Below are 72,089 nucleotides of genomic sequence, written 5' to 3'. Positions count from 1 at the left end.
ATACTTAGTTTCCACATACTATGCCACAGGAACTGGTATCCAGACCTTAAATCATTGGTAGTGACTTCTCATTATTACCCAAAACATCACATCAAATTTCTAACACGTATTTTAAGTCTAAAACAGAGTTCCAAATCCAAAATTTTGTTTTGGTTTCCACATAAATTAAGCATAGTTGCTAAGGACATGTGCTTTGGAATCAGACAGCCCTACGTCCAAATCTTAGTAGTTTTGTCACTTTGTGCAAGTTATTAAACTCATGTAGCCCTCAGATTTCAGAGCTGTAATGAAGAGAATAGTACATATCATATAAAGTTGATGTGAGAATTAAATTAAATTAAATACTGTATATATTAAACCCACCATGTGTAGTACAAGCTAAGTACTCAAAAACTTATTAACATATAGTGGTTATAATTCCTCTATTTGATGAGCCAAACATCAAAAAGAATTAGTTGACTTGGAAACCCTTGAGAAACAATAGGCTACCATGTTCCTCTTCTGATGGAAGTATATTTGGAAGGTGAAAGTACACAAATTCTGTTTTGTAACTAGGTGGTCAATTTTATTTTTTTTCCATCTCTGATTCATATAATGTTATCATGCCTTATGATAAGTGTTTCAATATTCCCCTCAACTGTACTGTAAGGAAGTAAATATAGTAATTCCATGAATATAAATACAACCTCAACCTGAAAAGTCATATGAACACTCCAACCAAACTCCAGAGGAGCAGCTGAAGGTGATTTTTTAAAATTATATCTCTGACCAAACCTAAGGGGAAGATATGGATCAAAATGATGTATGAACAGGCCCCATAACCATTCCCCATAAATAATTTCCTTGCAGGACTTGGAAATGACATTGATTGAGAAATGACATGCTATTTCTCACATGAGCTATTAGCTAAGACATCTCTTTAACATTCCTTTTTTTCCACTTCTCTCCCCAGGGCAGCATTTCAATATACAATGCTAGTCTGGAATGGGCATTTGTTCTGAAGGAGAAATGCCTTTACAAGCGGCTCTTCCTGAACAGCTTCTCCAGTGATGAAATAGCTCCCATGCCTTTGTCCCAGGCATCTACCCTCCAGTTAGTTTCCTCAGCATCTGACAGATGAGATGTTCTTCATTTTCCAATCATGCCAATGCTAAGCAGGAAGAAAGAAAAATTATCTTTAATTGACCTTCTTACTGGAGAATTAAAACCACCCTTTGCCTGTAATAAAATTCCTCCTAAACCCCAAAGGGCAGTGGTGTCAATTAAAAGTTAAAAACCTCAGGCAGAAAGCAAGTCCACATCACCACATGGTTGAAAAGTATGCTATCTAATCAAGCATTGCAGGCCCTGGGGTGAGGAGTCACCCAGAGAGCAAACCTCTGCCCATGTAAGGAAAAGTCTCAGATACTAAATAGAGGAATCAAAGTCTTTCTGTTTTCATAAAATATCCTGGCCTTAAACATGAAATGCAGAGTTCCTTCTTCACCAGAACCTAAAGAGCCCATTACCCTTGTGCTCTGCCTTTCACACAAGTAATTTTCTTTCCTTATTTACATCCACTCACCCTCACTAGTCCAGGTCTTCTAGCTCGACTTTGAAAATAAAATTAAAACAAAGAAGACTAATAATCAAGGAGCAGACATAAAATAAATATAATTGTCTTATCTTGCCTTCACTGTTTTTTACGTTCTATTGAAGAATCCTAAGTCCACATATATATCTTCGCAAATGCTGTGCATAGATCAGTAATCTTTATTTTGAAACTATATTGAAAAAGTCTTTGTGTACCTGTCTCTCTCATTAGACCATAAGCTCCTAGTTACAAAATCTATGCCTTATACATCTTTGTAGTATGGCATAGGATAGTGTCTTGGAAATTTTGCCTCTGCTCTTAACCTGTTTACATTTAGATAAAACCTAACATGAAATTTCTATAGCCAAATTTAAGGATGAGTTTGAGTTGACGTTACTTGAAAATGAAGGCAGTTTGTGTCTGTTGAATACTAAAGAGAACATCTAGCTCTGATACCAGAAATATTTGTGTGAACTTTTGATCTTTAAAAATATATTCTTTTATACAACAAAGATGGCATTGTAAATAAGTGAGGAAAAGATGGATATTTTTAAATGCCATTGAAATAAAGGATAGCCATTTGGAAAAATGTAATTGAAATTTCATTTCACACTGACTCCAAAGAGATCCGAGATCTAAAATATAAAACTTAAATTAAGAAAATTATACACAGAGAAATAAAATAAGAGTAAATTTCTTTATAACTTGGGAATTGGAAAAATATCCCTGATTCATCATTTAAAAACAATAAAAGGAATAATAAGTTTGATTAAACTAAAATTTTTTTAAAACTTACATAAGAATAAATATCATAAACTGAAAGGACAAACTAAGAAAAGATATTTATAACAATATCATAGGCAAGGGGATGATATTTTCATGACATTGGGATATCCTAAAAATTGAGGCAAAAATCCAACAAGAACCAGATAGAAACATGAGCAACCAATGTGAACAAACAATAAACAGAAGAATGAAACATATGACAAGATGCTCAAACTCAACCATACGTGAAAATTTTATTAAGATATCATTTCTAACTGGCAAACATCCAAAATATTAACAATGTATTATTTTATCTTGATGGAACAACCCCATGGCAGATAAGAATACAAAAAGAGTTAACAGTGATAAAGAAGGATGTGACAGTAACTAAAAGTAGTAACTTTTTTTTTAAGATTTTATATATTCATGAGACACAGAGAGAGAGAAGCAGAGACATAGGTAGAAGGAGAGGCAAGCTCCCCTAGGGAGACTGATATGGGACTCAATCCCAGGGTCCCGGTAACAAGACCTAAGCCAAGGGCAGACACTCAGCTCAACCACTGAACCACCCAGGCACCCCTCTAAGAGTAGTAACTTTTTTTTAAAAAATCCGTCTTTAAAAAAAAAGACAGTTACTAAAATACTTATGCATTTTCTTTTTGACTCAGCAATTCCACTTCTAAGTATCTGTCAAGAAATGGCAAAATTATGAAATATTTTACATACAAAGTTATTCATTGCAAAATTATTTTTGCAAACCAAGGCACCTGGGTGGCTCAGTCAGTTAAGCACCCAGCTCTTGATCTTAGAGTCCTAGGATCCAGCATTGAGGGGCTCCATACTCAGTGGGGAGACTGCTTGTGATTCTCTCCCTCTCCCTTTGTCCCTCCTCCCCTTCTCAAATAAGTAAATAATTTTTTAATTATATTTTAAAAACAAAAACCAGAAACAACTCAAATGTCCATAAGCAGGGACTGGTTAAATAAATCACAGTAAATTAAATAGTGCATAATCATAAAAAAGAAGAAGATTGATATACACTGATATGGGTAGCCCGGGTGGCTCAGCGATTTAGCGCCGCCTGCAACCCATGGCTTGATCCTGGAGACCAGGGATCGAGTCCCACGTCCGGCTCCCTGCATGGAGGGATGCAGATGAAGCATGGAGCCTGCTTCTCCCTCTGCCTGTGTCTCTCGCTCTGTATCTCTCGTGTGTAAATAAAATAAAAAAGTTTTTTAAAAAAGGTATACACTGATATGAAATGATCTCTAAGATATACAAAGTAGAAAAAACGCAGAATAGCATATACATTATACTATCTTCTGCACAAGAAAATAATTTATTTGGCAGATCATGTTTGTAAAAAGAATTTTTTGTAGTAAACTTGTACTATCACAACTTATTACAAAAAAATAGCTATAGAAAAAGAGAAGAGGATGGAATACATTGGAATTGAAGCAAGAGCTCTAAAATATGACAATAAGAAAAAATAAACTTACTTGTATATCCAGTTATAGACATAAGCACACACACAAAACTGTTTTTTCACAAATGTTTTGATTTTTCATACTTAGTGGAATAGGATATATTTCATGGACAAATAGAGTTCAAAAGAAATCTTAACAGTATTCATTTGTTGGTACTCATATTGGTAAGTTTATTTCAACATTATATATGTGTGTGCAAATATGTAATTAAGTTTAATATTATACTAAAATACTCCATGTAAGAGAAAAAAGTACAAAATCAAAAATTTGACTTAAATATTTTAATGTTAAATCTGAATTTGAAATACTGTTATAGATTCATATTTTTTTCTCCTTTGAAAAAATACAAATGGAAAAAAATGTTCTGTCTACAGAAGACACCCAGAAATAACGAAAACCAAATATTTTTAGGTACAACTAGCATTATGGTTTCTAAATACCATCTCTCTCTAACAGGATTCAGGGACTTCAGAGGAGAAGTTGATTCTAAATATGGATCTGGAAATAAAAGATGAACATTTTGCTGTGTCAGGGAGCAGGGAAATTGTCAAAGTTAAAGGATCATTTCCAAAGATCACAGAAGCCAAGAGGAAGGGGTGCCTATTGGCCAAACTTGAAATGATTTGAGTGTCAAATATAATAATGAATGTAATTCTTTAAACATTTAATATAAATATAATTTAATGAATAAATAATAATTTTTTAAAAAGCAAAAAATCTATTTAATACACATTTAAAAAATCCTTACTTTGAATCCTTGACATTCGAAAAATGTCAATTAAAAGGATGAAATTGAGTCTCCATCGGCCTTTGCTAATTATATTTCAGGGATGCAAAATCATTCTTCTTTTTTTTAAGATTTTATTTATTTTTTTATTTATTTGACAGAGAGAGAGAGAGCACAACCAGATGAAGTGGGAGACCTAGAGAGAGAAGCAGGCTCCCTGCTGAGCAGGGAGCTGGATAAGAGAAAGTTCTTTGCACAGTGGTGTGGGTAGAATTATGGGATTGTAATATAGAACTCTTAAAAACACATTTTATTACCTGAAGTGAAATAATTGATCCAAACCTTATCAATAGATGAAATCATTAGACAGGAGCCTTTACAATGCAGGGAGGGTTTGGGCTGCAATCACTCAAAACACCCTCATCATTTGTGGCATCACAAAAATTTAGACAATGCATGCATCTTAATGAGCTGTGACAAAAGGCACCCTGTGCCACTTATGAGAGTGTCTTACCAAAACGTTTGAGGGAATTACAGTGAAGGGAATAAGGCAAGCCTATCTTAACTAGGATGGAGACACCAAAAGCATTACCAGTAGCCATTACCCAGAAATTTACATACCACACATATTCCACAGTCATAAGGGTTTTTTGAAAATAGCTGAAAATGCCCTCCTCCCTGATAACCATCAGTCAGCTCCAGGGCAGGTAGCTCTCTCTGAGATCTGCAGTCAAGCAAAAGGAAGGAAATAATAAAGAAAAAAGTACAAATCAATGAAATATGAAACAAAATACAGTAGAAAAAAAATCAATGAAACCAACAGTCAGAATGATCCAGAAAAAAAGAGCAAAGATACAAATTATCAATGTCAGAAACGATAAAGGATGCTTAAATAGAAACCTGAAGAGATATTACAAAAACAATAGGGAAGTAACAAACATTTGAATTACTCGAAAAACAAAGAACTCTGTTTTTTTATATGATACTTGTACAAATACACTAGGAAGGGGATGAGATGGAATGGGATGCATCGCTTCTGGCTTGTCTGAAGATTCAGGAACGCTCAAGAAATCTGAACTTTTCGAGGTGCATGACTTTTTCTCCTTTCTTCAGGAAAGAACTAGGAATCTCATAGAAATACACAAAATGAGCCAAATCAAGATATAAAAAGAGCTTTTCGGGAGAAAAACAAAATATTAATAAAACTTCAAATTAGGCCCATAGCCTGACTTGGAGAAGTCCTACTGGAGAAATACTACTGAAAACAACACATAATGAAAAAGGAAGGGGCACCTGGTTGGCTCAGTCGATTAAGTGACCAACTCTTGGCTTTGGCTCACCATGTCAGGGTGGTGAGATTAAGCTCCATGTTGGACTCAGTGGGGAGTCTGCTTGAAGAGTCTCTCTTTCTGCCCCTTGCACCACTTGCTCTTGCACACATACACTCCTCACTCTCCCTCTCTCTCTAAAGTAAATAAATAAATCTTTGAATAAATAAATAAACATACCAAATCCAGACCTTCATTGACCTATTAGACTCAAAGCCCTGAGGAGGTAAAATGAATTAATAATATTTTTAACTTTTTACATTTTTTAAATCTATATTTAGGGGTGAGTGGGTAGCTCAGTTGGTTGAGTTCTGATTCTTCATTTTGGCTCAGGTCATGATCTAAGGGTTTGAAATGGAGCCGTGTGTTCAGGCTCCATACTCAGTGGACAGTCTGCTGGAGATTTTCTCTCTCCCTTCCCATGTCCCTATCCCTCTCCCCGTGCTCACTTGCACTCTCTCTCTCTCTCAGTAAATATCTTTAAAAATAATTATTATTATTATTGGGACAGGAAAGTCCCAAGAACAGTTAACTCCTATATGCCCTTCACCTACATTCACTGATTGTTGACACTTTGCACATTTGCTTTCCATTTCTCTCTTTTCTCTCTCTCTTTACATATATTTACATATATACATATTCATAAAAACAGTAAAAATAATTATTATTACTAATGTTATACCATTTGAAAGTTGGTTACAGATATTATGATCCTTTTTTTATTGTTGACCTTTTATTTATAAATATTCCCATGTTTATCTTTTAAGAATATATCCTTACATAATCTCAGTAGTCATTAAGTTCAGAAAAATCATTATTGATATGATGTCATAACATAATACACTATAATACCATAACATACGTCCTTTATATAATTTTGTTCTTGATCTAGAATCCATTCCATAATCATCCACTGCAATTAGTTGTCATGTCTCTTTAGCAGTTTCTCATCTGTCTTCTCCTTTATGACATTGATATTTTTTAAGAATAAAGCAAGTTGTCTTCTAGACTCTCCATCAATATGGGCCGTTTGATGTTTTGTCATAATTAATTTTTCCATGTTTGGCAGGAATGCCAAGTAACTGATGTTATGTCCTTAGTGTGCCACATCTAGAGGCACATGATGTTTATTTATCACATTACTAGTGATGTTAACTTCAATCGCCTGGCTCAGTTGGTTTCCACAAGGTTTCAAGGTTCTATGTAAAATCATCAATATTTCCTTTGCAATTAACAAGTAATCTGTGAGGAAATACTCTGAGACAGTTTAATTATCTCTTCCTCATCAAACTTTCACCTAGTAGTTTTAGCATTTATTAATGATTCTTGCCTAAGTCGATGATTGCTATGGCAGTTGCAGAATGGTGATTTTTTTTCAACTCTATCTTTCCTTCTACATTTATTATAAAAAATTCCATGATAAAGAAGAGCTTTTCCTTCCCTCCCATTTATTTATGTATCATCAGTAGAGACCCAGGAATTCTATTTTATTTAGTGAATTCTTAGCTATTGCTGCTGTATTTGTGTTGATGCTTAGATTGTCCCAGGTTTGGTCATTATGATTCCTGTAAGCTGGCTCCTGTGCCCTTTTTATAATATCCATTAGTTTTTAGAACATCCTTCTGTATTGACTCATTAAGGTGCTTCAAACATATTTCTCTGTCCCAGCCCGTGGAATCAGCCAAGTCTCTAAGATATTCAGAAACCATTACATGGTTTAAGTCTACCTAGAGTCTTTGTCCTCAAATCTATAAGTTTATATCTCTTCAATATTCACTTTTAAGGAATCTTTTTCCTATGTAATTAGATGGCTTTCTCATGCTGACTACATAAAAATGTAGTCTATACTTTGACAAGATCATTCTGCTCCTTTAGAGGAGAATGGTATTTCGAAACTAAACTCTGGGTGCTAACCATTCTCATTATACCAGTGTATAATGGCTTCTAAGTGCATTGAGGAGATAAAACTAAGAAGCACAGACTTGTATTATAGATATGGTGTATTTTAAATCATGAATCAAGAAATGCATGTGTATTTTTACACTATGAATTCTTATATATATAATTCCAACCTAATACCACAATATTCTTTTCCACCTTCCCAAATTCCATATTTGTATCTCTCTTCTGCCACAGAAAGGCAAGCCTGGCTCCCCAAAATAAGATTACATTAACTCAGTTTCTCATTCCTACTGTACATGCAAAATGGTTCCAGAATTTCCACACCCATACTATACAAACAAGAAAAAGTTAAGGAATGTTCAAGGTTCAAGGTTTTGTTTTTTGGATTTTGGGTAAGTTGTTTTGGATTTGACAGCGGAGGTTGAAGTTTTGTTGTCTTGAACTGATGGCATAGAATGAAAGCACTGTGTTTAAAGGTTATGAACTAATGGTATTTAAAATTGGACAGTTAATATTTACAGAAGAACTTAATGCTCCTTATCTTAAAGTTCTATCCTAGCCTTAATTATGATGTAATGTGCAACACAAAATCTCCATAAATTCTCATTTTCCAACTGCCCAACATTATCCTTACCATATCTTGATCTTGTCAGGTGCTTTCAAAACCTAGTATCATATACAATCATATCCAACAGATGCAAACTGTATTTCCTAAAGAGGTACCACTGAACACACCCTTATATAATACACAACCAGTGGACTAGTTATATAGGGAAAACACCAGTGAAAGTCAGTTTTAGAACTGTATTGAAAACAGGATCATTTCAAGTGTTTCAAACCCCTAATGCTGTCCTTAAATTCCAGAACATATAATCCATGGATTTGTACTTTCCAATGCAAATATACTAAGGATTTTATAATCTAGATATCCATTGTCATTAGATAGCTAATTCAGAAGCAGGAAATTTACAGAAATAAGAAGACAATTGCAACAGACAATTGCCATAGCTACCAACATCACCAACTGAGGAATTTCTTGTCTGGTCCAGATCTTCCTAAAAGTATTAACACAAACCCATCTAATGCATATGTTTCAATTGAACTCTAGGCCTCCCACAATTGCTGCTGTTACATATATACCAAAGATCTCACAATCACCCATAGAATGTAAAAAATGGAAAGGGGCAGGTCGCTAATAATGCAAATTATAAGTCAACTACTTTGTCATAAATCAATTGGGACCATCACATCATTTGTTTAAAACTACCAAAAATGTTCTTTGCAATTAGACCAATTACAATTAGGAAGCAACTGGTACCAGCTGATTACCTTTCTGCTATCTCAATATACACCCATGGGACTATTTTTCCTATTTAATTAGGTGGGCCGTCCATGCTAATGACATCAAAATATGACTTACACTTTGAGAAGATCATACTGCCTTTCTGAGGATTCAAGACAAATCTCTCTGCATCCCATATTTTTGGTGAAAAGCCCAGCAAGGTAACTTATCAGAAAAGATCCAAGACACCAGATATAATGAAAATGTCGTCCTTGGACTGAAATCTGTGATCCCCAATTTATAACGGACTATAACTAAATGACAAATAAAAGAGCTTAAGCTTTAGAAGTCCACTCAACCCGCAAAAATTTGTTGGCTAGCATAGTTCCAGCTAATAAAATTGTCCCTGACTATTTACAGGCTAACCAAATCCTGAGTCAATACAATAACTAATGCCTGGGGAAACAATTCAGAAAAAGTAGAATCATTTAGTTGCAGGGAGGAGCGGTGGTAGAGGAAAAAAGGCACATAGTTTTAAAGTTTGGCCAAATTGATCCATGAGACTTATACTCCTGGTTGGTTCTAGGCCAGTTAAAAATTAGATACAAAGTAGAATTGCAAATATTTCTTTTAGAATTATGATCGTCCTCATACTTCTTGCCTCTTCTCCAGAATCATAAGCTTAAAAATTACCCCATTGCCACTATGCCAGTGACACCTGCTGATGTTACCACCATCAAAACAAGTGAAACCATTACAGCTCACTTAGCCCTCTATGACTAAAAGGAAGATAGTGCTACTTTAAGAGAGAAATGGTAGAGTCTTAGTTTAACTAAAGAGAAGCATGTAGCAAAGTCCACCCAAGAGTTCAGCAACAGCCATACCCAGAAATAAAACACATCATTTTCAGTCACAAGAGTTCTCAGAAAACTCCTAAATAAGTACAGTTGCTTTCCCTGATAAATGCCAGTTTGCTTCAAGAAATATCCGCCCCTCCCCCCGCCCCATTAAGTTTTAACTAGTAGTTAAATCCATGATGCTTGAGCTCAAGGCTAATGCTACTGTCAAATTGAATTTTTGATCAAATAGCTTTTTAAAAATACTACCTACATCTATTAATTCAATTCCATTTGATAATAAAGCAGAACAGGAGTAGGATAAGTTCAGAGGGTCAGAGGATGAGTTAATAAATGATTAATGGAAAAAATATCCCTGGAAGGCAGTATAATAAAATGCTTTTGCTTTTTCCTCCCTAATTCCTCCCCGGTTGTAATTTAAAATAAACAAAGTTCTTAGGCAACTACTGTTAATAGTATGTATAGTACAATGCTCATAGTGGGACTTCTGTTTAAAAAATAAAATAAAATGGGTCCTATGGGATAAATAGAGTGAGTCATACTTCTCCTAGATTTCTCCTCCAGACACTTCAGTATTGTCTCCATTGTGTTGTAAGCTAAAATGCTGAGTGGAATCCTAAGGGGAATCAACTTCCCAGTTTCAGTGGTGTCCAACTAATGTTCTCCTTGGACTCAAACTGTAAATCAACTCATAGAGAGAAGGAAAGAGTCATAGTAGTTGCTGCCAAGATAGCAAACAGTCTTTCAACATACCAATTTAATGTAAGGATTCAACTTATTAAATTTATATTAAGTCCTTCTTATGATTAGAGCAAATTCATTTTGAGAAGAGTTCAATTATAAAACCATCAATAGGACTTACTAATTTCAATAGACCATTTTGCTTCCGGGTAAATTATACAAATTACTAATATGTACAAGTCCCATTTGAACTTTCAGAAAACCCCAGGTACAAAAAAGGAGATAATAATTAACTAACCATTCTTCATCTTTAAACAACTGATCGAAGAAGAAACAATAAGGTATGTTCACTCACCATTGCAGAAAACAACTCTGACATGTTGGAAAATTCCTAAACAATATCGATTTCACTATTAAGAAGGAAAACTATCTTTTCCTCCTCAAAATGACTTTCCTTTTAAATAACCCATGACATATTGGACAATGCTATTAAAGGATGTTTGATTCTTTTTTTCATTAATCTATAATAGGTTAAATATAGCAAAATAGTCAAAATGTTAGTCAATTAGCCATTTTTTCATCTTACTATTTTAAATGCATTTCTAATATCTTCAGCTATAACTGCATTCCCAACCACCTAAAAAACAATTCTATGGCCTTTTTTTTCCCACAAGCTTCCCTTGTAATCAGCTGAGGTCAGATCAAAACAATTAATTCAGCTCTAACAGTATTTTTCATATCTTACTAACTTTTAATAATTACTTTAGGATTCTTTCCCAGACACTTGATTATTAATAGCAGAAAATCATATGACTACATTAGATTACATCAGCTAATCCTCCAAAGCAACTGTTCCTCTCCAGTTTGGGCAGAAATCAACACCTCAGGCCTCACAGAGATAATACACAATACACTGTAACCCACAGTAATTAAAATCTCTGTTAGCACATTTCTTACTTCTACAACTTCCTCCTACTGCTGTTAAAGATTTTTTAAAGTTAGCAAGGGTCTTCTACTGATTGAGTCCTATCTACCTATGTCCTTTAGGAAATGGGCAGTATATAAATAAAGAAATAAGAGTAAACATCTTATTCACTGCTCCCCACATGGAATTAGCAATCCCTTGCCTTTTTTTCAAATGTCAAAAACCACAGTTTTTGAATGGCTCTGGAATGGAGACTCAGGGAAATCACAGAAGTGTTACATCAACAAAGATTAAAATCTCCATGAGAACAAGGTCTAAAATCCTTTTCACTGTTCTGTCCTCAAAACTTGGCGCAAAGCAAAGAAAGGTGGTTGAAAGTATCACCATTACTTCACTGGGTTCAGTCATTTTGAATTATGTTCAAATGTTTTATTATTGCTGTTGTTAGTTCACAAGCATTTGTTGACTTTCAACCATGTGAATCATGAAGCCAAGCACTAAAAAGGATATAAAGATATACACTACTCAGTGTCTACTCTTAAAAAGTTTAAATTTGTTGGAAACCATAAACATAGCAGCTACAGTTATTAAGTAACCATAGTGAGGGGTGCCTGGGTGGCTCAGTAGTGGAGTGTCTGCATTTGGCTCAGGGTGTGATCCCAGGGTGTCAGGGTGTGAGGGTCCTGGGATAGAGTCCCTCATCCGGCTCCTGGCAAGGAGCCTGATTCTCCTTCTGCCTGTGTCTCTGTCTCTCTCTGTGTGTCTCTCCTGGTTAAATAAAATAAAATATTTTTTTAAAAGGTATCCATACTGATTTAGGCAGTTTATACATGAACCCTTTAGTCTACCCCAAATCCTGGGAGATAGGTACTGTTGGCTTTATTTTACATTTTACAAACCTAGTACCTATTTCTTAATTTAGGTGTCCCCCCATCCTTATCCAAACCATTTGCTTCAGGAAAAGCTGATTCTTATTTCCAGAGTGCTAGGCCTACTCTACCTCTGTAGTTAGATGAATCAAAAACAAAAACAAAAACAAAACAACAAAAAGAAAAAAGGATCTTTTACTATCAGAGTCAGTTTGGTTGTTTTTTCTATACTTTGTAACCAAAATGCTCTAGCTGATGCACAGGATAATATTTGCCCTCCAAAATGAATAGCATTTTCTTGAAGAAGTGGGGGTTACCTTTTTTCATTGCATATTTTTTAGACATTAGGGTGAAGGTTGGATGATTTCATAATACAGAAGCCCAAAATTTCACTAAATAAATATTTGTTGGGTGAATGAATACCTGAACAAATGAACATATAATGAATAAATTATTAAATATAAAATAATTCCCTTTTCCTGATTATCCTTACCCTCCCAGGCCAAGATCCATGATTGAAATTGTTATGTTAAAAGAAAGAACAGGAATTGATTATAAGTCAGCTCTTTGAATTTATTTAATTTTTCTTAGCCAGTTGATGACAGCCTACTACCCCTATATTGTATAGTAAAACATACTAACCTACCCTCTCCCCTGCTTAGCATTACTTGAAAATCACACATAGCTGAGGTTAGGAGGCTAATGCCCAGTAAGTCAGAAATAGAAAAAAAAAGACACACATCTAACACTTCCCATATATATACTGACTTCCTTCTCATATTCTTATCCATTAGTAAGTAATGTTCACCATAGGATTAGAAATTAGACAGTAGAATGTGTGTTTGTTTTGTTTTGTTTATTTAAAAGTGCAAAAGATCTTATTCAACTATTAGTGGTAGTTGTTAAAGTCCTTAATGCCATGACTTAGGGATCTTGTTCTCTAAGGAAGCTGAAGAATATGTAAAGATGATACATAGCCTGAAGGGAAAGGGTGTGGTGGGGAGAAGAGGAATACTCTAAAAATATGAGTCACACAGACATGCTGAAGGTCCTTCATCTTATGGCTGATAAGTACTCCACTGAGAAGGAATTAGCTCTCACGTTTAAAGTGGACAATGACCACAGAAAGGGAGAAAATGGTTATTTCCAGATGCTGGCAACTTCCATGCTGCTCTATTGCTGTGTCATACTCACAGACCTGTACAATGACGAGAGGAATAATTTCTAATCTTCCTGTTCGAGAAGTAATTTTATTGATCACCACTTTATGTTTTATTTTTCCTATGATTCAGCAGGTCAGAATTGCTCTAGTTCCAGTACTTTCCATCACTCAGCAAGATGTCTATGGGGTTTAAATGTCTTACAAGTTAACAGGAGGTGAAGAAATTTATTTCAGCACCAAGGAGAGTGCCTGCTACTTTCAAACGGGTTTTTTATGTGTTCAAAACTGCGTTATTATTCATGAGGCTAGAAAAAATTTTTGAAATGTGATTTAATAGAAAGCTGCTAAGAATTTACTTCATTCATTAGAATAATCCCAATCATTTCTATAAAATTTAAAAATTGCCAGGATTTTGTAATATGTTCATGATTTCAACAATGTGCTATTCTTTTGGCTTTCAAATGCAATAGAATTAACAATCCTTTGCCTTTTCTCTTTTCAAATGTCAAAAACCACAGTTTCTGAATGGATCTAGAATGGAGAAAGACTCAGTGAAATCACTGAGTTAATTTAATCACTGTGTTAATTTAACAGAGATTAAAATCTCCATGAGAACAAGGTCTAAAATCTTTTTCACTGTTCTGTCCTCAAATCTTGGCATGTGATAAATGCTCAATTAATATTTATGCGAGTCTTCTAAGAAAGAATGAATTAGTGAATGATGTTCATTAAGTCAATAGGAATGAATTAGTGAATATCTTTCTACCGAAAGGGCACATTTTGCACCTGGGAGTTCCTCACACACCACATTGCTCAGCCTGAGTCCCAAACACATCTTTCTTTGGCCTATATCAATGAAGTCTCTGGATCTCTGAAAAACCATGCTCCAGATCACATCTTTCATCTCCGAAAGGTTTTCAGTATAAAGGTTTCTCTTTTGAGACCTGCAAGAGTCACTGGGGTTTCAATCCATATTATCCTACATCTCCAAGGCAGAATGGCATTACCCACCTCTGGTTCCTCCAACACTCAAGCCAGTCAGCCAACCTGGTTCCACCCTGTAAGCCGGTGGACAAGACACAGACACAGGTCCTCCTCCATAAGGTCCCCAAGTAGACCATAACTATATGTACCTATCCCTAAGCAGCCCAAACAGCCTCTTCCATCTGTGCCAAGAGTAAAAAACACCAGGCCTCACTCTACTGAGAGACCTTCAAGAGACCAAGCTGTGCTGAGAGACAAAGGACAACAATGCAATTCTGTTTCAATCTGCCACCAATAGCCAGGCATGGGGTCAAGCTGAAATACCACAAACTACCAAACCAGGGCCAAGGGTGAAAGAGAAACCATGAACAAGTAAAACCACAATGTTTCCAATAGTCAGCATGTTGTGACGACTTCTCAAAGCTCTAAACCCCTTTCCCTTTTTCTGTTTGTGCGATAAAACATGTGTGAACAAAGTCAATCCTCCTGGCTCCCAGGTAGGCACAGCCCAGTTCTTAGCTCCTAGGAGGCTTCTGGGCTAAGGCTCCACTCTACTTGGACTGTACTATCAGGCCCCCAAAACGGGGGGGAGCTGCCAGGGAAGGACGGATTTCCATTTCAAACTGCATTCTGGTACTTTGTACTCCAGCACCATTGGCCGATCAATATTTAATGCTTGGAGATTCTGACTCTGCGGGAGTCATGTCAGGGGACCTTGGGAGCCAATCTGCTTGAGCTTCTGAGTGATAATTATTCATGGGCTCCTGCCTCTTGCTCTTTCTCTCGCACGGTCCCACTCTGCAGACTCAGTGCCTTATTCAGTCTTCTCTCTCGCTCCCTCCGCTGCTGTAGCTGGACCCTTCGCCTTCGCCGCCGCTCAGCATCTGCACATCCCTACAATGGCTAAAACAGCAATGGGTAAGGCATCGCGCCTCGTTCTCCCTCGGCTCGACCTGGAGCCCACCTCTCACCTTCCCTCTTAGAGCTCTGAAGGCATTCGGAAATATTTTATAGAAAAAAAGGCGTTAATGGTAAAAAAAAAAAAAAAAAAAAAAAAAAAAGAAAGAAAGAAAGAAAGAAAAGAAAAAAAAGAAAGAAAGAAAAAGAAAAAAAAAAACAGGAACCGGGAAGGACGAAGGCAGTTCTGCGGGTTTGGGAAGGGCAAAGAGGGGGGTCCCTGGAAATCTAAAACTAAAATTTTCTTTTGGAAGGTAGAAGCAGGTAAGTTGCCCTCCCGTGGGTAGAGAATTTGTTCTGTTTCTATGATTAAAATTAGGGCCCAATCGTTGGGGGGTGGGGTGGGGGAGCTACCTTTACTGTTTGCCTTAAATGAGGTTAAGGGACATTTTTGGAAAGTGCTTCCTAACATCCTTTATTTCTTCTCTAGTTTAAAAAAATAAAAGAAAGAAAAAGAAAGAAAATGGGGAAGAGGGGAGGGAGGTGGGGAAAGGAAAAAAGAAAAACGCGAAGTCAAATCGGTCCCTTCTAAGGTTGTTTGAAAGATGGGTGGAGACGGGGGGAGGGGGCGGCGGGCGGAGAACGGGGCAAATTTTATGGTATTGTCTCGTCGGAAAAACCGCTAGTCCTGGGGCGCGGTGCGGGGAGGCTAGGGCGGGGGTGGGGGTGCTACGCTCCTTTGTTTTAGGGAAAGGGAGGGGAAGGGGAGAGGAAGTCGGGGAGGGCAAGGAGGGCGCGGGTGGGCAGCTGCAGGGGCGGGGTAGCGCGCGGCGGGGCGGGCTGGAGGGGCAGCGGTTTCGCAGGGCTGGGGTGGGGTTTCTTTGTGTGAGGACGAGCGGTCCCAGGGGGAGGCACCTGCAGCGCTGGGCGCACAATGCGGACGGCCCCACCCTGTGTGGAGCGGCGCCGGCGCCCTCCCTCCTCCCCCCTGCCGGTGCAGCAGCTTCAGCCGAAACAGGGCCGGGGCGGGGAGCGCAGCGCGACACCCCGGAGCCCAGCGGGGGGGGGGGGGGGGGGCGCCACGCCCCGCGCTGGTCGCTCCTGCCTCCCAGCCTCGGCTTCCCGGCGAGCCCTGACCACTGCCCCTGCCTTCCCCACCCCGGCCTCATTGTTCTGTGAGCGGAGAGGAGGCCAAAAGTGGGTTAACATGTTTTTTCTTTTCAAAAACCCACATTGCACACAGAGGGTGACTAGACATTGACGCGGAGAAAGGCTTCTTTGAGCCCATTGATCGTTGGGGTAAAAGCTTCGGGACCTGGGTAGGTGTAGACACAACAACACAGTTACAAAAGGGGCCAACTTCTGAGATCGAGCCACGTGAAATACCCGTCTTCTAGGTCAAACGGGACCAAATAACCGCAATTTCTATAGGCTCAACCTAAATACTCCATATGGGAGAAACGGTTGAGGCACAGAGGTTCCCGGCCGGTGTGCGCCTCTAAGCGCCCCCACGGTTCCAGGGGCCGCCGGGTGCACGGGCAGGGAGGGGCCCCGGATCGGGCGGCTGCTGGGGGCGCCCCCTCCCCGGGGACCGCTGCGGGGTGCGCCCCGCGCAGCTCCGCCCTGCCCCACCCTTTCTGCCGCGCCGGGGAGACCTCGGGCTGCGGGGCTGGGCGTCGAACCCCGCCGGGGAGGGGCGGTTACGCGGTCTGCAGACCCAGGGCCCCTTCTTCCAGCCCCGCAGCCCGGAGCCCCCCGCCGCCCCGCGCTCCGCGCACGCACACCGGCGAGGCTCGGGGTCCCGGCCCGGGGTGGCTCTGCGCGGAGGCCGCTGAGCCCCGCCCGGCCGTACAAAGGCGCCGCCCCGCCCCAGCCGGCCGCAGGACCGCAGAGGTGACCCCTTCCCGGAGGTGCGGCCGCGGGTTTCCTCCTCTCGCCCTCCCACGGCCCGCGGAGTTCAGGCCGCTTTCTCCCCCCAGCTGAGACCCCGGGCCCCACGCGGGGTTCTCCCTCGGTTCCCGGGACGCGCGCCCTTTGGGGAGACCGCGGCCGAGCGAGCGCGGCGCCGCCCCAGCCCTCCCCTCCCCGCTGCGGCCCGGCCCGGCCCGGTCCGCCGCTGGCCGCTGGGGGGCGCGCTTGGCGAGCCGGCGCGTGGAGCGCTGCCAGCCCTGCAGAGCCCGGCGCCGCGCCCTGTGCGCTCCCCTCCCCCGAGCTGGGCGCACGCCCCCGCGGGGCAGCCGGGGAGACGCGCTTCTGCGCAGTGTCCTGAGCTACCCCCGCGCCCCGCAGTTCGCGATTCACCCGCAAGCCCAGAGAGGTCCCCAGACCGAGGCACGCGGGGCGATCTCGCTCTGCGTTCTGCACCCACCCTGCCCTCCCCTCCCCTCCCCTCCCCTCCCCACCGCACCCCGCCCCACCCCCACCACCGAGAGGTTTCCGCTGCGGGAGGGCGGCCGCGGACTCATCGTTATCAGTATTATGTCAAATCTTTCTAATCATTCTTATTACTTCGTGACTCAGTGGCCTTATTGATCCAAAAGGCTTGAATGATTGAATTTCATTAAGGAGCATTAACCCTTGTTGCACTCACTTTTCTTCCTCCTACTCCTCCGTTCCTTACTCTCCAGCCTTCAAAACCAAGAATTTTTTTGTGCAATTCATTTTACATTATAAAGCGGAATGTATTTTCAATTCCTGTCGGGATTACATATGTTCTTGTGGGTCTCATATTATGTGCAGGTGCTTACTAAGGGTAGGGTTTGTGTGCCAAAGATTGCTGGAAAATTCTCCGCAGATAATTGTTTGTGACTGCAATGGGTAAAATTATACATATATAATTGAGGTGTTATGATCTTCACTGCATATTCCATAAGGTCATGTCTATCAATCAATATATAAATAACAGGTGATGCACAAAATGTAACCGTTTCTTTTTTTTTTTTTTTTTGAATTGTTCTTCCAATTGCTGATTATTGACAGTCTCAATTCTACACAGAAACCTGGATCGTGAAATGGTAGACACCATCCCATTAATAAAAATCCCACCCAAAATATGACAATTGCAAGGGTCCTTTCTGCCATGAGTAAGCTGAATTTGCAGATCATGAGAAGTACAACCCCTGCAATGCTAAAATAATGGATTTTGAAATCATTTCAGTTGCAAAGCATAATCAATTAATCACCAGGGTGGGTGCTTTTTCCTGATTCATTAAACAATTATTCAGCATGATTGTACTAGGTGCATATAGTATTCCCCATTATCTTCTCTAATGAAGTGGGTGCCTTCTAAATGGATATATAAATAGCCGGAAGCGGAAAAATGTGAATTTGGTCAGGATTGCAAGATCAAGCTGAAAGAGAAATAGCGGTCGCTTATCAATCAATTCTATATATGGTTAATTCCAGCTGAGTAAGCTGAGCCTGCAGCAAGCATTATGTGAGCCAGTGTAGCCAATACAAATAGCTAGTATGATGGTATGAATTAATATACCTGGTGGTGTTTGTCTACACAGGTTAAAATTCTCTGAAAGCATATTTTAAAATAATAAATAACGAAGATGGAGTGGTTTTTAGCATTAAAGTCTGGAATTTTGCTCAGTCACAATTTAGAGTGGTTTTGTGAAGTGACCTACAGGTTTTAGTAAACTATTCTATCCTAAGGAAAGGGGAAGGGAGTATTTTTATTGTTAGAATGATTGCCTCTGCTCTTAGGCATTTACATTTTTAGCGGGATTTTATTTGTTGCACTAAAAACACATTTACTTTGGGGATTTTTTTAAATTATTAATAGAGAGATTATACAATAAGCATTTGGCCCGGTATGCCTTCCATCAAATAGCCCTTTCTCTATGATTTAAAAAGAAAAAAGAAAAAAAGGCTGCAAGAGGCTACGTTTTACTCAGATTCAAGAGTGCCTATCAGTCCTTTCAGTTTGCCACAAATCCGATTCACACAACATGATAATCTTCCACCCTACAATTTAGGATCAAAATAGTTACTTAATTCTCTCTGATCTAGTAGTTACTATCATCCAGAATTTCAAGTTAAATTTGTACAGTTTAAAATGAAACTGGAGATGAATCAAGCATATATGTAGTTGAGCATTTTTGACATTAATGAATCCAGACCATCTTTAGGAAAATTCCTGATTTGTCAATCACCACTGTTATTTACTCCAACTGAGTAGGACTGACTATATGCCCCATCCCACCCCAGGAGTTGATGCCGGCCCTGAGCAGGTGACTGCCCACTCCGGGTGAGGCCACTCCCAAGCTGCAGAAATCTAATTCCAGCTCGCACCAATTTCCTATTTGGCCTTGGAGAAACGCACACTATTCTTTTGTCAGAGGACCTGTGACCTTATATGAAAAATGCAAGATATTTGCCAAATAAGAAGCAAATACCAAATTAGTTGATGCCCCAGATGTTTCCAGAACTGAGGCTGGTTTTCTTTCCTGGTTCTCTGAATTGGAAAATCTTGGAGTTCACATTAACTTTCACCCCACTAGAGGGCAATCAAGTTCTCCTAGGAAATATGTGATTTTTTTAAGCCAGTTTCAAATACTATTTAATAAAATCTCTCTTTTTTTAAAATCTGTAACATTCAACTGCTTATTCAATAAATTAATGGCATCCTTTACTCTAGTGGATGAAAAGGATTTGTGCATCTTTTCAAGGAGATGGATAAAATTAATGGAAATGGGTGTAAACCCTAGTTAGTTATTCTCTTATGATTTTACTTTCTGGTTTCATTCCATTGCTATTATAATTATCGTTGATGTTACTTTGGGGAGTTTGTAGTGGATGAATGGTAGAGAATGGTCAGTAGTAACAGCAAAATTATATAGGAACAGAATATTTTAAAGTTTAAATAAAGGAATAAGTTAACAAAAACATTGTTTACTTATTCATTTATTTAAAATGTGCCCGAGATGTTGGGGACATACCCAGATGTCAATGTCCACCTCCAGGGAGCTTGCAGCAAAAACACAGATACAAAGTGATACTGAGGGAGGAGTTCCAAAAACAAACATAAACTAATTTTTAGGATCATCAGAAGTGGATTTATTTCCATGTTTGCACTGGCAGGGATTTTTTTCTCTTATGTTTCATGTAACTATAATCCATCTGTAAGATATTTAATAGTCTCATATTACTGTGCTCCCCAAATTTAATGTGCAGATGAATTACTTGTGACTTTCATTAAAATGCAAATTCTGATACAGTAAGTCTGGTTGAGGCTAGATATTTTGCATTCCTAACAAATTCCCAGTTGATGCTGATTCTAACCACCAAACATGTCAGTTTTAGAAATAGAGAATTGTGATAGGCATGTTCCTCCCATACTAAGGTTTGGTATCGGGTCTTAATATTTTCAAATGCATGGCAATCTTTACAAAATATTTCACTTCCAAACTCATACTCTTAGGGATTTTATTCCTCCGGGAGTTATGTGTTCTCTGCCATCACTCTCTTAATTGGATTTTTAAAAATATATTCGTGTTGTAGGACTCAGCAGAAGACCTTCAAGAGAAATGTGGAAAATGAGAATTTGGCTCTGTGTGTGTGTTGTGTGTGTGTGTGTGTGTGTGTCTAAGAAAAAACAGATATGGCTTGTGGCACAGTTGAGCAAGATGATGAATCAGTATTGCTAGCTTACTGTTATTTACAAAACAACATGCAGAACAAAGAGTTCAACTCAAACCTTTTAGTTATGGGATAATCTAAAATTTGCCTAATTCCATTTGCCATATAGCTAATTCCATTTGCCATATAGCAAGTTCGCTACAAATATTCCACATACTGTAAGAAACTAAAACAGAAGATTGAACAACACTAAAATTGCCTTTAAACATAGCCCATACTTGTTACTTACCAAATTATTCTAACAGACAATTTCTTCCATGTGAGAAAATTATTAATAATGTATTGAGTATGGGTGCATCTTGAAAACAGATTATGAATGTGTTTTCTCTTTACTTCAGCCAATGAAAGACCTCTCTTATTCCATATTAACTTTTTAAGAAAGTTAGCCAAAAGAAAAAAACAAAAACTGGTCTTCGAAGAATAACATCAAAAATACCATATGTCAGTGTTCCCATCCAGTGGGTGCATTACCACAGTTCTGGAAATGCTGTCCTACAAAATTATACTATACATAAAATATCTCAAATTAGAAATACAACATTTCCCAAATAGGGCACTAAAAACATAGTCCCAAATAAAACTGGCCACAGAGTGGTAGGATATAACATTATGCAACCTAAAGTGGGATTAAGCCCAGGGTTATCCATTCCTTTGTTGTTCTTGTCAATCAACACTTTTCCTCTGCCACTGTTCTCTTTCAAGATTCATTTTTCTGGCATAGACATAAATTTTAGAGTGTCTGCAAGAAATGACTTTTATTGATTGATTTAATCCTTATATAGCATATATAACATGCTAGGCACTAAGCGCTTTACAGGTATTAGTCACAGCAATCGCCCAATAATCTGAAAAAGTAAATACTTTTATGGATAAGGAAACTGAGGCACAGAGAGACGAAGTGACTTTTACCCAAGGTCATACCGTTAGGTACAGAACTTGAGCCAGGCCTTCTGTTTCCAGAATCTGTCTCTCTAACCAGTACCAGCTACTCTTATATATGCTCCATGTCAGAGGTGTTCCCACCATGGAGGGCAAACTTGTGAGACCACCATTTTGTCTAACAAGCCTGATATGGTCTTATCTTTTCTTAGTACAGACTCACTTTGAAGAGGAGATACCTTCAAACTGGCGACTACTTTTAATTGCTAACTTGGGACTTATTAAAATAATTGCCATGATTTAGGCTTTGGGGGAACAAGAGCTCTGAGACCTTGGGGGTTGTAATGTATGGACTACATGGCTGTCTAAAGGCTCAGCTAAGGAAGCAGCAGGAAATTCAGATGTGGACACACCATGACCACCGGTTCTGGGAGAAAAAAAAAAAACAAACGTAATCAATGGCATTGTGTTGATCATATTTTAAAATGGACCCTTACCTCCCTCCATAGATACTTAATATTTAACTTTTTTAGTATTTTGTTTTATGAAATAAACCTAGAACTAAAAGAGATATACCACCCAGGCATCCACCTTTAGTGTAATCTTTAAATATTACTTTAAGACTCTTCCCCTTATTACCTCAAAAGCAAGCAGGCAGGAGGAAGGCTCTGAATCCCTTGTGAAACATTTTTAATTATCTTTTAATAAAGGAATCGGGTCTTGTCATTTGTCAAGGAGACATTTGCAGTAGTAAAACCTGTATTTATATAACACATTTTTATTAGCCATGATTAAAGATAACATTTTGTGTACATTTGTTCTCACAAAACACTTTTATGTGAATATAAAGGTTAATTAATGCATTCTGGCAATCATTTTGCTAGTCATCTGGAAATATAGCTTCTCTAGGAATTGTACTTAAGAGAAGCAGCCATACATTATACTATAAAACTGTAACAAAAAATTTTTAACTTTTCTCATTTGTAATTTTGTCGACCTCCAGATTAAAATATTTAATACTTGGAAAAAGTACAAAACTCAAAAAATTTGACCAGAAATAGATAATTACAGTTTTTGTATAGTACATTAAAAATAAATTGCCTGGGACTCTTTTTTTTTTCCACACAAAATCATAAAGCAATGCTGGTATGAGCGCTTATTTAGCAGTTATTCTTTTGGAATAATTGTACTTTTGAGTTCAGAGTGTACACCATCCATAATACAAATGATTAGTGTAACAGTAGATCATCAGAATATCAATCTGTCAATCTTTCAACCTTTCAAGTTGGGTCTTTGTATCAGGATAAAAAGAAATGGATGAACTTTATCTAAACCTAGTTCCACAAATAGTTGTACAAGAGAGCATTTTAAACTTTAAATTTTTGTTTGCACTCTTCACCTCCTCTTTTGGAAGATTTTTTTCCCATGCACTGCAGCCCCAGTCTGATTTCCATTCAACAACAACACCCACAGTGAACCTAATGATAATCTTTCAGTTCCAGATTCCTCCTAGATAGAAGCCTAACTCACGTGACAAAGCTCAGCCCATAATATACTGACTGTTGCAAAACTGAGACCAGAAAATCTCATCTAGACGTTACTTGTTATCACTTCCAGTCTCTCACGGGAAGGAGCACCAACCTAGTCAGGCAGTTGAGCAGACACTAGAATTTATTGCTGTTTCCTTTGGAACCTTGCTATGGAACATTGCCCTTATGAGTGTAAAGTTCTTTATTATTCCTAACACTAATATCTATTTTTGTAATTTAAGTCTTGCAGCTTTATCTGAGAAACGCCAGTTAACATCCTTCTCATTATCGTCATTCAAACACATGAAAAATTACCAGAGTCAATTCTAGTCTTTTGATGTACAGATTATATGACCCAAGAGTCCTGTCACTTTAAAAATCTTTTCATTCTACTTCAGGCTTATCTTTTCCTTTTATATTAAAAAAAGAGAGCAGACAAACATAGAAGATTGAAAAATGTAAAATGTTCTAAAGAAAAGTTAGATAGCATGATCTTCTATAATGGACCTTGTAGCTCTTAGAAAATATTTACTTGCTCTTCCTTTTTAATCTTGATATAGTGTCTATGAAATGGGCCTAGTATACATGTTGTTCTGTTTAAAATGAGTAAAGTTAAGCTCAAAGAATTTACTCAGTCAAGTTCATTTGTGGTAAGCTTCAAGGCCAGGGCCAGAACATATGTCAAAAGAAGATATATATAGAGAGATATATATACAGGTATATATAATATATATTAGATAAGCATTCTATTTGATTATAATGGTATAATATATGCATGTAATAAAAATAAAAAAAAATAAAGTTTAGCACTTACTCCTGTAAGTCCTGAAATCAAATATGCACTCAGGAGGGAAGTCACACACTAAACATATTTGCCTTTAGTCACAAGTCATTAATAGTTAATAGTTAATGACAAGACTTATCAAAATAAAATAGATTCAAACACCAATTCTCTTCTGAAGTCTATGCTAAGTGTCATGAGAATATAAATAAATATGATTCTCATGCTGGGGGAATTTAGTCTTTTGTAGAATACAAGACTCAAAAAAAAAAAAAAAAGAATACAAGACTCTATACATACAAAAAAGTTGAATACCAATAGTAATAATTTATAACCATAACTGGAAGTCTCCACCATTTAAAAAATTTTATTATACTACCCTACAATATTACAGGACAGCTCATGGTGCTACACAAAGAACATCAGTTAGGAAGTACTATGATCTACCCAGAGGATACAAACTTGAAATATCTAACTAGTGTCCTCTATCAACCAATCCAATCCCTTAGTTAAAATGTTTCTCAATCTTTACTGCACATCAGCAGCACTCAGATCCCACCCCAGAGATTCAGATTCCATGGGTCTGAGGTGGGTCTCATTAATTTGCATTTCTAACAAGCTTCTGGATGGTGCTGATGCTGCTGGTCCAGAACCACACTTGGATTAAATCTAATGCTGGTGATCAGTGGGGTGTCTGGAGCAGTGTGGGGAGTAGCATGGTCCTCTAGTGTAATTTCCCTCCTCTGACCAGCTCTGCAACTAGGAACTCAAAAGAATAGAGGACTTAAGCCCTAACAGCTCCGCCCCTGTCCACATGCTGCTGGTGCTGCATTGCTGGAAGAGCCAAGGACAGGATTCTGAAGACCTGAGCCCTCGTCTTGACTCTCTCAGCTAGCCAACCTTGGTCAGGTCCCTTTTCTTTCTGTGCCTCTATTGTAGCTCTGTAAAGTGGCAAGTGTTTGTTTCTGAGGGTCCTTTTCAGAACCAAGGAAACAAATGTAAAAGTGATTAGTGTCTGTCAAGTACTATATAAATGCAACGTGTAGCCTTTTTGTCATTAGATAGAACAACTCGATATTTTACTCATGTACCCATGCACATTTAGAATGAATAATGAGCAAACAGAGAGCACAGAAACTGAGTCATCTGTTTAAAAATACTTCCTAAATAATTTTAAATTTAAATAATAAGTTCAATTTATTAATTGAAATAAAATGTTGAGTGAATTGCTCGGGCAACAGTATCTGATATTTCAAAGGGCTTATGCTTAGGTCCCACCCAAGATTCTTCTTTAAAATTCTTCTTCAGTGAATGTTGGCTGAGAAGAAGCAACTCATCCAAAGTTTAATCTCTCACAGTCAATCCCCATTTTTTCCCCCAACCCAATCTTCTTTAAGGGAAGGATGGTGAGAAGTGGCTCAAGATGACCAATTGAATGTTAAGCACTCTGTAATAAAAAAATGAAAAAAAAATAAAAAAATGAATCTCTTTTCAAGACCCCATAGATAATGAAAATACTAAATAAGAGTTATTATTTTTTTAAAAAGGAATTATTTAAAGTAAACATCTAACTTCTTGTGCTTTGTGATTTTCTACATCTAGTAGCAGCAACAAATCTAGTAGAAATTACTTGGAATTAAAGAAATGATCGCTACTCAAGAATTCTTTGTGATGGAGGGAGAGCTGATATTACATTTATGATGCAGCTGCAAGTATAGTATATCTCTAAGACAAATCCACTCTGGGTCATGCCAAAATTCAAAGCACACTTCTCTTGCATTTATTTCTCATTTCATGTTTCACAGTCATATTTCATATCTCACCCTACTTCAAATACATATAACACTTCAATAAAATTGACCATTCTTGTCTGCCCAATAAGGTCCAACTACATAAAATTCATTAGAATTAAAATAAGAAATAGAAATAAAAACTGATTCCAGAAACACTAAGATGTAAAAGTCTACACTGAGGTCTCTTAAAGAGCAGAAAAGGGGGCACCTGGGTGGCTCAGTGAGTTAAGTCTCAGACTTTTTATATTAGCTCAGGTCATGATCCCAAGGTTGTGAGAGCGAGCCCCACAGCAGGTGCTCATGCATTGAGCAGGGAGCCTGTTAGGACTCTCTCTCCCCCTCTCCCTCTGCCCCTCTCTCTTCTCTCTCTCCTAAAAAAAGAAAAGAAAAGAAAAGAAAAGAAAAGAAAAGAAAAGAAAAGAAAAGAAAAGGCAGGAAAGGGGGAATTGTATCATGTAACACACACATACCACACACACAGTCTCTTGCAATCTTATCAACCATCAGTTTCATCTGAACTCAACAGCACTTGGCCATTGCAAAATCCCTCCTCGCTGCTTCTCCGGTCTCCTCCCTACCTGGCATTCTCCTGGTGTCCTACTTCCATTTCCAACCCCCTTCCTCCAGCGAGATTTTTTTCTTTCAGAGCTAACTCCAGGTACTTTCTTATCTGGATCAATTCAGCCTTCCTCCGCTCCATCCATTAGCAGATAGCACAACAAAGCACAACAAAGATACTAGAGCCAAACAGTACAAACATAATATTCCTTAGACACAAATGTGGTGGGAAAAGCCTATGACTTTTTTAAGCCTACTCTACTCTACTCTAAGTAGAGTTTCATGTTATTCTTCAGTCATTCATGACTGTAACCCCTTTTCAATCAATAGTGTTTCAGGTACCAGTCAATGTGAATCTGGAAGAGGTTAGCAGACTGTAATCGTTAGAATAATAAAGATACCCTGAGAAATCAAATTAGCATTCATCACGAGTCTGACTTTACAAAGGCTTAAGGGAGGATAATTGACTACCAGTATAAAAGAGCATTTTAAATATTTTACCTCCAAAATTTCATATAAATGTATGGTACATAAACTAGGAATTATATTTATGCCATAACTGCAGATATATTAATAGAGATATGTGCTTACATTTACAAGTGTTGTATAGATCTTTTTCAAATTAGACACTGTTGATAATAGCAATCTCCATATAAAAATACTCAATATTTTTTCCCAGTTAAAGGCCATAAAATACAGATAATGATAGACTCCTACTTTCTCATAAAAAAGAATAATGACAAAGGAGGAGCTTCATATGGAAAGCATTAAAACAATGTAAATCCTCACAAGTTCGTTAATACATGCACCCGGTAGGAAAGATCAGCTTTAAAGAAAATGTAGACATTTCCTCACTTGAAAACACCCAGCAGGGTTCTGAAATACCAAACACAAAGTAGAGAGAAAAGAACTTCACATTCTCTATCAACCAAAAACTTGGCTTAAAAAAAAAGAAAAAAGTTTAGTAGTAGAAAAATAGAAAAAAATAAAAGAAAATAAAATTCATCATTTAGGAAGAAAATCTTTTCTAAGTTCAAGACTAACATGGAAGAAATACTGAATTAAGTAGCTTAGAAAGAATTGGATTTCGCCCACTGCAATTTTTCTTAAGATGAAATCTTAAAATAGTGTTCACAGTTGCAGTGTATATTGGTTACAAATTGCCGTAAGCTGTGCTACAACATCCAAGAGAAGAAATACAGAAAACTGTAACTTGCAGAGAACACTGTCCTGTTTGCCTGGCGAAATGAAAGCTTACTCATCTAAATTAATTGCAAGGGGAAGCCGTCACTTCTGACAAATAACAAATAGCCCTGAAGTTTTTCTATCAAAAAAAAAAAACACACGTTTTATCACTTCTGATAAATTTTAGAAGTGAATGGGGAAATATGTAGGGTAGTCAGCTTCGATCCATCTATGCTGAGGGCTTCTTTTAGTACAGAACCATGTTCCACTTCCTTCGTCTCCCCTATAGCACCTCTGTGGCTGGTGCTAATACTACTACCCTCAGTTAACATGTATTGAGTACGTAATCTCTCGGGTTCTGCGACTACTATGCCAAACACTTTACCAGAGGTATTATCTTTCCGTTTTCACAGGTGAGAAAGGGAAGGAGAAAAAGTCACAGACAACCAATAAGTGGTGGGCCAGGATTTAAGACAAATCAGTTGAGTCCCAGAGTTCACCTGGTTAATCACCAGTGTCTCTCTTAGACATCATAGAAGCTCTGACTGTGTTCATTGATGGATGAAATAAGGATGAACAAAGAGAAGATGGCAAAATTGTACAAAATAAGGCTCCTTGACATCTCACTATAGCCAAGACCTGTAAAACTTCAAAAGGTCACTCAAAGGGGATCCCTGGGTGGCTCAGCGGTTCAGCGCCTGCCTTGGCCCAGGGCGTGATCCTGGAGTCCCTGGATCAGTCCCACCTCAGGCTCCCTGCATGGAGCAGGCTTCTCCCTCTGCCTGTGTCTCTGCCTCTCTCTCTCAGTCTCTCTCTCTCTCTCTTTGTCTATCATGAATAAATAAATAAAATCTTTTTAAATAGTCACTCAAAGACTAAAGATCAATTTATAGAAGAATCATCTTCACTAACAATATCTTGTCTCAGTACAGCATTTCTTAATTCTTTTTTTTTTTAATTTTTATTTATTTATGATAGTCAAAGAGAGAGAGAGAGAGGCAGAGACACAGGCAGAGGGAGAAGCAGGCTCCATGCACCGGGAGCCCGACATGGGATTCGATCCCGGGTCTCCAGGATCACGCCCTGGGCCAAAGGCAGGCGCCAAACCGCTGCGCCACCCAGTACAGCATTTCTAATTCAATCCTTACAACAATACCCTATCTCCATTTTGTGGATAAATAAACTCCTGTTCAGGTTTAATAAGTTGTTTAAAGTTGAAAAGAGCATAAGTCTTCAGCTCCTATTCATATTCTTTCCATAAGGGGGGGGGGGGAGGGTGGAAAGCAACACAGCATATAAATGTAGAGGAAACATTCACTTGTTCCCTTTTTCTCCTTGAATAGAGATAGTTGATTACCAGCTGTTGTGAAGCATAAATGTGGTAGGGCTTTCTTAAATTTTGCCAGGGAACCAAGCAATCATAGTTGTGCCATTAGCTAGTGCCATTTTGAAACTGTCCACGCAGCTACAGCTAGGGGATAAGTGCTGAGTGAGAGAAGCAAACAACTTCAAGTATGCAGAAATACCAGTCTGTAGCGTAAAATGAAGCTAGTATATTTAGTAGAGAGAAAAATTGAGCTCAACCTGGTTCTAACATTTGGTCTCTTTAAATCCCACTCTATACCTAGTTTCAGTGGGAAAGCCAGCTGGGCCACTGACCATTTCAGGTACCTTTTGCAGCTGATGAACAGCCCCACCCTGCTTGGCAACCAATGGAAGTGTTCACAGAATGCCTAACTGCCATACACACACTTACATGTGGAAGGAAGATATAGAAAACAGTAAATGAGACACCTTCACTCACCCTCAAAAAACTTAAATATAGTTGGGAAGAAACCATTAGCAGCAAACAAAACAGTAGAGGAATAAGGGCTAACCACTGTGAAACAAGCCAGGGGAATTATTGTGTTTGAAAAGAGAAGAAACCCAAAGGCCCTTGTGATGGAAACCATTAGGTTTAATTCATTCCTGTATTTAGGGAGATACAAACCCAGCCTTATGGAATTTCATGAGTCACAACTGTTGGAGACATTTCTGAATTGGCACCACACGCTAGTACGCAGATCCTCTAACCTGCTCTATCTGTTATTATTTGGCAAGTGTTTTGAAGATGTGAGCCGTATTCCCAACCACACATCCACTCTTTTATTTTTTTTAAGATTTTATTTATTTATTCATGAGAGACACACAGAAAGAGGGAGAGAGGCAGAGACCCAGGCAGAGGGAGAAGAAAGCTCCCTGGGGGGAGCCGGGGAGCCCGATGTGAGACTCATTCCCAGGACCCTGAGATCAAACCTTGAGCCAAAGGCTATCCTCAACCACTGAGCCACCCAGGTGCTCCAAGTCCACTCTTTTATGAATAATATTCGGGCAGAGTAAATCTATAGGAAATAGACCATAAAATAAAGTCAACATTGTGCCTTTATATATTATGTATTACCAAGTGGTGATTTTTAAAATAATATCAGCAACTTATGCCAAATTCCAATCCACATTTGTCTATGCAGATCAAACATTTGACTCCATTTTTGCTTGCATTTTTTATTGGGAATTTTTATCACCAAATCATATGGCATTTGCTGCCAAAAATAAATAAAATATATAGGCTATTCCAAACTTATTCAGTCAGTAAAAAAAACATGTAATCCTTCTCATATCTTGTAATACTCAAAAATGAGTATTACAAATTCCAAAGGAGTTTTAGATGGTATCCAAAAAGCTTACACTATGTGCATCATTTATTCTGCCTCTAAAATTGAAAATTATATATTTAAAGGCAAAAGTGAATCTTAACATGTAGTATATGGAAAAATGAAATTTGCTCTAATAGTTTGACAATTTAAAACATGAATCGCCTTATGAAGCGATTCATGTTTTAAACGTTATATATTTATATAATAAATATATAATGCACATTATATATTTAATAGTATTTTATATCATATAATTGTTTATTATGAAACACCAAAACTTGAAAAGAGGAAAAATTTTGCAGAGTAGAAATATCAAGGGTAAGTTTGTTTTCCTTTTCTTTAAAATTTAGTAATGCTTTAAAATAATTGTTTTTTAAAAACGTAGGTAAAGAAAATGCTTACTGCAGAAGATACAAAAAGATGAATCTACAGGTAATGAGAAAGTTACTCTATTTAAAGGCAAAATTGCTAAATTTGTAGGATCATAAAATTTCAGAGCTTGGAGCTATTAGTTATAGGTGAGGAAAAGTTCCAAAATAGTTCTTGCTCAGGGTCATAAAATTTTTAAAAATTAAAAAAAAAAAAACTAAAGTCCCAGAAAGATCTTTAAGGTCCTATAATGCAGTCATTCCTACCTCTCGGGTGTGGTTGATTCAGCCAAGTGCTACTGCACAGGATGATAGTTGCACTCAAAAGAGTCTCCACATATGTCATAATTTTATAAAACAAAAGGAAAATCAATTTTTCCTAAAAATTCTGTGACTAGAAGGAATTCTGGAAGTAATACGGAGTACACATATTGCATTGGTGGGTAGAAGCAGCTATAAACACCATATATCCCAGGAACTTTGTATCCACACCTGAGTGGTAGGCTTCACACCTACAGGCAGAAAATTTTGCTTCCCAAGAGGAACTAAAATATATGGCTATCTTTGAAATGCTGCACCCAAGTGCTCTGAAAGAGGAGATTAAAGACTTCCCAGGTCTCAGAGGGGGGAAAAAACCCTGCCACAATGCAAAATAAATTGTTTTTTATTGCCCAACATCAAAAATGTACAGACAATTTAGAAACACGAGACTCAAATATTGAAGGAAGCCATTGATTTATTAAAAGCCTACCAGCACTTTGATTTAGGACACTCCTGTCCCACTTCTATTTTCCACTTTGTCTCTGCCACCTGCATCACTCCACCACCTATCACCCCCAAGGGGGCCCTTCGGAGAAATAAAGGTTATTAAATCTGATTTCTTCATCTATAAAATGAAAATAGCAGATGACTTGGATGATTTTAAATGTTCCTTCCAGACCAAAAATGCTGTGGCTAGTGATTCTAATTGCGTTAGACTAAATTGTCTTTTATATTTTGATCCTTTTTGTACCAGTGATGACACCAGGTGACTGCAGGCCGCAGTGTCTTCAGACACATTATGCACTCACTTTGTGTGTTGCTTCACGTTCCCTGCAGAAAACTACACTAATGCAAGTTGTAGTGTACACTCTGATGAATCCTATTTGAGCAAATGAGTCTTTATGTGGCAGATCTTGAGGATGTAGCATTTAATTTCCAAAACAAAAAAAGCAATGTTCATCACATAGCTCAATTAACGTGAAAGGTTTCTTTCATGTTCCTTGGCTGCCTTGAGAATGGCCACTGAAGATCACACTGTGGACGCTGCAACAGTAAAGGTGTTTCACACTCATCTCCAAGGCTCTGGTACTCCCCCTAAACCCCCACAGCTACTCAAAAATAATAGTGCTATCATAATTTTTTTAATATCAAGTAGTTCTAAATCTTAACAATATGAATATTTCCTATTTTAAAAAGATATATTTGTTTATTCTATTCTCTGTAACATGTATGAAGTGTAAAGAGCAAAGTCAGGGATTTACTTTGAGTCGGAGAGCAAAATTACCTGCCTGTTCAGTTTTTGTTCACTGTACCAATTACAGAAGCATTTAATGTGTGGCTTCTGAATGGACAGCTGAAATATAACTCTACTGAATGTGATTTTAAAATCTGAATCTTTAGGCCACTATTAAGTAAATGTTACGTACTGTGCATTTTACAAAATTCCATTAAATGAGACCCTGGAACTCTCATTAGGTTCTTGGAAACAAGCAAAATGCTTGCCCTTACATGAGGTTTTTGTGGCCATCGACTGAAATATTTTATATTCATTATTTACATACCATTTATTTCCTAAGAAAACATTTAGGGAGACTAGTATGAGTGCAGTTTGTATACTATCCAGATAAAGATTCTATCCAGTGGAAACTTAAGAAACATTTGGCGATCACACCCAGTTAAATACTTTTATTAGCAGTCGATGCTAGTAACTATTCTAAGTAGCATGTATTTTGTTGGACACACTCAGAACTAAAACAACATATAGAGCTTTTTTGAATGCATAGGAACTTTGCACCTTTCCAAGGTAGTAGAAGTTTACATAGAAACTCTTCGAGAAATATGCTTTCAACTTTTTTAAATTTTCAGACCAATAGAAGAGTTAAATCAAGATTAACTTCTAGGGTTTGTCACCCAAATCGCTGTGGAATCTGTGCCTAATCCTAATCTGTTTCTTCACAATGTTTCATATAAATTAACATGTTTCATTATATGAAGACATGCAGCCCCATCTTGTGATTGACAGATAGGATTTTCTCTGAATTCATTTTCCATATCCTCAGTATCTAAATCACTGGTGCATTCAGGGGGAATGTCAATTGGCCCATTAATTGAGATAAAGTCATCTGAATCTTATATGACAGATTTTTTTTTCATGTGTGATAAAAAGTCTTGCATTTTCTATTTCTGAAAGTTCTTGCTTTCACTGAGAACATAGTAGGTAATTTACTGTATTGTAGTTTCATACCACTTTATTCAATGCAAAGACACAAGTCATAGACTTAATTCTAAATCCATGAGGTAGAAGCTTGGACTTGTTTTCTGGAGAAAAGCCACACATTACAACCAAGCGAAAAAGAAAACCAACATCCTTATCATTGATAACCAAAACATTTTTTATTCTAGAAATTGAGCCCACAAATGCAATCATTAGTCTACATAGGAAGTGTGAGTTTTGCTGAATTAAGAATGGATGGCAAGTATTTTCCCAGTTGTCAGCTAAAAAATTTAAAAGTAATGGGAAGGGAAAAAATAATGGGGAGTGATTTAAATTACTTGGATGAAGAGGAAGCCATTTTGTGGACACAATTCAGAGAACACCATGGCAGCCTCAGATGACAGTTGCATCTAGCTCAGGAGGCTACACTGAAGAGAATAATCATTCCTACGTGAGACCTCTACTCAGACAGATCGACAGACTTTCCAGTGTCTAAGATGGCTTTCTCTCATTTAAGTCCCAACCAATCTAGCTATCATTTTAGGCTATACTACTACCTGGTAGTGTTGAAGGCTTAAGAAAAAATAATGTCTTTTAATACTCAAAATTAAAAAAAAAATTAAAAAAAATTTAAAAAAAAATAATAATAATAATACTCAAAATTAGATTGGCAATAAAGTCTTGAAATATAAACAGAGGTGCTTTCATTACTCCTATAAATCAGTGTAGTTTGATCTCCACATAGGACTGTAAAAATTTCTTTCATTAGAGGGAAAGAAAAAAAAGGACAAGACCCTGCATGATATAGTGGGATTCTCATTAAACTCGGCAGGAGCTTTAACTGGAATCAAGGGTAAGGTGAGGTCTCAGATTGGTACAATTTACTGCTCTTACTACAGTTTTGATCAAAAGAACTGATTCATGTCATCCAATTTCTTTTCCTTGTCACAATTACTTTGCTAAGAATCAATCGAATTGAAATTTAAGAGCCTCATATGTTTCTATACAACCCATGAATGGGTTGTACAGCTTTGACCTTCTCAAATGCCCCTTAATTTGATTTGATATCTATTCCTGCAGGGAAAGTATACTGTTTCAGCTGATCAAACATTAATCCTTCAGACCCTCCCTGGTCATTGTATCTTAGGAAACCATAATTTTGGCGGTGGGGTGAGGAGGTGGGTAGAATGAATGTAGACTGAATCCATTTTTGTACTAAGCCAATTAGCATTACATCATCTTAACAGAAATATCTAGAACATTACCTCATATCAGTGATCTTCTGGGATGTTAAAATAGATCTTCAAAAATGTGAGATATATTTTTCATTTAAATGTTGAGTCCTCAATTACACATTCATCAACTATATTCATCAGCCTTTTTTTTAAGGTCCAAATTCAAGCTAACATGGTATACAAGTGTTTTAAATAAAATCCTTCTTCTCTATTTCATCTTTCAAGAAAAAAAATCACTCTAATAGAGCTCCCAAATGTATTTCTAAATGGGATGGCAGATCTGACTTTTAGAAAATAATCTGACTTCAGGCCCTAGGACCCCAAAGCAATTGAACTACCAAATGTAATACACACACACACACACACACACACACACACACACACACACAATGTGTTCAAAATCAAGTTAAAAGAAGGATGAGAAGCTTAATTTATGACATGGAAAAAGAAGGTGCCAAGGAAAGATGTAAGATCACTGATGTTGATCTATGTGAGGATTACATGTTTAGAATAGTAAGGAAATAATTACTCTATTTGTTTGTCTATTTCGTATTTTTAAGATACACATAACCTCTCTGCTGCTTTAATCTAATCTAATCCACAATCTAATTTGACTATTAAATTTTTAGTACTGATTGTATTGTTCTCTTCGATGCTCTTTTTTCTTCAAACAAAAAATACTCCTCAGATTCACACACACAAACACAAGAGAAAAAGGGAAAAGAATGAGAAAATTCAAGTAATTGCCAGCCTAAATATATCACTCTTAAAATATTGAAATAAATGATGCAAAGGTTTTTTTCCCCTAAAATACTTAGGTAATTACCACTTTCTCCACTTACCTCATTAGCTGTGATATAAATGTATAAGGATATATTCAGTCATATTAGAATATATATACTCAGGGATCCTTTTGAGAAATGTCCCTGAGTTTTCTAGCCATCTCTGCATCAATATTTACTATCCAAGTAAAACATGTTTAAAATAAAAAAACACTTATACTTTCTTTCTGTAAATCTCTGTACTTAACCTATAGTCATGTAGTCAATAAGCCACATGTGGGAATTAAAGAACAAATGCCAAAGGAAAATGGGAAGAGAGAGAAAAAGGTTTTTGATTCTCTATTTTCAAACTCAATGGTAATACACATTACTTTCTTGCTAAAAACAATATGCATATGCTGAAGGTGTGTATGATGCATCTGAACAGATTATTGGAGGGAGAGAATGGCATTAAGAGCAAGGCACAGAGTCAGACAGGCCTATATTCCAACTGAACCCCACACTTTATGATCCATTTAATATCAGGCAAACTACTCCACTTCTCTGCATCTCTTTCTTTCATCTGTAAATGTAGTCTAATTATATCTTTCTCATAGCACAATTGAGAAGATTAAATGAGAAAATGCATACAAATATCTTACCACGGTGCCTGATACATCGTTTGTGCTCCAAACCCAAAGAGCAACTAGCTACCATTATTCATAGTTCATGGTAGCCCTTTGGAAGAATGGAAAAACAATGGGTGTTCATACATCATTAGGTTAAATGGATATTGCTCTAGAATCATTTTACATCATTATGGGTATACATTATACCCATACATCATATGGGTTGAATTTTAAATGAATTCACTAGAGAAATCACTAACTTGCAAACATTAATAGTTAATAGCAAATGCAATCAACTATGGGAAAGATTATACGGAATTACCTGTTACTTCTCACATCCTTAAAAACATGCACAGAACTCTACTTGGTGTTGGAGCATAATGAAAAAATGAGTATACGCCGAGTTCCAAAAACCAATAAAAGGGATTGTGAATTCAAAATATGAAATATCAATAGTAAAATCTTATTAGCACATTTCTTTTTTTTTCTTTTTTTTTTAATTAATTTTTATTGGTGTTCAATTTACCAACATACAGAAAAACACCCAGTGCTCATCCCGTCAAGCGTCCACCTCAGTGCCCGTCACCCATTCCCCTCCAACACCCGCCCTCCTCCCCTTCCACCACCTTTAGTTCGTTTCCCCGAGTTAGGAGTCTTTATGTTCTGTCTCCCTTCCTGATATTTCCCAACATTTCTTTTCCCTTCCTTTATATTCCCTTTCACTATTATTTATATTCCCCAATGAATGAGAACATACACTGTTTGTCCTTCTCCGATTGACTTATTTCACTCAGCATAATACCCTCTAGTTCCATCCACGTTGAAGCAAATGGTGGGTATTTGTCGTTTCTAATGGCTGAGTAATATTCCATTGTATACATAAACCACATCTTCTTTATCCATTCATCTTTCGATGGACACCGAGGCTCTTTCCACAGTTTGGCTATTGCAGCCATTGCTGATAGAAACATCGGGGTGCAGGTGTCCCGACGTTTCATTGCATCTGAATCTTTGGGGTAAATCCCCAACAGTTATTAGCACATTTCTAATAGTCTTCACATTTGCTTGGGATTTTTCATTGTTGATTTTTTTAAAAGTTTATCCAAATTCCATATATTTCAACCCACACCCTATTTTCTGCTAGGCCAACCTATCCTATGGTACTCAAGCTTTAGTGACACTGTCTGGAAAGCTTCCTTGGCCTCCCATCTATGATTTCTTGCTCTCTTCCCTCTGCCCTTGACTCTAAATACAGTTATTGTTTACAGTTATCCATTCTTATTTTGTTAAGTCTCATTTCTTCCCTTTCTTTTCCTTTCGCCATTTCTTACTCTTTTCTTAAGCCATACCACATTATTTGCTGAATTTCAGTCGATTGTGTCTTAAGTGTATCTCCTGCACAACCAAATGGCTAGATAAATCTTTCTAAGGAGAGACTTTCACCAGGTAACCCCCCTTTCAAAATGTTCAATGGCTCCCTATTGCAGAGATCATTATAGTGGACAAATTCTGACAGTGAAAAACGATATTGTTAATGGGCTTCAACCAGAACTGTGCAAGCAAACCAGGACTTTCAGCTAACTCATTCTCACCTCTGTGCCTCTCAGATTTTCCACAAAAACATACCTGAATGTGGATTCAAAACCAAACACTTAGGCTAATATATTTTTAAGTAACATGTTGAAAATTTATGATATCCTGACATTCTGGTAAAAAATATATCTATGGTTTTCTTAAGGTAAACACAATATCTTACTTAAGTCATAACTTTTTCACATGAACAAAAATTCAAAACATCTTACCAAATGTCTTAGAGCAAAATTGATCCCCAGGAAGTCTTTCTATCAGGACACAACTCCTAAAAACCTCATTGTAGTGCAGCCCATGAAATATCACATAGACACATGATATTCTTAGATAGACAGTCGCATTCTTAAAGACCATGAAGTGAATGATGCTCCCTAGAGTTTAGTGATCATATCTTACATGAACTCAACTCACTGTCCACCCATAAAAACCTTCCAGATAGCTTCTTCAGAACCCCATTTCCATGCCAACAAGAATAAACATACCTTCTCCCTTCCCTGCTTTCCTTAACACTATTCAGTTTTTACCATCCAGATCCATTTACTCTGGTTGCTGTATAAAATACAAGTCACCCAGTTAAATTTGAATTTCAGAAAAGCAAGGAATTATTTTTAGTATGTCCCATGCAATTAAAACTTAACTAGGCATCCTGTATTTTTACTTGTCCAATCTAGCAACCCTAACCGTTAAGCCATTCCTAACCACTCTCTCCATAGCACCAAAGGCTTTGAGGTTCTTCTCAATTTCTAATACAAGTCACCTGCACCTCCATCCAACACCCTATTTCACATTTGTTTCTATCCATATATTCCATGGTTTTTATATCCATCTACTTCACTTCCCAGATTTGAAATCTTCTTGAGAATGAGGATACTATTGTATCTCTTCGTAACTCCATAATGCCTCACAGAACGCCTGCCCATAAGTTGTGATCATAAATATTTGTTAATTGAGAGAGTGACTTAAAATCAGTGAGCAAGATAGCCAACAATTATTTATTAAGCAATAGCCTTCCGTTCCATCCAGACCTGCCCTGTGAACTTTTTCATAGATAAATAAGATGTAGCATTTGCCTCCAAAGAGCCTATAGTTTTGTAAACAAAAACTACACATCAAAACCCAGTAGTGACTGACCTTAGACAGTATAAAATCACATTTAAGAGTATATAATCAAGATTGTATAGTACAGCCAACTAAGGGCAATAAGAGATCAATGTGGGGAGCATCCCCAAGAGAGGGAAACACTGAGGAGGAAGGATCTGAATTGGGATTGAAATTTTGGCAAGAATCTCCATGAGAGGAGAGGCTTAGGAAAGTCAGTGCCTCCTGAGAAAAGTTTGGGCAACTGCTCCAAGTGAAGAGGAAACCCTTCACTGGAGATGACTTTGTTGCAGGGAGTCAAGATTTGCTTGAGCTGTGGTTGCCAAGTGGTTTTAAGGAGCTTCCTAGGATTCAGAGCAACTATGTGAGTGAGAATTAATGCAGTGGCTGTGGGTAGGTTCATGCCATGGAGAGTCGTGGCCCTCTATCAAAACAATGTAGGGATTCTCTTAAGTAATCACTCACTGAGGTCAATTGAGTTTTGTCCCCAAACCACCCAGGAGAGGAAAGAGCAAACTTGTCAATCTTGGTTATACATTAAACATTACACATAGGGCTCTACAGTGTTGGTCCGTGACAACCTTTGTATCTCCTGCCTTCATTAACTTATCAAGCATGACAGAGCAGTGGTCTTACTAAAAATTATTGAATTTCGTTTCTAAGAAACTGAAGACAAATGTTGGGGAGTATTATTTTCAGTAGAAATTCATGTTTTCCTGCAGCTGTAATCTGTTACTGATCTATGAGATAGAAAAATCTTATTTTATTTTTATTTTTGGCTTTGTCCTGTTGGTATCTTTAACATGTGCTCCTAATATGTGCTTAATTTTGCAAAATATTTTGGATATCATATTGCTTTCTCTTATTTAAAAAAAAAAGGCACCAGCCTACAAAAACTTGCTGTTTTAGGTTTTATTCTTCATGGAATTAAATGTATTAAACCACCAAATGCTTCTATCTATCAGAAACTGTGATTCACACTGAGCATCCATGTAAAGACCTGCCTGGACCTTTATATAGAAGTGACATGGTTTTGTTAACTAAATAGATAAATAAGAGAAAGAAATACAATTTCAGCCTTCTAAAATTCCAAAGGCCTCCAATATAATCTCTCAAAGTAGGTGTCAGCAGGACTGTTATGGCAAAAGGCAAATTGTGTTGCTTATTTTAAAGGAAATAAGCTAAACAGGGAGAGAAATTCTCTTAGACCCTCTGGATGTGTCACATTGAGCCATATACAATATGGCAATATTTGATCATTGCGTGTAGTTCAGTGATATCAAGTATGTCCAGCCTTGACACACTGAACCTCATCCTGAAAGCATAGATAGAAAAAGGCCTCTTGGCAATCTTGATATTGATCCATTTACAGCATTTTTATCTGGAGGCCACATACAACTTTAGCCTCTGGGGACCAGTTTTTTTTTACAAAATTGGTGGTGGGATGGGTGGACAGTTAGCTAACTGATCTTTCAGGACCTTCTTAATCTAACATTCTGTAGCTCTAAAGCATCTGGGTGTTGATTCTGTTTCCAGTTAGCCCACAAAAGATGGATTTGTCAATAATGCCCAAAATAACCTTCTGGGAATTCCTGTCTTCCCAAAGTATTCACCCTCCCTTGAGTAATCATAATGATCAGAAGCCCCTGCCAAGAGGTAAATATGACCTGTGAGATTCAACATGCTAGGCCATCATCACAAGTTTATGCTTTTCCACAAGTTAGTGCAAAATAAACCTATCATTTTTCTTCCATTTTTCTTAATTTATTGATGATCAACAATGGTGAGAAGAGTCTACCTCCCAATCCCCCCCTCTGGTCATCTCTTGTCCTGGTGACAACCAGCACTGAGGAGATGCCTTCCAAGGTTACCTGGGCAGGAGGCCTCTTGACAGAGAAAGGGAAAAATGAAATGGGGGAGGGGGGGTGAAGGAGGAAGGAGATCACTCACTGAACTCCTGTAGCTTGCTTGGCAAGGTGGGCACCAGGTTCTGTAGAGGAAAGGAGAGCCTAATCAGATCTCATATCTATGATTACTGTGTGTGTGGAAAGAAGCTGCAACCAAAAAGTGCACTTGGGATCAAGAGAAAGCAGCAACATAGGTCCTTGGAGGATGTATCTGCTTGAGAACCATCTTGATGGGTTCCCTGCCTGTCCCCCACTGAACATGTGGCCACTTGGGCCCAAGCAGCAAGGGACACTTCCTGAATCCTACTTAATGCCCAGTAGACCAACATACACACATACTCGAACGGACCTATCTCTCTACTAATTTTGTCTGCTTTTGCTTCTTCCATGTCTTTTCTCTCCTCTCTCTGTCCTGCTGGATCTTAGTTCCTCCTGCTTTCCTTTCTTTCTCTAACTCCCTTTCTCTCACTTTTTATCTAACGGGCTATAATGTGTAATTCATGGCCTCCGTAATAAAGAATATGCACTTGAGGGTCCTGTTTCAATCTTCCTTTTATTTATATTTTGCAAAGCTATGCCCCTGACAATATTCATTCTGCAGCAGGCTGTCATTATTATTCAGACTAAAAGAAGCATTAAGAGGAAATTCAGAAAATGAATGCTACTAACTTTCAGTCTTTTATTTTAGCCTACAAGGAAAAAATGAAGGAGCTGTCCATGCTGTCACTGATCTGCTCTTGCTTTTACCCGGAACCTCGCAACATCAACATCTATACTTATGATGGTGAGTTGCCTACAACAGAAATGCTCCTGCGAACATAATTTGAAAAAGCTTAGATACACTTGTTTCTCTCTCACAGCTCCTGATATAATTAAATCAGTATTTTGTAGATCTCACTATTGACTTTCGTGTCCAGCTATTAAGGTCTTATTGATTGCCTGTTGCTCAGAATAGTTCAAGGTGTTGTGTTTTGTTTTGTTTTTAAGTAAACTCTAACTGCATAGTCAGGCTCAAATTCACATCACTGAGATCAAGAGTCACACGTCTGGGGCACCTGGGTGGCTCAGTCTGTAAAGCATCGGGCTCTTGATTTTGGCTTGGGCGGTGATCTCAGGGTCGTGAAATCGAGCCCGGTATTGGTTTCCATGCTCAGCAGGGAGTCTGCTTCAGATTCTCTCTCCCTCTCCCTCTGAGCTTCCCCCCATGTACTCTCTGTCTCTCTAAAATCATAAATAAATAAATCTTAAAAAAAAAAAAAGACACCTTCTACTGACTGACAAGCCTGCCTCCCCTAAAAGAGTTTGAGTTTGATGCTAACAACAGCACATTAATGTCTCTTAAGGAACATGATTAGATTGTTTTTAGCACCCACATCCAGCATATCAACATCGATTACATGTCTAAGGCTTTTCTTTGCAAATAATATAATATGCTAAGCTTTAGCTAGACCAAATCATAATTTGCAAGAAAATGCTCTATACTTCGAAAACTCAAAAGAAAAAAAAATCAAGAACCGTCACTGTTTTCCCCTTATGATAGTCTTAATAAAGTTCCCGTATTTTGAATATGCATGTCAACAAGCTAACAAATTCCCATGATAAAAATGACTTATGACAGAGGCCCCAATAATGAGAATTTTTTTAAGATTTTATTTATTTATCCATGAGAAACAGAGAGAGAGAGGCAGAGACCTAGGCAGAGGGAGAAGCAGGTTCCATGCAGGGAGCCTAATGTGGGACTCGATCCCAGGACTCTGGGATGATGCCCTCAGCCGAAGGCAGACGCTCAACCGCTGAGCCACACAGGCGTCCCCCCAATAATGAGAATCTGAAAAAGAAAACCTAAAGAATTAGCATGACTACAAACTTCATTGGAGTGCAACACTTTCAGTTTTATTTATCCAGATTCATTCTACTCAATTTGGTTTTCTTCCTGGCTCTACCATATTTGCATGACCTCAGGCAAGTTACTTAGATTTTTTCTCAGGCTTATTTAACTCTGTATCTTCCTCCCAGTGTAGTTGTAGGGTTTAAATGGTCTCTGGAGGGGATCCCTGGGTGGCTCAGCGGTTTAGCACCTGCATTTGACCCAGGGCGTGATCCTGGAGTCCCAGGATCGAGTCCCATGTCAGGCTCCCGGCACAGAGCCTTCTTCTCCCTCCTCCTGTGTTTCTGCCTCTCTCTCTCTCTCTCTTTTTTTTTTTTTTAAATTTTTATTTATTTACGATAGTCACAGAGAGAGAGAGAGAGGCAGAGACACAGGCGGAGGGAGAAGCAGGCTCCATGCACCGGGAGCCCGACATGGGATTTGATCCCGGGTCTCCAGGATCGCGCCCTGGGCCAAAGGCAGGCGCCAAACCGCTGCGCCACCCAGGGATCCCTCTCTCTCTCTCTCTCTCATGAATAAATAAATCTTTTTTAAAAAATGGTCTATGGAAGGCAAATGCTTAACACCAAGCCTGACCCCTGTAAGCAATTGAAAATGGTAGCTGTCATTACCAACAAGATTATCGCCACTTAATCTAGTCAATCCATTTTGATTAAATATCAAAATGTTTGATAGAGTGACATGTATAGCAGTTAGAGTCAAGGTATATTTTGGTACCTGCTGGCTTATCATTTTTCTCTTCCATACGTGCAAAGACAAATATTGAGGACAAGCTGAAGGCATCTGTGGCACTTAACCCTGTCTGTGCCTTTTTTTTTTTTAAGATTTTATTTATTTTATTCATAGAGATGCAGAGAGAGAGAAAGAGAGAGGCAGAGACACATGCAGAGGAAGAAGCAGGCTCCATGCAGAGAGCCCGACGCGGGACTGGATCCAGGGTCTCCAGATCATGCCCTGGGCTGCAGGTGGCGCTAAACCGCTGCGCCACCAGGGCTGCTCCTGTCTGTGCCTTTCAAGCCTGCTCCAGGGACGCCTGAGTGGCTCAGCAGTTGAGCATCTGCGGGAGTTCTGGGATCGAGTCCCCACTAGGGGCTCCCTGCGAAGAGTCGGCTTCTCCCTCTGCCTATGTCTCTGCCTCTCTCTGTGTGTCTCTCATGAACAAATAAATAAAATATTTTTAAAAATAAAGCCTGCTCCAGGACACAGAGGCTTTTTCCTTCCAAAGTTATGCTAACACAACACAAATGTCCTAAATGCTAAGCAACCATTTCTAAGGCAACATCCTTCGTGTGAAAGGGTTTCAGTTTCCAACCAAAAGTTCAGTAGAATGCAGGCCCATGCCCATTTTGTATAAGCTCATTCAGTCAACAGATGAACCAGAAAGATGTTTCCTCTGCTGGATACAGCTGTGAGGAGTGATCCAGCCATGTTTCTTCTGGGATTCCAATATCTCACACTGAGATATTGGCTCCAAAGATAAATACAGAACATCTCTTTGGAGGAACTTAGAGCCTATGAGAAGAGACCTATGTACAACATACAATCAGCAAACAGAACCCAGTGTGGTTAAATGCTAAGAACTGCAGATTATACAAAATGTACTAGTAAGACAGGGAAGATGGTGACAGGTTCTGCAGCTTTAGGGATTGAAGACAGGGGAAAAAGAAAGTCAAAAGTTATGTATAAGCTGAGTCTTAGATGCTAAATAGATCATTCAACATTGCTCATGCATTGCTTCCTAGAATTGGTAGAGAATTCCAAATTTCCAATAAATCTTTGTTATTTTTTTTTCTCCGTCATTTAGCCTAAAAGTGCCTCCAGCCCTGGTAATTTAAAAAAAGATAAATCTAAATCTGTGCCACTTTATTTTCATGTGAAGCTCATGTTTATTCAAAAGATAAATAAAGTTTAGTTTAAAATCAATCCAGGCTATTTCTTCCTAAGTAGGCCTACCATTATTCAATTCCCTATGGACATGTTGAATTTCCCAACACTGTAAGTATTTATTCTTCTAGAATATATCTGTAACTATACGAAAGAAAGAGGTCTTATATGTTCAAATCAATGTAGAGCAGATAATCACATGCAGCATTTATTCCTATTTGCCAGAATAACAATGCTACCTTCAATTGCCAGAATACAAATTGTTTAAATAAACCCATGCTTCACCTCTCTGTATGCTTAACATTCTCAAATATTCATTTTCAGATATGGAAGTGAAGCAAATCAACAAACGTGCCTCTGGCCAGGCTTTTGAGCTGATCCTGAAACCACCATCTCCTATCTCAGAAGCCCCACGAACTTTAGCTTCCCCGAAGAAGAAAGATCTGTCTCTGGAGGAGATCCAGAAAAAACTGGAGGCTGCAGAGGAAAGAAGAAAGGTAACTTTTCTCATTGGTTTTTAAATTCTTCCCTCTTTTCTCCCTCTCTTCCCCCTCTCTCCCTCCTCCCCTCACCACCCACACATCCTAGCAGAGGTTCCAGGGGACAACTATGTGTGAATCTGCAACATCCCAACACATGTACATCTTCCAGAGACATAGAGCCAGGCTATTTCAAGTAAATATTGCTTTTAAACTACTTAGAACCAAAGATCTTAGACACTAAAAGAGCTTCAATACCTTAGTGCCCTTCTCCCTCCCTTGGATCCCTTATCATAAAAAATTGTCCTACCTTAGTCCATGGTGCATATCCAAGAAAGCATAGCTTTCGGTAACTTAACTCCAGGGTTTGGAGGTGAGGGATGCAGAAGTGATGATTCCTCCCTCTCAGGGTCTATGTCCCATCCCCAGTGTAGTGCATGATTTTCCTTGAAACTATAGACCATCAGATCCTCCCTCTGAAATATCTCTGCCCAGATATTGCTCTGCCCACGAAAAGTGCCCTCCTCAAGGCCTTATCTAAGCCTTGATGGCATTTTTCTCTCTTTTCCATTGGCCCTTGTTTGTATTACAGCCCTTTTCTTTTCCAAAATCTGTAATTTTTCACAATTAGATGACTAGGAAGCCAAGGGTATTAAAAAATAGGAGTGCAATCAGAAATCCCAAGGACTCTACACATAAAGATAGATGTCTGAATACATCTGTACTGACCATGTGACTGTTTAAGTTCATCCCACCAAGATGCTCTTGATCCACCCAAATGGAATTATTTTTAGGTAATTCTTTCCTATATTGTATTTTCCACTGAAAATCGTAATGCATTTTAGGGAGCATGTAGTCACTAAGAATATGCTCCATGCACAGTTTTGTATGAATGGAAACTGCATTTTTATAATAATCTTTTCTTTTATTAATATGTTGTCTATAAAAAGCCAATACATTCAACACCTTTATATAGAATAGTTACAAAGAAAACAAAAATAGTCTTTCTCCTGAAAACTGATTTCTCTAACAGTCAAAATGGGACAAAGCCAAACATGTGTCTCTTCATGTATGTGTGTGTATAACGTGTGTGCACATATGTGCACACACATATATACATACGTATGTAATATCAGGTAACGAGAAAGACTCAAAGATTAGAAGTCCTCAGATTAAATTTCTTGAACTAGAATATACTTTTAGTTTTGGTCCTTATAGTTGAAAAATCTTCTTATGTCAGAAAAATATACGAAATACAATTTCAATTTTCACCAAAGGGTGAGATTCTTCAAACATCTGACAAGTATTTCTTTATGTATATGTTTATTATATTTGATCAACTACGGTTATCACAGATGTGGATTTTAAAAGGAGGAAATTGAGTTACTAACCCAAGTCTATGTACAGAAAGTTGCTTTAAAAAATATTTGGCAGGGGTTTTTTTTGTTATTTATAGCTTTTTTCTCAGTTGTAAAGCAAAATAACTTACAGTTAGCCCATCAAGACTTTGTTGCCAACAGATATAAGTAACTGAATACAACTGTGAGGTATGTTGCACTCAAGGCAGTTCAAGTTCTCTTATATATAGGTAAGAGGCAATGGCAGGTCCTAGGCTGCCATATAGAGATGCTGTGACTCGGTTAGAATAGAAAGTCAGTGACTGAGCTGAGATTAAAACTTTGAGATGAAAATTCAACATCATGGCTCAGAATGTTGCTGGTGTTTCTAGGTAACGTAATTAATTTGAAGGATATTATTAAAGGGAAAAGAACAACACAGAGATTATCAAAATTAACTAGGTAGTCTCATAAAACTCCCTGAGTTAGCTAATTATTGATTCTGATAAAATTCCTACACTCTGACAATGATAAAGTATCAACAATTACACATTTATACAATTGAATTGAGCTAGAAATTGGTCGCATGGCTAAAAGACATTTTACAAATATAATTATCCAGCATTATGACACCAGGAACAATGTTCTTTGAAAGCCTTTAGAATCAGTATTCCTTCACACATCTGGTATTACTTGTTACAATTTTCAAGGCAAAAATCATTTTATAGATTATGTCCTGGTAGTAGGGTTTTAATTAGAAGAAAATATAACTAATTAACGGAAAGTACCAACTTAAAAAATCATTAATTGATTTTATTCTATTGGGTTTGCCAACTTAATTAGTGCTCATTAGAAGAATTATTAATTCTCCTCAAAGAGCCTCCAACCAGTGCATATATCTCAGTGATTACCTTCGTGAGGACATGCATATAACCAAAACTCAATTCGACTAGCTAAAGCACAAGTGGGTGTGTGACTAAAACATCTAGGAATGGTTACAGCTTCCAAAACAGCTGGATCCAGATCAAGCAATATGGTCAGATAAAACCTTTTTATATTAGCATCCATCTCTTCCTGCATCTAATGGGTTTCAAGACCCAGAATGTTTAGTTTCCAGTGGTGGCTCCCAATTGATTTTCCTCACAAATTAGCCACTCCAACAGGAAGAAGGTTTTTCTTTTCCAAGAGTTCTAACAAAAGTCCTGAGATTGAGCCTCAGTGTCCTGTCCCGGGTCACACACCCAACCTTGAGCCCATCCTTGTGGCCAAGGGGATGCAGTACTTTGATTAGCCAGCCTGCATCACATGACTTGCAGAGGCGGTGATGTAAGTCCCTGCGGAGATATGTGGAGGAGTAGAGCCCTAAAAGAAAATTGAGGTGTTGTTATCCAAAGGAGGAGAATGGACTTAGACAAGCAAAATTACGGATATCTACAATTTTTATCTGTAAGGGTTTAGTGTTAGTATAACAATTGGAATAACTATTTAGCTCATACACTAGTGAATCAGTGATTCTCCTAGCCCTGCCAACAGGAAAAAAGACAGTCTCTGCAGCTATGTAGAAGAGTGCTGTCCAACAGAAACATAATGTAAGCCACATATGTACTTTAAATTGTTCTAGCAGTTACTTTTTAAAAAGTGAAAAGTAACATGAAAGAGCCATATGTGGCTAGTAGCTACTAAGCTGGACATCACAGATACAGATAATTAGACCAGAAAAATGTTAGTCAACCATGGAGGCATTTTAGGCCTAACTTTTTCAAATTGGTACCAGATAATTATTCAGTTTCAACTTCACTATTTTTTACATGTTTTCTAAAAATAACATTGACAGAGAAACTCCACAAGATACAAAGAAACTTCCATGCTATGATTTCAATCTGTACCTGATCAGAACCAACCCAGGTGAAGTTTAGGACCTACTGTTAAGTACCAGGATCTCCTAAATCTCACTCACACTTTCTTATTTGGCTTCCACTGGCTCTGCATTTGCTTGTCAATCCTCATGGTGGGGAGAGAGCTTCTCAGGCCCAATTTTCACCTATCGGTCTCTCTTCTGGTATTCAACTTCATTATTTTTTTTGTAGCACTTAGCACAATTAGTAAGCATATGCTTATTAGGTCCTGTATTCCCCTTCATTAGATTATAAAGTCAATGAAGGTAGGAATTGTGTCTTTTGTTATTAGTCCCTAAGGAATAGTACTAAAAATATTTTTAAATGAATAAATAAATGATAATTTTCAGAGCCAAACATTAAAGTAGCAATATGTAACTTGTTTTGACTTTTTATTTCATCTTCAGATCCTAAAACAAAATTATAGTCAATACATTTCCAAAGGATATACTCTGAAGGGCCCTAAATAAACTCTACCATCCACAGAATTCTTGGTCTGGGAAAAAATCACTCAATTAACAGATATTTATTAAGCACCTACTATTTAACTGGCACTGTTCTAGCTACTAAAGATGCTTCATCAACCTTATTCCAATTGCGAAGAAATAGCTAATAAATAAGTATATAATACATCAGATGACACCAAATAAAGCAGGGCAAGGGTAATTAGTAGTGCAGAGTGAAAGGCACTATTCATATGGGGTGATCTTTCTTAAATATGAGAACGTTTGGGGGAAAAAAAAGAGCATAAAGGAAAGGATTAAGCTCTACAGCTCTTCTCCCAGGGTAGAACATTTGAAGTAAAGAGATTAGCAAGTACAAAGGCCCAGGGGTAGGAGTGTGCTAGGACAGTTTAAGAAATAATACAGAGCTCAGTGTGGCTCTGAAGCAGAAGCACCAAGGGGTGACTAGTAGGAGGAATTGAGGTCAGCAGATAACATTTTAATGACTTGACTTTGACTTCAGCTGAAATGGGAGACCATTGAGATAGATAAAACCATTTCACTACTTGATGTGAATCACAGCATTTTTCAGAAAAATCTGCTTAGATGAGCTGAGTGACTGCAAAAATGAATAGTGTTAGATAAATAGAGAAGACATAAAAGTGTTCTAGACTAAGAGAATGGTTCCGGAACTAAGGATACTCAGAGGCAAGAATACATACATGACATGTATTTTCAGGGCAATGGATAGACCAGTGAATTAGTGGACTTGGGTAGGGAGTTGAAGAGTAGTGAGGTAAGGTTGTGGAGGGCCTTGAATGCCAGATTAGGCATACTCAAACTCTATTACAAGAAACATAAAAAAATCGCCAAAGGCTTTCAAAAATACACAGATGTCCAACCTGGCCCAGTGGTCAGCAACATTTTGTCCTGGATCTATTTCCTTTCTCATAGTTACAAGTTTTAAAAGATTATGCCTATCAAGCATACTATTAATATTAATAGTGGTATAATATTAATATAATAGTATTACTAAATTAATATAGTAGTATTAATAAAGTCCTTTTGTCATGGTTATAGTCAATGGAATCCACAACTGCTAATTAATATTTTTGATTATCATAAAAAATAAGCATTTTCTCACTGACTTAATTCTAAGTCAATATGAATATAAAATTAGACATAGACATAAAGGCAAAATATGATTTCTGATAAGGCTTTTAAAACATTAAAAAAGCTTATGACCCCCTCTCCCTTCCTTTGGTACCATCGAAATGCCTGCTTCTGGGGGTTTAGGGACCACATTTGGGAGCCAGTGACCTAGGCTATGTCGTGGAGGCCTTCTGGGTTTTCAGCTGGAGGGCTACCACCGAGTCATCTCCACATGGGCTCAAACTCACTTCACCATAAACATTTTGGCAGTGTCCCCAATTCCTCACTTCATCTGTTGACACTAATGCAGCATTGACCATCTGGTTACTAGGTTGGACAATCCTCCTTTGAACCAGAATTAATGCCCCATTGATTGGTTCATAAAAGAAATTTGTTATACAAGAAATGAGGCTTTTCCCTGCTTTCTCTCCTCTCTTTGATTATCTCTGGGAATCAGTGTTTGCTGCCATGAGACTGTATTATCTCATGAGGTCAGCTTGAAGCTCATATTTTGAAATCAAAGTTTCCATACTGCAACTGACCCACATGGGTGAAACAATATAAACATTTGTCATCCATCCATTCAGCCAGCTGGCCAGCCAGCCAGCTGGCCAGCTAGCTGGCCATTTATTCATTCAACAAACGTTTAGCGAGAAATAGCAGGGCTAAGCTAAACATATCCCAGTTGGCCCAGGACAACTCCAGCTTATTCCTGCTTGTTGGATATCATTATTATTTCAATTTCATAAGTGCCCAAGTTTGGACAGTAAATTATATGGTCATCCTAAGCCAAACATAGTGTTTAAGAGCATCTTTAAATGCACAGTGGATAAGAACGTATGCTTAAGACAATACCTGTGATCTAAGTTTGGTTCTACCACATAATAGCTGTGTGACCTAGGACAAGTCACGAACCTGTCTATGTCTTATTTTACCCTTCTATAAAATAAGATCAAAAATAGGATGCTTGTCATGGAATTAACGTGAGAAACAGAAGTCTTATCCTACATGAAGACACATGACAAGCACTGTGGGACATTTAGCTATTATTATGCAAAAACACATCTGGTTCCTGCCCACAGAGACTGTATAGTCCAGCAAACACAATTTTTTAGAATTTTATTTTATTTAAATTCAATAAAATAACATATAATGTATTATTAGTTTCAGAGGTAGAATTCAGGGATTCATCAGTTGCATATAACACCCAGTGCTCATTGCATCACACAGCCTTCCTTAATGCCCATCCCCCCAGTTACCCCATCCCCCCACTCAGCTCCCCTCCAGCAACCCTTAATTTGTTTCCTATAGTTAAGATTCTTTTATTGTCTCCCTCTCTGATTTCAAAACTCACAATTTTATAAAGAAAAGAAGTTCATTATTAACAAAGATATTGAAATATTACCATACATTTCATAGATATTTTCAAATATTATAAAATATTTATCAAGTTACAAAGAAGGAGAAACAGTTTGATAGGTACCAAAGTATATAAATAGGTCTGCCCGAAACTACCAGTGGCTTGAAAAAAATGAGTGTTAGGAAAAAATGATGAAAATGTGAGCATTCTAATGACACGGATAACATCTCACCCTAACATAGGTTGAATCACAAAGAGCACTACTCAAACCAGTTCATCGAGATAATTGGCATACTGACAATATTGGCACATATCAACTCCAAAGTCTCTGAATCTCTAAAAGAATGATGCTTATTTTTAACAAAATGGCATAAAGCGGACCATTAGTCACCGAACGTGGTAAACTTTCATTTTCTGTTTGTTGGCATCGCATAGATGACAATTGAAGTTGCATCCAGGAAAAGAGAAGGTGGTTTGTACAGCCATGGATTATGAACTAAATTGTTAGATTATTTGTAGTTCAACATTCGGGAAAGCATCTGCTCCTTGGAGAATGGGACACCTGGTCCACAGAACCCTCATGGGTACTCTCCCCTCAATGAAGAACACCCCCGTGGTTCTTGTCCTAGGAGTTCACTAAAGTAAACACATTACACGCTTTAGCAGAAGAGCTCATTCTAAAGGCCTTTGGGTTTTAATGGTTTTTAAATGTTTATTATGCTTCTCATTCTTCAATACAAAGTGAATATGGCACCCTTTTGTTTTACATGATTATATTCAATTATCTTATTTTAACAAGACGTTATTTATGGTTCCAACTGGGTCACTAAAGTTTTTTCATCATTAACAGTAAAGCCAATAATTAAAGACACATCCTCTAACCTAACGTTGTAAAGATGCTCAGGTACTAGGGGATCCAGTGTCTGATAAATGGTTCTAGTTAATGGCAAGTAATATATCCAAATGATGAAGGGGGACAATAAAATGAAGGGCTAGAAATGTGTTCACTTCCAAAATAAATGAAACACTAGCACCATGTAAAATATAGTCTTAAATCTCTTATGTGTATGTAAAATAAAGTGAGTTTTATATACCACTTAACTCAAATTTATCTTCCATTTCATTTGTATAGTAATTAAATTCATACTCGGTAATACAAGGAATAGTAATGAACCCCTTTGGAAAATGTTAAAGTGTTCCTAAATGTATAATAACTCTTCTCTCTGTCTCATTATTTTTCCCTTCACGTAGGTCTCATGCAATCATTTCAGTGATACTGAGTTCAGTTGAGGAGGTTTATGCATAGAAAAGGTGTTCACCAATTCTCGGTCTCCGTTATTATAATAACAAGGTGGAGAAGGATCCCTAATCTCCCAGAATGTCATGTTGGATGTCTCAGTTCTATAAATAGTTTGTCTTGACGTTTGCATTATATCAGCTGATGATTTCATGCCCTAATTTTCCATTTCAGTGTTTCAGTGATCTTCTATATTAGGCACATACTGTTCAGAGATGGTCCTCCATGGTCAGGCCCTTTTCCCTCAAACAATTTATTTTTAACAACTTTTATCGAATCCTACCTTTCAAGCCTCCCAGTGGGAGTTCTTTTCTGCTAATCTGCCCAAGCAAGGAATAAAATAAAAACACCTTTTCCACCATGTAGTGAGAACTTTACTCCAGCCAAAATGAAGGGAAATGCTTCCACTTTTGTCTAACACATATTTTTATTCTACATCCTCACATATTTATTCTATATCCCCTATATTTTAGGGCAGTTTTCTGAACTAAATGCTCATTTGTTGAGAAATATTAGAATCGTAACCAATTTTCTTCCTTGAGGCTGTGACTGGGAGATAAAGGTGTATTTTTTTTTTTAAGATTTCTTTATTTATTTGAGAGAGAGAGAGAGCAAGAATGGGAGGGAGAGAGAGAAAGAGAATCGCCAGCAGACTCACCAGTGAGCGCAGAGCCTGTTGGGGGGGCTCGATCTCACAACCCTGAGATCACCACATGAGCTGAAACCAAGAGTCAGAGGCTCAACCAACTGAGCCACCCAGGTACCCCTGGGAGATTAAGGTGTATTTATGAGAGAATCAATTTCTTCTCACGAATAAAGTCAGAGAAGTTGTAAGCAGTGATATCTGGGTGCTAGGCTGTGAAAGAAGGAAAAGGAGCATGATTGTCTTCAGCAGTGGCATTACGGAGACCTTACAAGCTGAGCGAGAGACCCCAAGACTGTTAGCTCTGCTGAAGAATGTGTGTAAAAGTTGAGTATTTGTGAGGAGAAACCAAGTTAGGGCACCATAAATATTTTCCTCAGTGTGGCATTCTTTCCATAATCAACTTCATGTCATGTATTTTTTTAAATGGACATGAGCCTCAAATATTTGAAACACGGGTAATCATTAGGTCCTAAAAATTGATTAGTTGAGACAATGGTGACTACAGTGTTCCCTCTGGATGACAACAGGCACTAGAGGCAGGAGCAGCCCTGAAGTGGCCTCGCATGGTTTGGCAGGTCTTCATCATTTAGCAGCTGCCTCACATGTGAATGCTCTGGACTGCCTTCTGTTTCTGTTTCACCCCATTAATTGTGCTAAAGAAATACACTTGACACCTATGCTGGGTAAGCTCATTTAGCCCCAATGGCTGCAAAAGTACTAACGCCATTAACGGAGGCATTTCAAATGCAGCCAAACGCTGCACCCAGTAAGGCAATAGGCCTCTCTCCATTACTGATGATGGGGCCTGTGGGAGTGTTTGTCCCCACAAACCAAATGTGCCCCACCAAAGAATGACGTTTTGAAAAGGCATGTGCTGCAGTATTGCCCTTTTAGACCCCAGGGCTTCCCTTCTCAATTCCATTCGCCTGCTGTCTCCTGGCTGTCTTTTTTTTTTTTTTTTTTTAAGATTTTATTTATTTATTTGCTTATTCATGAGAGACACACAGAGAGAGGCAGAGACACAGGCAGAGGGAGAAGCAGGCTCCCTGCGGAAAGCCTGATGCAGGACTCAATCCCAGGACCCCGGGATCATGACCTGAGCCCAAGGCAGATGCTCAACCACTGAGCCACCCAGGTGCCCCTCCTAGCTGTCTTTAGGTCTTTTGCAAAAGAAAATTAAGAATGCAAATATAAACTATAAATTCAAACACAGTTTTAAAAGTGCCACAGTAAATTTGAGCACCTGAAAATTAAGTTACTCAGCTGCCCCTTGATAATGACCCATGGTAACTGTCTCTGTGAGCTGCTACAGTGAGGAACAGCAGGCATGTTCCAGGCCCCTTGCCCTGGATCCATCAGAGAGAAACTTTACACATACACACACACACACACACACACACACACACACACATCTTTAGTCCGTCTGTCTCTGTCAAAATTCAGTAGTACTGGAGCTGTAAAGAAGCAAAATCAATGTAGGATGCTTTACCAATAGTCCCACCTAGAGGCGGGAGGATGAACCAGCTAGAAAATACTTTTTCATTGCTTCCCAAGAGGCTCCGTTTGAATTTGAATTTATTCTGTGTTAACACTTTCTTCATCCGGCTCTGATGCTTCTGCTCTAATCACTAAGTAACCACAGGGTTTTAAAGATGACCCAGATGACCTCAGCATGTTCAAGTGGAGGCCAGAACAGAGACTTTCTATTTTCTGTGGCCAAGTGGACATTAACTTTGCACTGCTCACAAGTCTCCAAAGAGAATTTGGCTAAAGAAAGAAAAACAGGCAGGTTGGGGTTAGGGCGGGGTGGTATAGGTGGTGGAATGAACTGAGAAAATGAATTTGACAATTTGATTGGCTAGAGTTGAAGAGCTTACTGCAAAAAACTCAGTGTACAGGTGATCAAAAAATGGGGCAGGGAAAACACGAGAACTTGCCCCAATCTTCCCATATTCTCCTCAGGCTTCAAAGGATGCTGCTATCCAGTGATTAACTGCAGCATTCCAGGTTGCATAAATGCTTAGCAGCAACTTATTCTCAGAAACAAAACCAAAAAGTCCTTCATAGGGATTAAATGCTTCTTCTAAGATGGGGCATCCAACAATTTCACAGCTGAAATCTCAGCAAACCCCATCTCCCAGCGAACCACATTCTACAGAAAGCTCTAAGCCATGCAGATGAGTACTGAACAGTGCTCAAGGCTAGAAGTAGTGTTCATTTGAAAAGAACACTCTCGAATCAGCAGACCACTGTTCCGCCAGGCTGGCATTTGGGTGACTATAAGATGGATTTGTTTTTCTTCCCCAGTCTCAGGAGGCCCAGGTGCTGAAACAATTGGCAGAGAAGAGGGAACATGAGCGAGAAGTCCTTCAGAAGGCTTTGGAGGAGAACAACAACTTCAGCAAAATGGCGGAGGAAAAGCTGATCCTGAAAATGGAACAAATTAAAGAAAACCGTGAGGCTAATCTAGCTGCTATTATTGAACGTCTGCAGGAAAAGGTAATCCCGACAAAGTGGGCATTAGCATGCATTCACATGCAACACAGCTGGGTGGCTTTCCAGTTCCCGGGGCACCAGAGACTTAGTCAAAACTTGCTTCAGGTGCAGAGACAGCCAACCCCTTGGGCAGGTTCTCCCTTCGTAGCATTGACTTCGTGGGCACTGCAACATGGTAGAGGAATGGGGATCCAACACTAGAGCTAGAATCGTGTCAGATTTTTTAGTGGTGAAGGGATTCAGGGAGGCTGATTCATGCTTTTCAAGTACATAAAAGATTTCTGTGCAAACCTTAAGAGCTGATCTATTAGGAAAATATTAAATTGAAATATGAGCCATGCCATACAAATATATAATATTAATAAGTAGTGATAAATATGATAAAACAATATGTTCAATATTTACTATTTAATTTAGATGTAATATTAAATACATAACTATTTGGGAAAATGTGCTTGTCAGAAAAGAACAGAATATCTATGAAAAATGGGAAGCTGATACTCTCCATGTAGGAAAAATCTACTTGGCAAACTAGAGTATGATGATCGCATGGAACCAAAGCAAAGGGGACCTAGTAGAGGATGCTCATTTCCTCAAGTTCTGGTATCCTGGTGCCTTTCTGCTCACCACCACTCCCCTCCATCGGGATGAGCAGTGCTGGAGAGCCTCTGGAAAATGTTCTCTCTTTCCCTTGTGTGGGCTCTACTGCTGTCTACCACCACCACCACCCAGAAAACTTTCCTTTGAAAATGTATAGTATAGCTATGAATAGTTTAGCTTTGTCTATCTCCAGAAATTGGATTAAGCATGAAGAAATATGATTTTTGAGAAACGATGTCTCGGTCCTTTTCTGAGCAGTTGCCTCCTGCGCCAGTAGTGAGTGCTATCACATGTTGGCAATGGAGAGAGAGGTAGGACTGTCCCTGTTGTCAGAGCATGTAGAGTCTAGACAAGATCAGCCTCCTGTTTTCTAAGTATTTCTTAGGAAGACTCATGTCCTCTTAGAATTAGCCCATCTCATCTAAGAATCAGACAGCCCTACTCTGATGTTTGCATCTATTCTGATGACTCTGTTTTTGATCTCATTCTCTGATTACAAATATCAGGCCAGAACCAAAGGAAATCAGGTACAAGACCTAAAAATATATGCCCTTAATTCCATGGAGATTTTTGTGGGCATCTGAGCTCTTGAGGAATTTGTGAAAGCATTGCTGGGGAAGCATGTGTGGGCTCTGAGACAGCAGTAGGACACTGAGGCTCTCGGATGTGTGTAGAGAAAGTGCTAGATGACCTGGGAAATCCACTTCAAGCCTTGGTCAGAACCTTAAAGTTAAAATGTAATTCACTTATATAAGCTAGTGCTTCCATACTCTCAGAACATTGTGTTTCATCTAAGTGCATCAGGTCAGAATTTGAAGGTGGCACTTCGGCTCTCTGCATGTTACACACGGTGGTACCAAAGGAAGTGCTTTGCTGAGATGCAGGAGAGCAAAGGTCCACTGGCTAAAACTTATGCCCCTCACCTTGAACCATTCAGTCTTCCTCCATTTGCCCTCCATTCACACATTTCTGCCCAACCAAGGAGATTCTTGCTGACTGGTACTGGTACCATGGACAGCAGAAGACCACCATGTCTTCTGTTCTTGATAATTATGACTCAATCATCTCATATCCTTGGCTCCTAAAAATTAAATCGAGTGGAGCTTCTAGGAATGGGGCGTGCTGGTCATATTTCAGGATTTTCAATTAGGCCTTAGTATCGAGTATAAGATTTCTATCATTGACAATAAGGATCATTATTGGTTTTGAAATTACACACATGTAAATATACAGCATGTCCCTCTTGATTTCAATTATAAAATGGTACATAAAATTTGCATGTTTTAATTAGTATTTCCAGAAGTGTTGGATTTTAATAAGCAATTTCTTTTTTACTGTGTGTTTCTTTTCACTCCCTCCCTGTCCAGCACCTTGTTGCCTTCTTCCCCATTCTCACCCAGATTTAATCTCCACCCCCTTTCAGACACACATGCATATAGACATGCAATTTGTCCTAGAAATAATCAACCTGTGGACAGTTTAGCCTTCCTGACATGAAGCTGCAGAATCTCCACAAGTGGGACCCAGGCACCTACATTTTTTAAAAACTTTCCAGATGACTCCAGGTTTGAGAACTAGGGGTTTATAGCCCATTCTGACTTAAATCTCAGCTGACAGTATTCTATCTCATGCTGAATAATGCAGCCCAGATCATTTTTAAGACCACATTTCCCCTGGTATTTCATAGCCACAGAGACGTTTTTCAAATCTAATGGGATCTTTGGCCAGAGTTAGCCAAGATCTATTACCTTCTCCATAAAGTAGAGAGATTCCTTGGAGATACCAAATTTACTTCCATTACTTCCTACGTTTTCTTTTTCCTAAAATAAGACAAAGTAAGTTTCTTACTATGACCAATATCTAGCCTTTTGTCTGAATGAAATTACTACAATGAGATTAAAATTTTAAAAAGAATCAATAATAATAGTAATGTTGAAAATACATGAAATTGCTAATACACATAAGCTGTTCTGGAATCTGATGCATCAAAAGATGATTACCACTGAAAATGAGATCTATTAATGAGTTAGTTACTCACTGAGTATTTATGGAGTACTGACTATGTGCTTAGAAATCTGGAAGGGGATGTAATATCAAAGAGCATTTACTAACCATCTCTTTCCCCGTGCAGACAATATAAAGCCCAGCAAAAAATAACAGCGGCAAAAATTAGAGAATAAGTTAACATATATTATGGACCAATATAGATAGTAAATACAAAAGCACTGGAAAATGTTAGTAAAAATAAATCCACATCAAGGCTAAGACACAAACTTTCCACCATTTTGACAGGCCTCACTAACCCTATCAATTAGCCAGAGACGTGATACAATTTCATGTGAGCTTTTGCCAGCACTCTGCCTCCATCTGCCCCCCATGCCCCTCTTGTACTCAAGTAGGAGAACAGAGCATCCAAGCAGAGCATGTCTTCCCATGATGTCCATGGTTTTTTTTTAGTGTCATTCACAGATAAATTCCCACAAACTTCTTGGAAACCCAGCCATGTTAGCTCAAAGTCCCTAGCTAAAACCGAAAGCCTAAAGCAAAAACAATCTCAGCTGAACTTTAGAACATACTGAAGTGTTCTTTAAACTAAGAGATTTTTTTTAAAGATTTTATTTACTTATTCATGAGAGATAGAGAGAGGCAGAGACATAGGCAGAGGGAGAAGCTGGCTCTCTGAGGGAAGCCTGATGCAGACTCAATCCCTGGACCCCGGAATCACACCCTGAGCCGAAGGCAGACGCTCAAATACTGAGGCACCAAGGTGTCCCTAAACTAAGAGATTTTGATGTGATTGTCTGGGGTGGAATCCAGAGATCAGTATTACTTTTAATATTTGCCAGTAGGTGCTAATATTCAGCAGGAATTGAGAACCACTGAGCTAAAGACTTCTTAAATATGCTTTGTTATGTTGTCACAAATTATATTTAAATATTTTTTATCTTTGTGCTATAAAACTGTCCCTTTTTCCTTCAGAAACGAGGGTTACACTTTTTTTTCAATATCTGTTTTCATAGCATCTCATATCAACACTCCAGCTTATTATATAGAAAAGAATCAAATGTGGAGAAAGGTGTAGAAAAAGGAATGTCTATGCCACAAAGAGCTACACTAGACTGATCTGTTTATGTCACTCAAATTGAAATTACACATACCCAACAGTCTTCAAATTGAGTGACATAAATAGTCATGCCCAGGACTCAAAAGTGTAGTTTGTGGACTATGATTGACACTCTGGTGAAGTTTACAATGTTCCTATTCTTGGCATAGTATAATAGAAACAGACACTGAGACAGAGATGGAGACAGGAAGAAAAGTACCTGTTCCTCCATGCAGAAAGGATTAATGACACTTTCTTCCTCCCTGAATGTGTCCTTCCTCTCCTAACACTCAACAGTATCCTGTAGAAAATTCACTCCCTGGCCCATCAGAAACCCTGAGTAGCAACAGCTGTCCATCAAACTCAACCAGGATCTGTAGTGGATAATTCTGAAAAATCAGCTAAAGCAGATATAATCATTTTAACAATAATACATACATTCATTAAACAAAAAACTTTAACATCAAACATTTAAATGTACAGCCAGTTACCAATCTTTTGATATAGGCCAAGACCTTTTTGAGAAATGAATCAGTCCTTGTCCCCGCCCCCCACTTTCCACCTATATCATATTAGCCATGATGTACAGTTTCAATTTCTGTAAAATTGGATGAGGACTAAAGATATCTGCAAAATCATATGGATATATATAAGATCTTAACAACTTTTCTTTTTTACAATTTCCCCTGGCTTTTGTAGTTGATCCAATATCAGATCATAATACCCTTTCTCAAGTATTTCCAAAGCTTTCCCTCCACCCTGACAATTTTCTATTACTGTAATATTTAATTAAATTATGTAATTAAAATTTCAACTAGCTAGTCAAACAGGCTGGAAATATCATTGACCACAAAGCAATATGTAATTCAACTAGGGATAGGGAAAAGTATGTGGAAATAAAAAGGAAGAGCCTATAGCTTCACAAGCAACCCAACATTTAGGAGATACTAGAATGATGGGGGGGATGGCGATTGTTGGCTAACCTAGCAGGTCAATTAAAAGGACTTCTACTCTTATAGAAGTTGAATTCTTATTGAATTATCCACTTAATTCAATGGTGTCACATCTTCTTGCTTTTATAGCTCTATCCCACCATTCACTAGCCACTGCCAAGGCTGCCCAGACCATAATATTGTAACAAAGACCAAAGGAACTTTCCATAGTGTTCAGGAGTGAGAGAACCAAAAAACGCAGGCAACCTTGACAGCTACTTTACCTAGCCAACCACAAAGGACAGTACTTAGGAAATAAGAGACATTGTTTTAGTATAATTGATAATTTCACCTCTGATACAGAAAAGTTGGAGTGAAAACACTGTAGCCATTACTTCAGTGATTATCACATCGCATAATATGATATAGCTTAAAATAATAAAAATAATTTGAGGGACTAGGATTCTGTGATTCTTTGCCTAAGGCACAATTTTGATGTTGTATAACTCTTTAGATAGAGATCTCAACCATTATTAATTTTCATCTATTATCAATTTTTATTCTTTTATCTGATTTTTATTTGTTGGGGGGGTCATTCTCATCCATGAGTGCCATTTACGTAACTATTTACCATTGAGCTTGTCTCATGAATGAATAATGAAAGGAAAAGAGGAGTTAAAACTAGCCCTTACTGATAGCTCCTTGTGGGCCAGCCATTTTGCCTGTGCTAATGTATTTAATCCAAACAATAACCCTGTAAGGAGATACTGTTATTGTCCTCATTTCACATCTAAGGAACTTTGTCCTTAGAGAGGTTAAGCCATTTGGTCAAGATCACAAAGCCAAGTAGACCACAGAGTCTGGATTTGAAGCTGTGCCTTTTTGATTCTCACCCTTTATACTAAGCTAAAGCTACAATTCCTTGCCAATCTTCAAGCACTGCTCAGTAAGCAGGCTTGGCAGTACCATTGGAAGTTTTTATTCCGGTGACCACTGTCATCTTGATATATGACAATGTGCCTTCCTGGCACCAACAGCTCACTCCTGACCCCTCTTTTGTTTTGCAAGTGCATGGTCATTTGTAAAAAGAATTCTTGATGATATTGATTGACCTCATCTTGCATTTGAAATAGACTCATGTAGCAGAATTTCATAGATGGAACTGATACTCTAGGTCATCTGATTCAAGTCCCTGGTTTGTGTTTGATACCTAAGGCAAAGTAGACATTAAAAGGTAAAGAAAAGGGATCCCTGGGTGGCGCAGCGGTTTGGCGCCTGCCTTTGGCCCAGGGCGCGATCCTGGAGACCCGGGATCGAATCCCACGTCGGGCTCCCGGTGCATGGAGCCTGCTTCTCCCTCTGCCTGTGTCTCTGCCTCTCTCTCTTTCACTGTGTGCCTATCATAAATAAATAAAATTTAAAAAAAAAAAAGTAAAAGGTAAAGAAAAAAAGGAACACCTCATATTCCTTGGCTTTGACCCAGAAATCTCTCTAATCACATTTTCTTAGGGAATCAGAATTTTTCCTAAAACCATCTTTCATACACTTTTGCATATCAAGGGAATAATTGCATGCAATCCTAAAATATGATTTATTACACCTCCCTTATATTGATGGAAGGAAGGAGGGAAATTGCAGAGAACTTTGTGAATATAGATCTGCTTCAGACTGTCTCGCCATGTGTCTGACAGCGCCTGATGAATAGTAGAAGCTCAATAATGAAATGAATGTTATCAGAGGCTAGCCTTGACTGTTTGATGAGCTTTCTCAGAGTATCACAACTACCTTAGTAACTTCTGACAACTGCAATTTCCTGATTTAAAAAAAGAAAAAGACTATGTTGAAAACCACATGCCTTCTGCATGTCTGCCCTTTGATTCTCCCACGTTCATATCATAAAGTCAAATTGCAATTTCATGGTTATATATTTGGTGATTTGATGATTGCAAAGCTTTCCAAATAATAGATTTACCAAAATACCTGAAATAACAATATTTTTCCTAAAAAGTCAGAATGTATTTAACTTCCCTTTTTTATGTCTATTTCAAGCTCACGGATCTATTTGTTCTTTTCTGTAGCAAAACCCATTTCCTTATGACTAATTTTGAGTTTAATAAGAAATGTGCTCCAGAGCAGCCCAATAATACTAATTATAATTCTCCCTATTATATTATAAATTTGAATTTGTATCAATCTTTAGACGTAGATCTCTGTTATTTTGTTCTAGTAAACTGATGGCCTGGGCTTTTTCCTAATTTTTGTCAGAGCTCAGCTCTCACTAATTAGTTTCTTTGTGAGAAAGATTTTGCTGCATCTTTTTCCTCATAATGGCAGGACAAAAAGAAGGCAGAGCCAGCTATAGCCACACTACTTTCTCTGTGACATTTCTAAATGGGACACATATAACTTCCCTATATGTCTTTATCCCCTTCTCGACATGGCTTTTAAACATACATGAAAAGCTCTTTTAAAACAATTAAATAAAATTGCATTTAAACTCTCTAGAGTCAACTTCCTGCTTAACTCCAATTCTGTCTTTCAAGGAAGTATGTAAGATGTTATATGCCTTTTTTCTCCCAGCACCTACATTTGAAAAGACACATTTTCCATGCAACTATTAAATTTTCTCTTTCTACTAACATTGAGCTTACATAGCCGTGGTTAGCAGAGTGGGCTGTAGTATCAGGCTCTCTGACATGGGGTCCCAGCTCTGCCGCTTGTTAGCTCTGTGATCTTGGGCAAGTGACGTACGCTTTCTGTGCCTCAGTTACTTCATCTGTCAAATGGGAACCAGAATTACGCCTCTACCATGGGACTGTTGTGAGGAGGAAGGGAATTTAACAGGTAAAAATCTGTATTCATGCAGAACTGATCACATGTTAGGTGCCTAATCAATGCTCAGCATTATGAAGAACACAGTAAACAAAGACTCATTGAGATTAAGAGTTTAATGATAAGATTTACTTTATAGCTGGTCAAGGTCTTTGCCCCTGAACTAAGGGAATCCACAAGAAATTTCTGGAGTTATAGGAGGAAAAAAATAGCTGTGTAAATAATACACTAAGTAGAAAAGTAATACTAATAATCATCGGCATTTTGAAATTTCAATTCAAGAAGCAATTATTTAGTACCTATGGTATGCAAGACAATGGGCATATAGTCATTTAGTACAGAACCATGTACATCTACCTTTCCTCTCAGTTCCCTCCACAGAAAGTTCAGTTCCCAAACCAAGCTTAGTGCCTCAGTTCCTCAGGTAAATAAACATCCACCAATCATGGGCTTAGCGCAAAACACTCTACTATGCCCAGCAAGTGTAACTAAAGTGAGAAAATGCAGTCCTGGCCCTGCGTGAGCTTATATATAAGCATCTACTTAATATAAAAGATGAGACAAAAACAGAAATACCCAGAGCAGAAGTTAAAATAAAAGGGCTGCCACCTATTTGCCACATAAGCAAAGATTTGTGCAGGTGTTCAAATGGAAAGTAAGGTTAATTTTATTTTGTGGTCTCCTAAAAATCTTCATGGAGGAAGATGTAACAACCACATGCTTTAAAGAGCAAGTTATGATCCTGACAAAATAGAGACAAAAGACTAGGAATCTCAAGCATTAAAAATTGCATGAAAAGACAATTTCATTATATGGAAACATCAAGTATGTGTGTGTTAGAAAAGAATGGAGGGTAAGGCTAGAAAGGTCATTTGGAGTCAAGTTTTGAAAGGCCCTGACTACCAGGGCAAGCATTTAGGAGGCATACAAAAAGTCATCTTCCTGCATCTAATCCTCTCAAAGTGTCCACTGGCAATTATAAAGCCCTTAAGGGACGCCTGGGTGGCTCAGTGGTTGAGCATCAGCCTTGGGCTCAGGCCATGATCCCAGGGTCCTGGGATCGAGTCTCACATCAGGTTCCCCTCGGGGAGCCTGCTTCTCCCTCGGCCTATGTCTCTGCCTCTCTCTTTGTGTCTCTCATGAATAAATAAATAAATAAAATCTTTTTTTTAAAAAAGCCCTTAAAATATTCGGGAGGAGGAAAAACACCATTAATATGAGAGGGCAAACAACAATGTGATATTTTAGTGCTATTTCCTAGATTTATAAGTAGCCATCATATTGAAAATTCTCTGAATCATATGACCTCTTGATCATAGTTTTGATCAAATGCAGCATTAAGGTTTTTTTAGACTCTGTAAGGCTTACAAGATCCTCTGTAATGTAACACTTCCTGGGTCTCTTGTTGTCATTTCTCCTGAAATGAGAACAGTCCCTAAAGGGAGACACCAAACACCTGGGTGATTTCCAGGGAGAATGTGTATCGTGTACAGGAGTAAGCAGGCCTTCCTGGTTCTCTGCGGAGCAGACAACCAGGCTCTGTGACGTTGCTTCTCCCTTTGGTGTTTTCCAGGAGAGGCATGCTGCGGAGGTGCGCAGGAACAAGGAGCTCCAGGTGGAACTGTCTGGCTGAAGCGATGGAGGGTATGGCACGCCCTACCATTAGGAAATCCCCCTGCCTATATTATAATGGATCATGCGATATCAGTATGGGAAATGTATGACATGGTTTAAAAAGAACTCATTATAAAAAACAAAAAACAGAATCAAAAATTAAAAAAAAAAATTCAATGCGGTCTCTTTGCAGAATGTTTTGCTTGATGTTTAAAAAATACCTTGGATCTTATTTTGTAAATACTTACATTTTTGTTAAAAAATACAAGTATTGCATTATGCAAGTTATTTCATAATCTTACATGTCCTGTAACAGGCTTTTGATGTCGTGTCTTTCCACTCAAATGAATTTGCTAGGTCTGTTCTGTTTGAAGCCCTCATGTTGAACTCCATTCCCTGCCCTTTTCATTCCAACAGAAAAATGAGGTCAGTAGACAGTCTATGGTGCTAGAAACCCACCATTGCCTAATGACCTAGACGGCTTTGTAATCTCTGAATTTGACTAAGACCATACCTAGGTTACAGGTATTATGATTCCACGCAAACCTCCACATTTGTTCACTCATAATCTACTAACTGCCTAGAAACCACAAAACCAGGCTAAGAAGAGAAAAATACACCAATCATAGCATTTACTTCTGCTTCTACTGGATTATGTGCTACAAATGTGCTTTGGCGTTAGAAAGGGATGGATGAGAAGACAGATCTGAGATCAGTCTGGGTAGAAGCAGAAAGCTGAACCTTTTAAAACTGCTGAACACAGATCCAAATCCACATGGTTCAAGCAGCCGTGAAATCGCTCTTCATGAAGTGGGCTTAATTCTCTAGTTTAAGTTCTTTTGATGGAATGAATTAATTAATGTGTCAGGTGGCTTATTTGTGGATGCCATGATTGATGATGTTCATTTTAAGCTCTTACCTATAGTACAAGTACATGATGCTACTGAATATTTTTCCACTTGGAAACTGTGAGCTGGTTGTTGCATTAAAACACACGTACAAACAAGATCAAAAACACTGCGGACTTTCACTCAAGCTGGTCTTTCTTCCCCAGTGTGAGGCAATCCTGCCTATTAAAATAAAAAGAAATTACTCCATCTGTGAGGGCTGATACAGCTAAGGGGGGTAGGCAGGGCGTTTGTGCCAACTAAGAATCACCAGACACCCACCATAAGTACCTATCGCAGTTTTGAAGTCGTTTCTCCCCCAAATCCCAACTCCTGAAGGTTGCTGCCTGCATATTTACTCTTCATTAGTGCTATTTTCCTGTATGTCATTGTGAGCAAGCTGTGATTAATAAAGAATTGGAGTTCTGTGAACTAATAAAGGTGCCGTCTGTTCTCTTGCCCCTTCATGGACCCGACCCTGGAGTTCAGATTTTTAAAGGGTGCCCACTGGATTAGCCAATCTCCTAAGCAAAGAGACAATAATTAGAGTTTGAAGGAAACCAGTGCCCTGCTGATTCACTTCCCTTCTGGAACAGCAGGCGGCATCTCTTTTCTCTCTCCTTCTGACAGGCCAGCACGGCAGGAGAGGTCTCCAATCTGTTCCCCTTAAAAGCATTCAGGACTGAAGGAGATAACCATAGGTTCGGACTAATAATTTGGAGAAAGAGACCCCCTTTCAGAGCACTTGGAAGGTTCCTGGCACACCTCACACTCTCCCATGTGGCCACAGAACACCTTTGCCAGCCTGTTAAATGTGATTGCCCTGCCATACTGCTGAATCTTGCGCTGCCAATAAGCACACTGCACACATGGACACAGCAGGGTCCTGTCAATGACCCAGATGGATCCTACAGGACCAAAGGAACCACATCCAGTTTTAGCAGAAAATCATAAATAAATGAAACCACACAGTCTTATGAGTAAGTACACTGGGCTGTAGTCCATAGGAGCACTATCCAAGCCAACTTTGGAGGTGAGGCCACCTGGTCCCTATCTTAAATATCCTTTATTTGTAGGAATCTAACACCGCAATGATCAGTACACATGCTTACAGACGTGAGCTCCATGATCTTCCTTTGGGAAGTCAATCGGAGCTTCTGATTGGTATAAGAGACTCTGCATTTTCATACTGATTTTTATGTAACTTAGTTCATAATTGTTTCTGATAGAACATTTATTTGAATGGCTCCCATTGGGCCAGACCCTGTGATTAAGCCCTGGAAACATGAAAATGAATGATCACAAGAAGCTCACAATCTACTTGCTTATTTTTGGCTCAGAACTAGCAAACAGGATATTTTGGTCTGTCCTTGCAGCAAATTAAGGGAGAACATAAAACTTCGGTGAAGCTTTCTGAAATATTAGAAATAGTTGACAAACATTTCACGCTACTTTGTGAGTCCCAAAATTGGAAATACTGACCGATCCAACTGCCTAATCCCAAAAGTGAAGAAGCTAAGACACAGAGAGATGAAGAAGGATAAGTGATTTCGTTCCAGGTCACACAATGTCCACTTATCATAATTTCTCTCCTTATTAATAGCTCATCAGCAGACCATCCTCAAATCTCACCACACCAGTGAGGATATGTTATGTCTTTGAAGCTCCTCTAGACTAGTGGTTCCCAAATTTTGGTGTGCTTCCTGGTCATTTGGAGAGATTTTAATAAGCTTGCTGAGCTCCAACCCCAGAATTTCTGATTCCTGGGGTCTGTGTGGAAGCCTGAGAATATGGGTCTCTATCATGTTCCCAAGTAATACTAACACAACTTATCTGCAACCTCACTTGAGAGACCCCACTACAAAATAGAATCAATACAGATATGTGGATTCTTGGTGATGGCCACAATGGTGATGGTGTTTCAGTCAGGGCATGTTCCATTGGGGTGGGGCTTGAAAAGAAACTCATACTATGTTATTCAAAAAAGTAGAAGTGGAACCCAAAGGAACCCAACAAGAAAAAAATGAACAACTACATCTTGCAGATTAATAAAACAATAGAAAGAAAACATCTAAGAGATGGATAACGCCAAGGAAACAATAGTCTTGAATCTCTGACACAACGTATTTCACGGAGTCTGGCTTCTTCGGGACTGTGTTTAAATTGTATATATGACTTTGAAATGCATTCTGAAGAAAATTCATGTACTCTCATTGGTTTAACGATTTACCCTGCTCTCCTATTTCTTCTATACTCGAAAATACACAGAACAAATGAAGGTTGACAAATGTTTTCTCTGGAGGCAAGCACCAGCCTTTACAACACTTCTGAGGAGAAAACAGAAGTAAAAATGTACTGATAGCCACACTGCACCACATCCACCCCCGTCCCAGTGAGGGAGAGAACAAGAAGGAGGAGATAAGGCACCCTTGACCTTAGCTACCAAATAATCGATCACCTTTTATGTTCCCAGCCCTGAAAAAGCAATTATCCTTGACTTCTAATCAGGTACTTTGCTGAAAATTCTTAAGGCAAACACACAGTCCAAAACAAAACTGAGATTCCCAAGCTCCTCCCCCAAATTACTGCAGAGTCATCTTGGATCCCTCACTGTCCTCACCACCCACCTCCAATCAGTCATCAAATAGCATCAATCTGACCTCCCAATTGTTCTTCATTTCTCTCTTCTTTTCTATTTCCACAATCACTGCCCTACTTTAGGTTTTATTAGATTTTACAGCAACCAACACACATCCTTCGCTCCAATCTGCAGGCTCCTCTACGCTCTGTCTCTCTAGTCCTCTACTATCTCTTCCTGCTTCTGTATCAGAATGAAATTTGCACTCCTATGCATGGCATTCAAGTGCCCTACTATCCCCTCAATATCTCAAGAACATTACTCCTCTTGGACACCAGACTATTCACTTTGACAAGAAACTTATGGTCTCTGGAACATGCTACATACTCTGTCTAGAATTATCTTTGCTACAAATTCAAACAGAGACGCTAGATCAGGCTGTGATAAAACCTACAAAACCTCAGTGAGGCTAGTAAATCACAGAGCTTATTTCCTACTCCTGATTCATGTCCAGCATGGGCCACTTGGACTCTCATTTCTCACTCTGCGCTAAAGGCCAAGCAGTTCCATGGTCACACTGCTGGTCACTACGGAAGAAGAAAAATGGAAGTGGGCAAATCACACACTGACCCTCCTAAAGCTTCTATGCAGGAGCAGCACATATCATATTTCACAGGCCAAAGCAAGCAATATGTCCACGTTTAACTCCAAATGGGAAGGAAAGTACAATCCTAACATAAGCTCAGAAGGAGGCAAGTCAGAAATATTTAATGAAGAGCACCAGTGACTACCACCCTACTGGTTACCACGCATTCAATCACTCTCCTTCCCACATATAAAGCACACTCGCTACTGTCCCTAAGATAAAATCCCCAGGTCCATTTGACCACAGCAGCAAGCTCAATATCCAGGGTCTCTGGGTGATGCATAGTACTCTCTCTGACAGATGTGGATGTGAGCCCTCTTGAACAGAAACAAATTAATTAAGACGACAAGTTATTTTCCTCAATAAATTCAATATGCAATGATGAAATGGGGATAGGATGATCACAATAAACACCTAAACAGCCTTGTTTTAAAAGGAAATGATAGAGGATATATAGCATTCACTGACAATAGAAATTCTGGTGAGATATTGTGAGGGCTCTCTACCCTTGCCATAAATAGGGAACATTCTTTGCTCCTGTCTCTATTCTGATACCCAGAAAGAAGCTCTTTCATCTATGGCTCTTGGATCATGGCTCTAAATAGATCTGCTTGTCCTTTATTCACCTTGGCCACATCCACAGGGGCACTGGAGAATATGCCAATGGAATATTGGAATCTGAGCAGTCCTCTCAACCAGCTGGCTACCCTCCATGTGGATCCAAGAGTTGCTAAGTTTTTACTGATCATCATATGGGTCCAGATCCTGGCAAGAAACAGATGATACATCACTATAAATAGGTAGATGAAGAGAAATTAATGAAGATTCTATTGCAGTAGGATAGTATGGACATATTGAAAGAAACCAACTTCGGTAAAACACCGAAGGTGTACTAACAAAGAGAGAAGCCATTTCCAACCACCTCCTAAAGACCCAGGGGACAGTTGTTTCTATAGAAAAAGGCTACCTGGGCAGGCCCAGTGGCTCAGCGGTTTAGCGCTGCCTTCTACCCAGAGCCTGATCCTGGAGACCTGGGATAGAGTCCCACGTCAGACTCCCTGCATGGAGCCTGCTTCTCCCTCTGCCTATTTCTCTCTCTCTCTCTCTCTCTCTCTCTCTCAAATAAATAAATAAATAAATAAATAAATAAATAAATAAATAATATTAAAGAAAAAGGCTACCTAATCAGGGGCTATGAGGGGCTATGACCTTCTGAAAAGGAATTTAGCCTCTAACAAATGTAGCCTGTCAAGGAAGGATTGGGGAAACATCTTTCTACTCTCACCCTTCAATCTCTAACCAAGGCCTCACATTGGCCAAATGCAATCAGAAACCAAAGGGGAAGAGAGCTCAGTCAACACAGTGCATAGATGTCAACCTCTGAGGCTGAGCAAGAAGAAGAAAGGTAGAGAAAGACCGTGGAGGGGCAAACAGAGTGTGGCCACCTGCAGCACAGATCACAGTCTGACTTGGTGGACAGCACTGATGACAGCTAAGATGCCTTCTCACTTATTTGTCATTAGCACTGTTCACTAAATATTTCTGGCTTCCTTTCGGGATTGTACTTCCTGACACTTGGAGTTAGGTAAGGTTGTATGAACTACATTGGTCAGTGGGATGTGAGCAGAAGTAACGTGTGCCCCTGAAAGTGGAAGCTTTAAGGGCAAACTCATGATTCACCAACCTGTTTCCCTCCACTACTATGACCTGGAATAAAGATGAAGGAGAGCACAGCCCCCATCAGTGAGAGACATGTAGCATGAGTGAAATGAACTCTTTTTAAAGTCTTGAATTTTGGAGTTGTTTGTTATTCATTAACAAGGACTAGTGGATTGAAACTCTTTTCACCATCACCAGGTCTCTTAGCTAGCCATATCATCTTCAGTCTGAAATTGAATGTTTCAGCAGCTTCTGAGTGGCTTCCATATACTCAATTCATCTGAACCCTAAATGCCAAGGAAACCAATTAAAGTCATGATATTGGGAGGGAGACCTGATCTAACCAACTGAATTATTTATCTCAGATACTAAAAGGCAAATTGAATGTTTTCATTGGTTTATTATGATGATAACTAGAATCATCTGCATTGTTTTAAAGGGTAAGAGAGCAAAGAAGTAAAAAAAAAAAAGAAAGAAAAAGAAAGAAAGAGAAGAAAGAAAGAAAGAAAGAAAGAAAGAAAGAAAGAAAGAAAGAAAGAAAGAAATCTCACAGAGGAAGACATAGACGTGGCCAACAAGCACATGAGAAAATGCTCTGCATCACTTGCCATCAGGGAAATACAAATCAAAACCACAATGAGATCCCACCTCACACCAGGGAGAATGGGGAATATTAACAAGGCAGGAAACCACAAATGTTGGAGAGGATGTGGAGAAAGGGGAACCCTCCTGCACTGTTGGTGGGAATGTGACCTGGTGCAGCCACTCTGGAAAACTGTGTGGAGGTTCCTCAAACAGTTAAAAATAGATCTGCCCTACGACCCAGCAATTGCACTGCTGGGGATTTACCCCAAAGATACAGATGCAATGAAATGCTGGGACATCTGCACCCCGATGTTTCTAGCAGCAATGTCCACAATAGCCAAACTGTAGAAGGAGCCTCGGTGTCCATCGAAAGATGAATGGATAAAGAAGATGTGGTCTATGTATCCAATGGAATATTCCTCAGCCATGAGAAATGACAAATACCCACCATTTGCTTCGACGTGGATGGAACTGAAGGGTATTATGCTGAGTGAAGTAAGTCAATCGGAGAAGGACAAACATCATATGGTCTCATTCATTTGGGGAATATAAAAAATAGTGAAAGGGAATAAAGGGGAAAGGAGAAAAAATGAGTGGGAAATATCAGAAAGGGAGACAGAACATGAGAGACTCCTAACTCTGGGAAACGAACTAGGGGTGGTAGAAAGGGAGGTGGGCGGGGGGTGGAGGTAACTGGGTGACGGGCACTGAGGTGGGCACTTGACGGGATGAGCACTGGGTGTTATTCTATATGTTGGCAAATTGAACTCCAATAAAAAATATACAAAAAAAAGAGGATTTGGCCTCTAGAATATCCACCATATCCTTGCCCCTTGCTACAAGATAGATTATTGGGGGGTAAGTAAGGAAGATAGAAGAGTTAGATATGACTCAAAAAAGAGGGAGAAGCGATAATTTCCATGATTGTGTGTGCCATTGCACACTAACATGTGATCTAGCTTAGCATCTGTGGCATAGCATATAGAACTCAACTGATACATTTATTTAACTTGCCTTCAGGATGTGAGGTAACATATTTATTACAAGTAGGTGTGAAAAGGCTTTCCAGAAGTATCCATGGATTTAAATGAAATGCTAGTACACCTTGTGTCTCCCTTTAATACACAAAAGGATCTATTGAAACCTCAGTCATTAGATTTGGTGTGTTAGGAAATTATGACTTTTAGAGGTAGTTGACAAGTATGCATG

At 38.6% G+C, this 72,089-nt stretch overlaps 1 protein-coding gene across 1 annotated transcript; it reads left to right on the top strand.

Moving 5' to 3' along the window:
* The first annotated feature begins 15,187 nt into the window (after positions 1-15,187).
* On the top strand, positions 15,188-65,848 carry STMN2 (stathmin 2). The gene is made up of 5 exons (XM_041768448.1): positions 15,188-15,460; positions 41,256-41,351; positions 44,664-44,836; positions 55,256-55,447; positions 64,485-65,848. The coding sequence occupies exons 1-5, from the start codon at positions 15,442-15,444 to the stop codon at positions 64,542-64,544; spliced, it is 540 nt and encodes a 179-aa protein (XP_041624382.1). The 5' UTR covers positions 15,188-15,441; the 3' UTR covers positions 64,545-65,848.
* Positions 65,849-72,089: the final 6,241 nt, after the last annotated feature.

The sequence above is a fragment of the Vulpes lagopus genome, chromosome 9 (assembly GCF_018345385.1).
Source record: "Vulpes lagopus strain Blue_001 chromosome 9, ASM1834538v1, whole genome shotgun sequence".
NCBI lineage: Eukaryota > Metazoa > Chordata > Mammalia > Carnivora > Canidae > Vulpes > Vulpes lagopus.
Note: the sequence above shows the minus strand (reverse complement) of the source record. Positions and strands in the feature narration are given on the sequence as shown.

Coding starts and splice junctions, on each gene's coding strand:
- STMN2 (XM_041768448.1), top strand. Junction 41,352..44,663: donor CAACATCTATACTTATGATG/GTGAGTTGCCTA, acceptor ATTCATTTTCAG/ATATGGAAGTGAAGCAAATC. Junction 44,837..55,255: donor CTGCAGAGGAAAGAAGAAAG/GTAACTTTTCTC, acceptor TTTCTTCCCCAG/TCTCAGGAGGCCCAGGTGCT.